Source organism: Phalangium opilio, unplaced genomic scaffold (assembly GCF_054372755.1).
Source record: "Phalangium opilio isolate 3A_F unplaced genomic scaffold, DU_Popi_V2 ptg000061l_1, whole genome shotgun sequence".
NCBI classification, from domain to species: domain Eukaryota; kingdom Metazoa; phylum Arthropoda; class Arachnida; order Opiliones; family Phalangiidae; genus Phalangium; species Phalangium opilio.
The window spans coordinates 4171871-4243959 of NW_028324178.1; the positions used below are offsets into that span (position 1 = coordinate 4171871).

Sequence of the window (72089 nt, forward strand, 5' to 3'; positions counted from 1 at the left end):
TCGCATCGATCTCGAACTAGCTCTCAGTAAGTCTCTACCATTACAAAATAAAGGAATCAAATAAACATATGCTTTTACTTACAGGGTTGGCAAGTTTTAAACAAATTGTTTTAAACTTTGGTTTAAAATTTGTTTTAAACAGCCATGAAAAAAAAACATTAATTTGTTTAAATCGTTTTAAACAAACAGTTTAAAACATGTTTTCTATGGAGAGGAATTTCGAATATTTTTAACTCGTTTTATTTGAAAATGAGCGAAAATATTAAATAATAGAAATAATAAGCTTCAGTCAAAACCTTGCAATAATTTGACTGTTTCATATGAGTGTTTCATTGTTTGGAAACCCTTCCAGTTGATTTATCCGTTACCAATCTGTATTGAAGACTGATATTCAATAACTTGATTTGGAATGATATTCAATAACTTGATTTGGAATAACTTATTTTGTCGTCTACCTAAGGTAAAGGAACAACGTTTTTCTACACTGTTGGTACATTTTACTGTTCTAAAGTGAGTACGCGTAATATTTAAAGCCAGGCCCTTGACAGTTCTAAAATTAATACGCTTAATCCGTAAATGGAAAACATGAAGCGCCTACAAAGTAGAAAGCGGTGGTGAAGTTTCAAATGTATGAATTCTGACCATGAAACTCTGCAGTATGGAAGCGAAAATTCCTTAATAGTGGCCACAAAAGAAATCAAGCATTTGGACATTTGGGGTTAAATGAACAATTTTACCCATCACCCTCATTTTGTATCCGCTATTAAAAATTACATTTTCGTTTTGAAAAGATCTCTTGCTCTTTTTAAACAGTCAGTAGAACATTTCAAATATTCAAAATAGATCCCTCAACACTTACCCCTTTTAAATAATTAATTTCATGATAAAATGTTTCCGGAAAATCTAATTTTAAATCGTGTTTTAAACAATAAAAACACAACTTTTTTTACCACATTTTTGCCAACCCTGGCAAGGACCCTTTCTTACACCTTCAAATTCTAAATTTTAGGAGCTCTTGATTTCGTCTTTTCGTGTTTTTTTTCTCAATACGTTTTCGTGGTCTGTTGGTCAAGCTGTATGATACTCGCTTTGGGTTCAAGTGGTCCCTGGTTCTAATTCCACACGGACAATTTCTTACACCTTGAAATTCTAAATTTAAGGAGCTCTTGCTCTTTTTAAACAGTCAGTAGAATATTTCACATATTCTGTATTGGTCGCTTAACACGCACTCCCTTCAAAATAATTAATATCACAAAATAATTTCGGAAAATCTAATTTGTTCTTGAAAAAGCTCAAATATGTTTTTTTTTCAATTAATTTGGAGGGAATAAATCGATTAACAATTAAATAAGTTGATTGAATTAAATTGTGATTAAGGAATAAATTAATATAAATAAAGAAAAATCGCAATGTCGGATCTTCAGTCAATTGACAAACGTCACTCTCATCGTTTGTTTTTTCTGTCTTGGTCCAAACCAAGACCATTTTGTTTAATCAAGCAGGCTGTGAAAATAAGCGCCTTGCGCTAGCGGGAGTAGTGGCTTAAATGGAGAGCCGCGATGTATAATATATTTGACTATTAGATCTGCAAGAGTGATTTTAAACATGTTTAAAACTAGGTTTTTTTTGTGTTTTTTACTGTTTTTTTCTACTTGTTTAAAAAACAGTTTAAAACAACAAATCGTGTTTTAAACAATAAAAAACACAACTTTTGTTTTTTTTTTAAAAAACTCAATTTTTGCCAACCCTGCCTCTCAAGTAGGCCACTACTGACGCCTAGTTGAGAGGCCAGTGTAATAGTTCATGGTTCCATTTTGTTTGTTTATTCTCTACTGGCCTCTCAAGTAGGCCACTACTGACGCCTAGTTGAGCGGCCAGTGTAATAATCTATGGTTCCATTTTGCTTGTTTCTCTCTACTGGCCTCTCAAGTAGGCCACTACTGACGCCTAGTTGAGCGGCCAGTGTAATAGTCTATGGTTCCATTCTGCTTGTTTATTCTCTACTGGCCTCTCAAGTAGGCCACTACTGACGCCTAGTTGAGCGGCCAGTGTAATAGTCCATCGTTCCATATTGTTTGTTTATTCTCTACTGGCCTCTCAAGTAGGCCTACTGACGCCTAGTTGAGCGGTCAGTGTAATAATCTATGGTTCCATTTTGCTTGTTTATTATCTACTGGCCTCTCAAGTAGGCCACTACTGACGCCTAGTTGAGAGGCCAGTGTAATAGTCCATGGTTCCATTTTGTTTGTTTATTCTCTACTGGCCTCTCAAGTAGGTCACTACTGACGCCTAGTTGAGAGGCCAGTGTAATAGTTCATGGTTCCATTTCGTTTGTTTATTCTCTACTGGCTTCTCAAGTAGGCCACTACTGACGCCTAGTTGAGCGGCCAGTGTAATAATCTATGGTTCCATTTTGCTTGTTTCTCTCTACTGGCCTCTCAAGTAGGCCACTACAGACGCCTAGTTGAGCGGCCAGTGTAATAGTCTATGGTTCCATTCTGCTTGTTTATTCTCTACTGGCCTCTCAAGTAGGCCACTACTGACGCCTAGTTAAGCGGCCAGTGTAATAGTCCATGGTTCCATTTTGCTTGTTTATTCTCTACTGGCCCCTCAAGTAGGCCACTACTGACGCCAAGATGAGCGGCCCGACACCTAACCTAACCAAACCCTAACCTAGTTTGAACGATAGGACATATCTGTACTGGCCTCGCAATTAGGCCACTTAGGACACCTAGTTTAAAGGCCAATGTGATACTTCTATTTCGTTTTTAATATTTATTCACGAACGGCAAAGTAGCCGACGATAAAAACATAGATAAGAGACCCATGCATTGTCCCTAGTTTAATTTTGTGTGTTTATTCTCTACTGGCCTCTCAAGTAGGCCACTACAAACGCTTAGTTCAGAGGCCCGTGTAATTGTCCACGGTTCCGTTTGCATGTTTATTTTCTAATGGCCTCTCAAGTAGGCCACTACCAACGCCTACTTGAGAGGCCCGACATGAAATTTCACCCGCCTCGCCTAAACCAAACCTAACCTAACCTGGTCTAATCTCGTTTGAACCTAAGGGCATATCTGTATTGGCCTCGCAATTAGGTCTCTTAGGACCCCTAGTTATTGTTATTGTTGAAGGGGGTGGCGCGTCGCCGCGCCGAGCACCGATACCAAGGGTATATTGTGCGCCCCGAGCTTGTTAGACTACGAAGAGTCCTGTCGCCTCGATGAATCGGAGAATCCGATTGGCCGAGACAGTAGAGAACTGGTGAGGTTCCATAGTATGCATGTCGAAATGCTCGAACCTCATGGCCGCGAGGTAGTCGCAGCTACAGAGGATATGGGAGGAGGTTTCCTCTACCTCCCGGCAGAACCTACAGAGTGGGTCATCAACGATGCCCAATAAGTGCAGGTGTCTATTCAGCCGGCAGTGTCCAGTGAGGAGACTGGTGACCAGCCTAATTTTGTTTTTGGTGAGGGCAAGCAGTTCCTTTGCCCTAGTGATAGAAGGACCCGGGACAAACTCCTTGGCCTGTCTCTGTCCATCCATGTCAAGCCAGAGCTGCAGTTGAAGTGCAGACATCCGGCAGTGAATCCTATGGCGAATGATGCCATGGGGGATGGGAACCGCAGGCTCTGGTCCGAAGAACTTCGCCTCAGCCCCCCTTTTGGCATACATATCAGCCCTCTCATTGCCCAGGTATCCGCAGTGCCCTGGCACCCACAGCAATTGAACCTTGTTGCGGGCAGCCAAAGAACCCAGCAGATCCAGACAACTGAGCACCAGTCTGGAATCGACAAGGCACTGATTTAGCGCCTTGAGGGCGGCCTGACTATCCGAATAGATCTGAATCGTCCGTCCGCGATAGTTTTTCTTGTTGCAGATATCCGCGCATAAACAAATGGCCATGATTTCCGCCTGGAAAACGCTGGCATAGTTGCCAAGGCTCTCGTAAAAACCAAACTTCTTGGTCAAGCAGTAGACCCCGGCACCAACTCCAGAGTCCGTCTTAGAGCCGTCCGTGAACCAGACGGACTCCCCCCCAGTCCCGAGGACTGGGGTCGTCTCCCAATCAGCGCGACTGGGAAAGTGCACGCTGAAGGGCTTGTCGAAGTGGTATGATATAACAGACTTATCTGAGACCATCACGAGTGATGGCTCAGTACTGCTGTACTCACTGAAAAGCTTGGTGTGACTGAAGTCCCAATGCTTGGGCTTCCACCAGCCGAGGTTGTTGAGCCTACAGGCTCCCATAATAGCTTCCTCCTCAATAAAAAGGTGGAGAGGAAGCATATTGAGAAGGATTTCCAGAGAAGCTGTGGGGGCTGTCCTCATGGACCCCGTGATACCGATGCACGCCAGCCTTTGAAGCTTGCGTAGTTCATCTTGGGCTGTTTTAAGGCGAACCCTGGGCCACCAGACAAGAGCTCCATAGGAGACCACTGGCCTGATGATCCTAGTATAAATCCAGTTTACACTAGGGCTTAAGCCCCAGGACTTGCTGACTGAACTTCTTAAACGCCAAAATAAAATTTTGGCCTTCTTGATACTCAGATCAAGGTGGGACTTCCCAGTAAGCTTGGCATCGAAAGTCACGCCAAGGTATTTGACCTCGGAGGACTTCTTTAAAACCTGTCCAAAGAAGGAAATATCGTTGAATAGTTCATTAGTCCTTTTCCGAGTAAACGGTATAAGGACAGTCTTGTTGGGATTGACGGTTAGGTTAACAGCCCTACACCAATCCTCAACATCATGCAAGACAGATTTCATCAGTGCAGCGATAGTTGTAGGGAACCTCCCTGTAACAATCACTGCGATGTCATCCGCATAGCCAAAACAGTGGCAACCCCTCTCCCCGAGTCGACCCAGCAGCTCATCCACCACCAGGCACCAAAGAAGAGGGGAAAGAACCCCTCCCTGAGGACAGCCACGGTCGGTGGAGATCTCCAAGGTTTCCCCGAGAAGAGACGCCGTCACCCTGCGATACGTGAGCATGGATTTTATCCAACGACACAAAGTGTCGTCAATACCAAACCGCTCCGCAGCGCGAAGGATGACTTCACTAGAGACCCTATCAAAGGCACCCTCAATATCAAGGAAGATGGCCAAAGACATCTCCTTGAACTCAATGGCCCTGTCAAGGCAGTTCAAAATGCCATGAAGCGCCGTCTCTGTGGATTTGCCTTTCTGATAGGCAAACTGAAAAGTGGACAGGGGTGTGTGGGAAAGAACACCATCCCGCAGATACCTGTCCACCAATTTCTCTAAAGTCTTTAGGAAGAAAGAGGTAAGACAGATAGGTCTAAATGCCTTAGCCTCAAGATAGCTCGTCTTCCCAGGTTTGGGAATAAAGATAACCTTCGAGCGCTTCCAGACATCTGGAATATGCGCCAGAGCAATGCAGGCTCTAAATATCCTGCACAGATAGGGGCCAATGGCGTCTATGCCTTCCTGGAGGAGGGCGGGAAAGACGCCATCTGGGACCCCTAGTTAAAAGGCCAATGTATTATTCCAACATTTCGTTTTGCATGTTCATTCTGTACTGGCGTCGCAATTAGAACACTTAAAACGCAATGTTAAAAGGCCAGTGCATTACCCCATTTCATTTTTCCTGTTTATTCACGAAAGGCTAAGTATGCGCCTCTTTACACGGAAAAAGACAGTATTATAGCAATATTTTGGAAAAGGCGGCAATTTATGGTTAGTCGGCACAGTGTAGCAATTCATAATATTTTCTCCATCATAGGTTTTGCTTTTCCAAGTAGGGGGAATACTACTATTTTTACTACCTTCCTACTAAAAAATTTACCACTATGGAAAACGGCCTCTAAAATAGGAATGACCCTTCGTATGTATATTTTTTATTTAATTAATGTATATTGAGCATCAATATAAAACGCTAAAGTGTTAAACTCGGTTATGGGTAATGTAAATAGTTAAGTTAAACGTTTTATTGACAAGACCGAAGGGACCGTCCATTAGGGACGTCACACCAGAGTGTCTAATTCTCTCCCCATTCCCATTATCACTCTTAGTATGGATTTCAGACCTCAATCTTAAAAATTACGTTTCAGTAAATTAACGTACTATCCCGAAGCACTAACCTTTGTCTTTAGAGATTATATTTTAAATTGATTTATTGCAAATGTTATTTATTATAAAATTTGAGGCTTCACCTACTCGTAGGGGGGATTCCTTAATATTTCAATACAAACAATTTAAACGATGACCAAATATAATCCTTGCGGATGGCTAGGCTTTGCAAACACTTGTGAATATAAGGAAATTTAAGTCACGCGTACAATTACTCGTTCATCCCCACGGATCGACAGAAATTCAAACCTTTCCCCAGAGTCTGCCGTACTTTGATGCCGTTCCCCAATACTTTTAAAATCCAGATAAAGGGACTGTTTGAGCCGAAGGAACAACGACGATCTTCCTCATAGCGGGTGGGTAAAAAGGAGAGAGAGTTGGATAGCCCCTTAAAAAGTACCTAAAAGGGAGGGCGAAAATGAAAATCTAGTTTTTTTTATCGATTCTTCTACTAATTACAAGACCTGCTCGCTATCGTGGCTCGAGATATAGAGCGTGCTACGGTAATTTTTTAACAAGAACGCAGTGCGTTACGCAATTGGTCGAAGGTGCCATTTTTCTAATTAACTATGAAATCTCAAAGCAATTTGAATTGTGAAATCATTCGTATGTGTATCCTGGATGTTTCACTATGCAGATTGGTCTTATAATTCGTACAAGAATCAATTAAAAATTACTTGATTTTCCTTTTCACCCTACCCCACCCTCCACCGTAACGTTTTGGTGTTTTAAATTGCTGAAAACATTAAAAATACCCACAATTTTCTTCATTTAAATATTTTAAATTTATAAGAGTTTTAGATGGATTGCGGAAAGGCTTCGTTTTCAGCTAAGTACAATCCATGGAATATTGTACAGCGGTTAGCTGGTGACTTTGCTAGTGGTTGGCCACTAAATATTTCGAGGCTTTTTTTTAAGAAAACTATAATTTATCCACAACAATTAACCATGATTGGTGGCTTCGGCTATTTAAATGGCATTCCGGCCCAAATTTTGGTTGATGCCTTATCGCATAACAAAGTAGACCACATTTACGAAAACCCATTGAAAGGGGTAACCCTTTTATACAATTTGTGGGATACATGCACGGACATAAAAATGTCGATTGGCAGCTATTCCGTAGCGAAAAGGGCTTATTGCTATTTGGACGGAAGCAGGTAATTAGTATTATATTTTCAAGTATTGTGCTAAATTAAAAATGCTTTTCAAAATAATTAGAATTCCACAAGATGTTTTGGATCAAAAAGGAAATTTATTAGGAATTTTTGTAGAAGACAATTGGTATTTATGACAAAAATATCTTAATTTTACCTTCGTATAACATAAGTTATTAAGATATGTTCCATAAGTTTGTCACTGGTTACAAACTGGAGCTTGTCATGAAATGACATAGGTCATAGATTCTCGTAAAGCGACGCCTGGTTCTGGCGCTGTCAAAGGCTTAGTACAGACTAAATAGGAAGATGGATTGCAAAATTAACCGAGTGTAGTCAATTCTCGCTTGTCGTTCTCGAACTAGCTCGAGCTGTGCGTCTCTAGCATTACGAAGTATAGAGTGCTGTCAGTTGTGACGTCAGATCCAAGGTTAAACGTCACGAGTCTGCCTTTAGCAATGAGCGGCCATGACAGTTACCGTTTTTTCTTTATGGGAAAACAGCATGGGTGACGTCACACCGGCGCTTCTGACAGCACTCTATAGGTAGTGTCATACTTATGGAAAATACCTTATAATCTTATGGAAAATACCTTATAATCTTATGGAAAATACCTTATAATCTTATGGAAAATACCTTATAATCTTATGGAAAATACCTTATAATCTTATGATATAATTACTTATATGGTAATGTGTGCGATAATCATTTTAAACAAATTGTAATAATCATGGTTGCCCGTTTCTATACCACTTGAACTCGTAGCACACCCCAAAGACGGTTAAAGAAGCTGTTGAGTTTTTCAAATCTGTTGAACGACAAGAATGCAAGGAATTGTAGTCCTTCAACGAGTAGAAAACTCAACCAGCTGGTTACACCAAAGAGGTTATTAAGAAGAGGAGTAAAAGGCTTGGTTCAGTGTTCTTGGAAAGTTGCTTTGGTCCCATTGAACCGAATTCCCATTCGACAGAAGGGGTTTTTTTGGGGGGTCCCATTCGACCGAACGTAGCCAAAGGTGCGATTTTATTATAGTCCCATTGGACCGAAATTCTATTGAACTGGAAGAAGACATACTGTGTGGTTTTGCATTAAATATATTTTTAATTTCACAACTTATTATTGTTAAAATAAATGTGATTTGAAAATGTATTACTGCACTTATTTTAACTACGTTTTAATTACGGCGAACCTCACCTAACCTAGCCTAACCTAACCAAACGTAACCAAACGTAACCTAACCTAACCTAACCTAACCTAACCCAACCTTGATTGGAGGTAAAAAGATTATTTATATGAGTATTAAAAGCCCGCCTCTTACCACGAACAATTTATTAGCAATAATAGCAATATTTTGGAAAAGATGTCAGATAATTAATTGGAGAATATTTTGGAAAAGGTGGCAGCTAATTAATAGGAGAATATTTTGGAAAAGGTGGCAGCTAATTAATAGGAAAATCTTTTGGAAAAGGTGGCAGCTAATTAATAGGAGAATATTTTAGAAAAGGTGGTAGCTAATTAAAAGGAGAATATTTTGGAAAATGTGGCAGCTAATTAGTAGGAGAATGTTTTGGAAAAGGTTGCAGCTAATTAATAGGAGAATATTTTGAAAAAGGTGGCAGCTAATTAATAGGAAAATCTTTTGGAAAAGGTGGCATCTAATTAATAGGAGAATGCTTTGGAAAAGGTGGAAGCTATTTAAAGGGACAATATTTTGGAAAAGGTGGTAGCTATTTAAAGGGAGAATATTTTGGAAAAGGTGGTAGCTAATTAAAAGGACCATATTTTGGAAAAGGTGTCAACGAATTATTGGAACCAAACCAAACCAAACCTAAACTAACCTAAGCTAACCTAAGCTAACCTAACCTAACGTAACCTATGCTAACCTAACCTAACCTATGCTAACCTAACCTATGCTAACCCTACCTATGCTAACCTAACCTATGCTAACCCTACCTATGCTAACCCTAACCTAACCTAACCTAACCGAACCTAACCTAACCGAACCTAACCTAACCCACCCGAAACCAAAATATTAAAATTTTAATTTAAAATTTAAAGACATTGATGGAACTACCATTAAGACTGTATTTCATTTTAAGCACAATTTGTTTATTAATTCTATATATCTCTTGCCTTGAAAGGAATGAAAGTGAGCGTTTTAATTAGTATCACGAAACATTTACTTTTAATATTATTAACATACCTTTCGGAGATTCGAACCAACAACCTATCGCTTCGCAGTCCAACATCGTATCCACTACACTACCGAATCGCTGACGGCTACAGTGTTTCAAGTTATATTCATGTATTTTTTAGGGGCATATTCGGACGATTGGGATTTCGGTCCATCGGGAATATAGCCATTGGGCTGGAAATCTAAAATCATTGCGGGATATTCGGTCGAATGGGATTTCGGTCCATTGGGAATTCGGTTGAAAGGAACGATACCGGAAAGTTTACCTCTAAACTTCCGGTGTGTGCGCAAATCCTTTTCTAACCTCTTATTGGTTGAAATGCGGTGAACCGGCTATTAGGATAAAAAATATATCAAGTGAATAAAAAAGAAAAGCGAGAACACCAAACTGCCTTGTTTAGCGTTAGCTTCAACTCCCCCTCTTTATACTCTCTTTGGTTACACGTATAATTTCCTTCTATAGCCCACTGGTCCAATGCACTTTAAACGTTAGCTACACTGTCTAGTAAGGTCCGGCTTAATTTACACAGTGAGCACGATTAAAACAAACTTTTTCCCCTCTCCACTGCGCCGATTGGACATGTGCTGCACCCTAGCACTGGTACCGATTTCGAAAGTGGGGGGGGGGGGCTGACGGAGAATTTGATCAATCTGAATCTCCTTATTCGTGCTCACTAATCTACACCCTTATGAGTAGTTATAAAATGTTTTCAGTGTTTGTAGGTATGATAATGTTTTTATTAAACAAAAAGGTCTTTTAGCAGGGTTTCGTCACCGCCAGTGGTCAACTTAGAGTCTTCGGTTATAGATGGTGCTGAGGAAAAAGAGCTATCGCAGTTCTTTGAAAAGTACGTAATAATCTCCATAATGAGTTTTTGTCAACTTTTTGACGATAATATGGATTTCTGATCGTATGGGTAACATTTTGCTTGTTTGACTCAAAAGGAATCAGAATTACTGTATTTCTGAAATATACCTTACATTTTTAAGAGTGGAATAGCTTTAATGGAGATCACATCAAATTTTCAAACCCTTTTTAAACATTTCACCTGTTTGAAGTGTTAAAAAATAGAATTAATGTTTCTCAATATTCTTACTTAGTTATTCAGATACATCGAAAGTTCTCGGTGGAGATGAAAAAACTCGGGATGAAGATAAGGTTTCAACGAACCTGGTTGAGCAGCCCGCTAATGTCGAAGTCGGAGGAGAGAAAGCAAATGCTGACGATCATGAGAAAGCAAATGCTGACGATCATGAGAAAGCAAATGCTGACGATCATGAGCTAAATAAAAATAATTCTATCCAATTAGAAGCAGAAGAATTAGAAGAAGAAAACGAGGAAGAAGTTTTTTAAGTGCTGAATAATAAAAAATAAAAAAGCGGATTTAAAATTTTGTGGTCATGTTTATTTTCATCTTCAAAAAATCGGTGAGACGTATAAGAGAATCAAACACCAGAGGGGAGAGACCGCCATCGGAGCTTATTTCCCTCACGCCCTTGTATAAGTATTTAATATTATGGTCTAAAAAGCAGTTAACCCTGGACATGAATTCGCGTATTTAAAATATAGGAGCAATGATTACCAATTTTTCATTAGTCATATAAACAGTATTGTACACCGAAAGGAAAATTTTATTGTTATTTTGCGCGAATAACGTATTTATCGATTTCTTCATTTTTTCTGCAGTATGCCTCAGAGGCATAAAGCAGGCAAATTAAGCAAAACAGTGAATTGCTTGAGGTAGACCAATTAATGAATTTTTCTTGCAACCTTTGATCTTATGGATATTGATGCCTCATAATATTTATTTCCGGAAATAAATTGAAGATGACTCTAACTTACGTTAGTTTTCTAGGATAGTGTTATTACCTCTCCTAGTGACAATGACGTCACGGAAAGGTATTGCACTGAACGTATGTGTGTCTGTAACCGCGTTCGCAGTTGGCAAAATAGTATCAATTCTATTTATTTATTTATTTAAGGAAAACGTCTTAATAATAATAATAATAATAATAATAATAATAATAATAATAATAATAATAATATTTACTCTGCAAAAATAATTCGCTGGCAACCACAGAGGCAAGCCTATATGTGGTGATTGATTGCGTCTCGACTCGGAGAGGTTTATTTTGGTTTCCCAACTTGTTATGAAATTTCTTTAGCAGGTGAACTTAACGGCTCGAAGGATAATGGTTCAAATAGAATGCTTAAAACTTTTAACGAATGTAAGTATTGTATTTTAAAGTACACCCTTATTCACCAAATATTGGCTTTGGTGTTCGTAACACATTTTCAGATTTTATATCACTTCTATAGCATCGTGCCGTAACGTTAACAGAAATCAGGAAATCAGTAAATCAAATCAAAGGCATATGCTGGAGATTTTGTAAAGCATTCTAAAGAGCGTGCACAGTAGCAACCAGTCAGTTACCGTATCTGTGGAAGAATCTAATGAGATTCAAGAGATGTTTGGGTTTCCTTTAACGACTGAAGGGGAATTGAATTTATTGGAAGACGCCCTAAGCTCAGTTGAGAATGTTACTAAATTAGTAGGTTGATCTTTTATATATAGTTTTTTAACTATCTTAATTAAGTTATTGATTTAGCATGCAGTATACGTTAACACCAATTAGTTTTTAATTGTTTTGTATTGAAGAGAGGATACTTAAAACAATTGGGTGGTGTTACTCTTTACGACTGTGTAAAACGAATTTTTGGTCACGTTTTCATCGAAGATTTTGCAAAGGAATACAGCTGGGCGGAAGAAAAGGAAAACGCGTTTTGATGAATTTACATCTAATCAAAATAATAATTGGTGAGACAATTTAACCTAATTTCCTTTGGCTAATATTCAGAGAATTAATTATTTGTTTCTTTTACAGAAACGATTCGAAGTTTGAAAAATTTCAGAGAATCAACCCTATCTGAAATAGAAAAGAATGTCAAGTCCTGGTTTGCGCACGCTGCGGACAGAGTGAAATCGAAAGCTGAAACAGCTTCCAAAAGAAATAGACCGCAATAATTGAAAATTCATGTGTTCGCTCAATTTAATGAAGGCACTTTTTAAATTGCGCTAGACGTTATTCAACTGTTTTATTCTGAATAAAATTAATTCTTTACTTGTGAATTCCCGTGAATTAAATTTTTGCATGAACAAATTAAGCTTTCCATCAAAGCTTCTTAGAGTATGACGTCATAATTGCGCAAATTTCAAATACGCTTATAATATCTTGAGGATTTTTAATGATATTCCCAGTAAATTCCAAAAAACTTTATAATTATTCTTTCTTCAAACTGATGTTAATAGTACCTCCCTGAAATATACAAGAATATGAATGGATTTTCCTAGAATATACCCAGTGTCTAATTGGGACTTAATTTAAGCCCATGCAACATACGTGGAATATCCATTCAATATTGCGATTGATCGATCTGGAATGTCTTGAGGGCATGGAAAATGAAGACATTTGGCTACCCTTGGAATGTTCCACATTAATCATATTGGGTTTTTGGCGTATTATATCTGAAAATTATAAATCTCCAAGACCTAGATTCTGGGAATGTTCTGGGAATCATTTGTGTTTGCTGGGTGCAAAGAAGTCTGAACATAGAATGAGTACCCAAAAATAATTTCCTAAGGTAATATAGTGCCTATAAAAAGAAGATTAGGAAATATTTTATTTTTAAACGCGGCCGGCGATAGAAAGTTAATCAGTTAGTTAAGCAAGTAATTTTGTTTAGCTATATTCTCCATTTTCTAGTAATTTTTCGTAATTTGTGTCTGTGTATGCTTGTGTTCCTGGAAAAATTCAAAGTCCGAGCCTAATTTCGGAAACAGAAAATCGACTAAAGAATTATAACAGAAAAGAAAAAATTGCCAAATTTTTGTGCTTTTGAACATCAACATTTAATAAAAAAATTATATGTTAAATTATAATTTTAAAATTTTGATTTAACAAGTACATTAACGTCGTGATTAAATAGCAGGTTAACCTGGTTTAAACTTTTGTAAATAATACATCCAAAAACCTCCCGTGTGTACGCCAAGAAACCCTCCTGTGAACGCCCAAAAACTGAACTAATTTTATCCCTTCGATGGTTGGAAAAACCTAAAGCTTGGTCGCTTTTTTGCAATTATCGTAAAGGTAGAACGTGGGAATTTTTGACATCTGTAAGTATCGCATGTGTACTTCTAGACGTTATATTGATTTGGCAAAATAATAGAGGTAGGTTTTTATTTTTACAATTTAGACTCTAGTAAAATTTCTTCTCCAAGATTTTGAATAGATTTAATAGTATATTACATTTGAAAACGCAAATATTGTTTGTATCTATCGTTACCAAGAAATTAAAATTCTGTTTGTGTCATTTTACAAGTTTAAAGCGGTAACTACAACGTAATTTTGCCGTACGAGTCAAAAACCTTTATTAAGTTCTTTGATTAAAAGAAAACCACCACAATATCATTGAAAATTTTAATTAGATCAATCCAATTAATTTAGTCTTATTTCGAATGCTAATTAAGTTCACAATATAGTTAAAATGTTTGACATCATAAGTGCACTACTAACGTCTATAAGTTTGGGTGGATTATAAGTAATGTAGCACGTGTATTACTATTTGATGTTCAAAATATATTTTTTGCTATGTCGCAAAATTCAATTTCGTATGATTCATTGCTAGATTTTGCTTCTTTAAGCAAAGAGGTTGAAGATTATTTCGGTGGTGACAGCGGCTACTGTTCCTGACATTAGTATGAAAAGAAAGTAGAGAGGAACCGCGACGCTTCTCAGGTTCAAATCAGCCGTGCTTTTTGACGGTTTCTTCCACTTGACTTGTTCAATTAAATGATGCCTTTCAAAATCCAGATAATTCAATGCTTGCGTTTCAAACATCGGTTCAACTCTGTAATGAAAACATTCGTCTAGCCCCTTAATCAGATTAATATAAAACCAGAATCGACCTCAATTGGAGGTTTTCTTGTAATTGCGGACTGCTTCTTAAGGCTTGTCCAGACTATATGATTTTCTTCGCTTTGCTCGTTACGTAACGCTCGCGCGCGTGGTACGCCTTTGGCGAACATCGTTCACACATCAAAACGTTGCTTTGCTCCTTCGCTTATTACGCAGCATATCAACCAATAGAGAGCTCCGGGTCATTTTCGTCAATATCCGGTAATTCCGCTGTCTGCAAAAGAAAATGGCTCGTGTTTGCAGTACTTTACGAAGGCGCTTACAAATAAATAATTTAGCAATATTCTCGCTGTTATTACTTAATCACCGAAAACGATTGAAAAGGAAAAGAAGGATTTGGGTCAGGGAAGTATTCTTGGAGAGAGAAAACGTCGGAGATTATCATAACTTAATTCCCAAACTTAGACTTTATTATGAACTTTATGCGGACCCTCTCTATGTTCAATATTGCCGACTGGTTCCAGCACAATTTGATTATTTGTTGAGTTTGCTAAAGGTACATCTCACAAAACAAGAAACGCATTTACGAAAAAGTATATCAGCTGAAGAAAGGCTGTACTTAACCTTAAGGTAAAATAACTACTTAAATGAAATAGGCATTATTTAATCCGCTAATTTACACATTTGGAATTGTAGATATTTAGCGACTGGTGATAATTATCGATCTCTCTCTTTGGCGTTTCGTATGGGAAAGTCAACTGTCGCCGAAATCATTCCAGAAACTTGCAGGGTCATATGGGATGTCCTCCAGCCAACATATTTACCACCAATGACGAAAGAATCAATGCTAAACACAGCCCTAGATTTTTTTAAAAAGTGGAACTTTCCCAATTGTGTTGGTGCCATTGATGGCAAACACGTGCAATTAGTAGCTCCTCGTAATGCCGGATCACAATACTTTAACTATAAAAGGCACCACAGTATTGTTTTAATGGCTTCATGTGATGCAAATTATAAATTCAATTACGTTGATATTGGAAATTTTGGACGGATAAGTGATGGTGGAGTATTTGCTGCTTGTGATTTGGGAAAAGCTATTCTAGACGACGAGTTTTTCCCGAGCCCAAGGAAAGTGGAGAAAGATGGAATTGATCTTCCTTTCTGTTTTGTGGGGGATGAAGCTGTCCCACTCCAAACCCATTTAATGCGACCCTATCCTGGAAGATATCTCCCTGATGATGAGGATATATTCAATTATAGGCTATCTCGGGCAAGACGCTGCATTGAGAATGCGTTTGGTATTTCAAGTGTTCGGTTTAGGGTTTTAAGAAACTCAATTGGCCTAGATCCTGAAAATTGTTGCGAAATAGTTAAAGCTATTGTCTGCTTGCATATTTTTTTAATGCAGAACGACAACGAATTAAGTGTGAAAACCTACTGTCCGCATAAATTCTCAGATTACATCGATGAAAACGGAAAACTGCAAGAAGGAGATTGGAGGAAAGACCTAGTCAATGATAGTTTAACCAAGCTTTCACGTCAGGGAACTAGAGGACACAAACAAATAAATAGAGTAATTAGAGATTATCTTAAAACCTATTTTAACGGAACTGGGAAAGTCTCCTGGCAAAGTCGGCTCAGAGATTAATCTGGATAAAGTTATTGTTATGTCTAAACTGAAACTAAAAAGTACTAATAGTTTAATTCATTAAATGCTTGTGTAATTAAACATTCCAGTATGTTTGTAATATTGTTTATTTTGACAACAAACGACGAATAGGTTTATGAACAAGGGTTTATTGGTATCCATTAAAAGTAAAACATACTAATTATTCAATCATTTAAATCTCTAGCCCTCTTTTCTTCTTCTTGCTCAGTAATTAAATCATCAAGTAATTTTAAAATGCCTTGTTTCGCTTTTCTTTGATACTTGGGCTCTAAAGATTTTAAGTCATCTTCCAAGCTCAAAAGGAATAATTCTTCTGATGACTTAACTTTGTTCTCACAATCATTGCTCAAAATCTTTGTGTTTTCTTTCCATATTTTGAGTAAAGTTTGTTCGTATGGGTCACTTTTGCTTATTCTTGGCTTTTTGCGGGAATGAACCGCAGTGTCATTTAAATTGTTATTACTATTCTTGGATGCAGGTTTTTCTTCATTGATGTTTTCATTTGCGAAGACAGAGGTACTTGAGCTTGTTGAAGGTCTCGATAGGTTGTCTGACACACTGGTTTTCCTAGATACACTTTCTAATTCTTCCTCGTCCTCCGATTCTCGAATTTGATTAATAACAAAATCTCCCACGTTGGTTTCTATCACCAATTCGGGTTCGACTTCAGTCGACTTGCCATTTTCACATATTTGTACACTATTCTTTTTTGGATTAGTCATGCTACTTGTTGTTCTAAAACAAAAATAGAGTTCCTTTAAATCAAACGGCAAATGTAGAAACAATCAGTTTTACATACTTTCTGGGTTTGATGGTATCCTTCAGAAATTCCATTAACTCAAACAGTTCCCATTTGTCCCTTGTTGATATTCCACTTCCACTTAACTGTGAAGCGGTTATAGACTTTTTCTCTCTAACATATTTATCTCTAAGCTGCTTCCATTTTGCCTTCAATTCCTCAACTAAAAAGACGAAAATAATACTTAGATTATAGTTCAAACAACAAATTTGTATATAAGCCTTGGTCATACTTACTAGGATATTTCATCCTTTCCGAAATTCTAATCCATGCAGCGTCTTTGTTTCTAGTATTTTTGTAGATCTGCAGTTTAGTATCCCACAGCTCGGGAAAACTTCTCACTTCATTAATTATTTCTTCCTCGTTGATTGCTAAATTATCACGGCAACTCATTTTCTCGCCCGGAATTTTCCAAAAGTTCTACGATTTTTTAGAAGAGAGATCGCAGACCGGAAGCCGGATATAGTGAGGTGCGCGAAAACTGCGCGGAAGCTCTTCAATTGGTCGCGCGGGCGCGATCTGTGCGAAAATCTTTGACACGCCAAAGATTTTTGCTTCGTTCGCAGAGATCTACGCTTTCAGCTTAGAGGCGTATTTTTGATGTGTGAACGATATTCGCCAAAGGCGTACCACGCGCGCGAGCGTTACGTAACGAGCAAAGCGAAGAAAATCATATAGTCTGGACAAGCCTTTAGCCAAGAGTTGTTGAAGACGAAGTGTAAATACTCGAAGCTAATTTCGTGCTCCGAAAAGTAGAATCCTTCATTGTCTGAAAAGAACTTTTTACTCTCGGGATCTAATTTGAGGAGTTCTCCCGCTATCCAAGTCAGATAGATGTCCTCTAGGATGATAGCATTCTTCCCAAAAAGAATAGGCAGATATCCATCACGAGTCAGGTAATCCAAAACACTAGTGACCATTTTCTCCTGATCGAGTGCGTAGAGCCATTTCTTAACATCTCGGTCCTGGGCAGCCTGTAGATACGAAACCAGTAAAGTCAGAAAAATAGTGGAACTTATCATTTAACGCCTATTCACCAAATATTTCAGATTGTCGAAAGCTCCGCCATTTTTCACAATTATAATTGGAATTTCCGATTTGATCAAGTCCGAGAGGGTGTCGATGCGATTGTAGCTTTCCGTCGTGAACTCCGTCCGTAAGAAACAACCCAAGAAAAACAGAATGAAAGTCACTCCGATCAGCCAGGACGCAGAGAGCAACCGACATGTAATGTGTGGCAAAACACAGGGAATCGCTGTAGGGAACATAATTATGTCTGATTATTTAAATTTAAGCGAGCTCTTAATCGCGTACGTTCAGCGCAGAAGAGCGACGCGTTTTCCCAGGCATTTTCTAGGGTTTCTCCGGCCATTTTCTTGAAAACATTCTTGGTGGGCATCGATTTGTATTTGTTGGTTACGATGGAGTGAGCGACGAGCAAAGGTGACAGAAGGACCAAAGTGAACACAATAAAAATCAACACCTAATTGAATCGAGAATTGAAATTAATGAATTGGGCGGTGAGCGAAATGTTTATGGTGCGAAAAATACTAGAGTTTCCATATTTAAGAAAGACAAGGAAGTTGACAAGACTCTCTTCGGGGCGCCGGTCACGATAATCGTCCTGGCAGTATCGAACACCGGAGACGGACTGAAATATTCATGTCGGCCACCGAATAATGCACGTGGCATGGGAAACAGAATAAAAGGAGCATTCTAACAAATATTAAGGATTATGAGAAATTATTTTATGAGTAGAGCTAAATTTTGGTCTCATTTCTCTTTCACGCACTATGAAAACATCAGCCGCAGTAATTAATTTGGAAAAGTCGTCAAAGTTCAATTTATTCCCTTCGTAAATTACCCTAAACACGATTGCAAAAATTATATTAAAGTAAGATATAAACATGATATTATTGAATGAATTTGGTTTTATCTGGAAATATAAGATCCTCATTCGAAAACGGATTTACTTAATCGAGTATTTAAAAGAAAACCAAAACTCATCGATTAAGGATTAGAAATTTCGAATAATCGCCGGTTTTTAACGTTCAAATTAAACGAGTCGAAACTGGCGAATAATATTAAAATTCTCGAATATTCCCACACTCGACCCACAACCATGAAGCTGCAAGTTAAAACACAAGCACTTCCGTTTGACCCAACCCAATTACTCGAATCTTATTTCAAGGAATACAAAAAATACTTTATGTTAAGGGATCTTTTGAAATAATCCGCTATGGCATTGTATAGTAATACTTGGTTCTCCATCACCCACGACTCCTGATAAGAAATATTTAAAGTTCAATTGCCAAAAAGAAAATAACACTCAGTGACACACCACCGAACGTTTCAAAATTCACCTCCAGTGTCGTCACGTTTACGAGAGTCTCTTGGGTGTACCTACAATTTAGATATTTCAAATGGGCAATTACATTAAACATTTTAAAATGCAATTAGTACCTGTATTTAAAATATCGATTATTTCCCATAAATTCCAGTTCGTTCAGTGCCATTATTGGAGTTACCAGAAAATCCTAGCTTACACTAACCGAAACCTTTAAAGGCTGTAAAGAGTCGCTGATAGATTTCTCGTTTTTCATAAGTAAACAGGGTTGGCAAAAATTGAGTTTTTTTAAAAAAAAACAAAAGTTGTGTTTTTTATTGTTTAAAACACGATTTGTTGTTTTAAACTGTTTTTTAAACAAGTAGAAAAAAACAGTAAAAAACACAAAAAAAACCTAGTTTTAAACATGTTTAAAATCACTCTTGCAGATCTAATAGTCAAATATATTATACATCGCGGCTCTCCATTTAAGCCACTACTCCCGCTAGCGCAAGGCGCTTATTTTCACAGCCTGCTTGATTAAACAAAATGGTCTTGGTTTGGACCAAGACAGAAAAAACAAACGATGAGAGTGACGTTTGTCAATTGACTGAAGATCCGACATTGCGATTTTTCTTTATTTATATTAATTTATTCCTTAATCACAATTTAATTCAATCAACTTATTTAATTGTTAATCGATTTATTCCCTCCAAATTAATTGAAAAAAAAACATATTTGAGCTTTTTCAAGAACAAATTAGATTTTCCGAAATTATTTTGTGATATTAATTATTTTGAAGGGAGTGCGTGTTAAGCGACCAATACAGAATATGTGAAATATTCTACTGACTGTTTAAAAAGAGCAAGAGCTCCTTAAATTTAGAATTTCAAGGTGTAAGAAATTGTCCGTGTGGAATTAGAACCAGGGACCACTTGAACCCAAAGCGAGTATCATACAGCTTGACCAACAGACCACGAAAACGTATTGAGAAAAAAAACACGAAAAGACGAAATCAAGAGCTCCTAAAATTTAGAATTTGAAGGTGTAAGAAAGGGTCCTTGCCAGGGTTGGCAAAAATGTGGTAAAAAAAGTTGTGTTTTTATTGTTTAAAACACGATTTAAAATTAGATTTTCCGGAAACATTTTATCATGAAATTAATTATTTAAAAGGGGTAAGTGTTGAGGGATCTATTTTGAATATTTGAAATGTTCTACTGACTGTTTAAAAAGAGCAAGAGATCTTTTCAAAACGAAAATGTAATTTTTAATAGCGGATACAAAATGAGGGTGATGGGTAAAATTGTTCATTTAACCCCAAATGTCCAAATGCTTGATTTCTTTTGTGGCCACTATTAAGGAATTTTCGCTTCCATACTGCAGAGTTTCATGGTCAGAATTCATACATTTGAAACTTCACCACCGCTTTCTACTTTGTAGGCGCTTCATGTTTTCCATTTACGGATTAAGCGTATTAATTTTAGAACTGTCAAGGGCCTGGCTTTAAATATTACGCGTACTCACTTTAGAACAGTAAAATGTACCAACAGTGTAGAAAAACGTTGTTCCTTTACCTTAGGTAGACGACAAAATAAGTTATTCCAAATCAAGTTATTGAATATCATTCCAAATCAAGTTATTGAATATCAGTCTTCAATACAGATTGGTAACGGATAAATCAACTGGAAGGGTTTCCAAACAATGAAACACTCATATGAAACAGTCAAATTATTGCAAGGTTTTGACTGAAGCTTATTATTTCTATTATTTAATATTTTCGCTCATTTTCAAATAAAACGAGTTAAAAATATTCGAAATTCCTCTCCATAGAAAACATGTTTTAAACTGTTTGTTTAAAACGATTTAAACAAATTAATGTTTTTTTTTCATGGCTGTTTAAAACAAATTTTAAACCAAAGTTTAAAACAATTTGTTTAAAACTTGCCAACCCTGTTAAGAGTCCTGTTGAACCGCTCGACTACCGTAGCTTTTTGCTCGGAATCAGGGGCGAAGAACTCTATCCCTCTTCTTTTTAGTTCTGAATGTGCTTGCAAATAGACTCATTTCCATGACCACTTTGCACCCTCTTAGGTGACCGACCAGACTCTAAAACAGCCTTTAAAGCTATAAGGATGGTTGGCCCTTTCTTGTCCTTGGTCGCTACCACAAAGGCGTACTTACTGAAAACGTCTATGCAACAGAGAAGGTGACGAAAACCAAAACTATGACGACTTACGCTTTTCAAATCCGCCAAATCAATCTGCCACTGTTGGTCGATTCCATACACAATTGTTCTATTTCTTGGAAAACTTTTCCTAGCACTCCTGTGTATCTTGAGTTTTCAGTAAATCTCTTTCAACGAAACATTTAACCCCCGCTCTTTAGCCGCTCTATATAAACCCTGCACGCTACCGTAGGAACCCGGGACGGACACATTAGAATAAATCTCTTTTAAGTTCTCCATTAAAGGTGCAATTCAGGGAATTTTGATAATGTCAGAAGAGAAAATCACTAACTTCTATAATTATTATAATAAAAACTATTAATATAACGCTTAAGACTTTAGGGTATTTAAAAATGACTCGGGAAACTAGTTAATAGGCTGAAAGCAGCCACCTGGCTATCACAACCTTCCATGGCTTAATACTATAATTGAATGAAACAAAAATCATAAATGAAACATATTTTATTCTGTATGACATAAATTTTACAAACAAATCCAATTTCTGAAACCTTCACCATCCATGTACAGTCCCGGACAAAAGTTTCTGGACATTTTCATTTGGCTGCCATTTTGTTCCTATTTGAGCTAGAGTAACAAAATAGGACTTTCTAAATAGGTTTACTTCTCAAATGTATTTTAAAGTTACAAATGACACTGTGGCGCTAATAGGGCGTTAGCCATAGCGGAAATAGTAAAGCCCCCCGATAATTACGTTACGAAATAATGCTTCAAATGGATCATCAATGCTATCATTGCACGCGTCTTGCCACGTAGAATCAGAAACTGTTTTCAAATTGTAAATCGGTTCAGACAATCAAAAGTTATGACAAAAAACATGACGATCAAAACATTGGCAAATAAGCCTAACGATTATTTATTTTAACTGTATATCAATATTTTAGCGGGTCGGAAAATATATATTTTTCAGTCAATCCTATGAGGATTTTTAATTTAATAACTATTATTGTGCTTATTTACCATGTATTCTATGTAACCCGTATTTTCTGATGTTTTTTTAGTAATATATCGCATTTTAACTCAAGTAATTGTACTTATTCTCCAAATTCGTATTAAAGCTAATGTGAATCAAATTTTATTTATGATGTTTTAGCAGTAATGCTTTATTTTAACTTCTAATCAACTACCAAACTGTGCAAAAACTGCCGTAATACCACGTTTATGGTATTAAAATGTACTCTTGTTCTAACCATGTAACTCGCTTAATAACCAATACACAAAAGGAGTACACCTAGAACCGCGTCGTAGCTTAATTTGTAAATGTATTTTGCAATGTAGACCTTATCTCAATTAAAACTGGTTCTTAAGTATAAGAGAAACATAAACATACATGGAGAGACCTTAAAATCGTACAAAGAACAACATTACGGGAAGGGTGTGTGTAGAAAGGGCCTACTGAACCTATATAGAATTACCAATAAATCATATCCTAAATGTACACAATATCCTAAAGATACACCTAATAATAACAATACAAAACATGAGTACACCTAGAACCGCGTCGTAGCTTAATTGGTACCTTTTGCAATGTAAACCATATCTCAATTAAAACATGTTCTTTAGTATGACATAAGCATACATGGCGACCTCAAAATCATACAGAGAATAGCATTACAGGATGGGTGGGGTAGAAAGGGTCTACTGAACCTATAGAATTACCTATAAATCATCCCCTAAATGTACACAATATCCTACAATACCACTAGAGTTAAGTGACACTGAATACCTTCAACACCAATAAATTACGTGACGTCATACCAATACACGAAAAAAATCCCCTATAAATTCAAATTTCCCGCCAACAACATCACGTGATACGTGACGTCATCAAACCCCCCAACCATATTTTCCCCCTTCAGGCACGGTACCATCCAGAGAGAAGAATGAAAAGGGGGAAGTAATGAAACCCCCTCCGCAGGCCACAGGGAGTACGCCTTTATACGACAGTGAAACTGGCGTCTTACTCTTTAATAGCTCCTCGACCTCATGCTCAAATCGAAAAGTGTAGCTATTCTTCAATATATCGGAAAGGCGAAAGGGAACTGTAAAAGAAGGACGGACGCTGATCTCAATTATAGAGTGCTGTCAGAAGACTCAGTGTGACGTCACCCATGCTATTTACCCATAGAAAAAGCGGTACCAAACATGGCCGTCCACTGTCAAATTCAAGCCCGTGACGTTTTACCTTGGCACTGACGTGACAAATGAGATAGCTTTATTAAGATAAAACTTTACATGTCTTAGCCGCCCATTACCAATTTTTTTGCGCTTAATGCAAAAAATAGGTAACTGGTATTATAGAGAGCTTTTAGTTGGAGGAGGAGCTGAGTCTCGTGACATAATTTACGCTGCCATTTTGGTGGGTTTAAAGCAGAAATGAATCGGAGACCACCCAATATGGCTACCAGAAGAGCGGTAAGACTTAGGAGGGTGTGGCGTACTACTATCTCATCTGAAAGCTCTCTATAGGTCAAAAAATCCTAAATTATAGCGTATTAAGAGGTCCAAAATATGATCTATTTATAAGTTCAGACTTATGTTAGTTTTATGTTTAAAATTTTTACAGAAAGTATATTCCTCGTGGTTTTTAACCAACATATAAAAAATAAAGTTATTTATACGATAAATTTAAAAATTATAGGTATTTATAGGATAAATTTAAAAATTATAGGTATTTATAGGATAAATTTAAAAATTATAGGTATTTATAGGATAAATTTAAAAATTATAGGTATTTATTGGATAAATTTAAAAATTTGTATCTCCCTTAGATAAGACGTGATATCGCCTTTAATGTATAAGGTAGGTTTATGCAAATGTCTTCCTATGGTTAACTCACCTGTTTTGTTGAAATAGTTGAAATAATTCATGTGTTGTTTTTCCTTTGAGGCTGCGTGAAATAACAACGTCAGTTGGAACTCGTAGTTGGAGAGCGAATAATGGCACTATGCCACTCCCGGATCGTGATAAATGGGGGAGGAAAGTTTCAACTACAAAATGTTCAATATAGAGACACTGCGCAACTTTGACGTGCAAGGTGAGGAGTGTGTAGTAGTTTGTGTCACGATTTCCAGTGGGCAAGATCACGTGATACGATTTTAGCGTTTTTATATTCTTTGGTGAAAGAGGGCGGAGCCTCCGAGATATCTAGGCCCATGCATGTAGCGAAGCGAGAATATTTTTTTACTAATTTAGTTCGCCGTGATTTCCCGCTTGGTGGCGCTTTCAGCACCGTAAAATAAACAAGTTCAGCCTCATGACCCCGTCGACTGCTACAATATTAGGGCAAGGTATAGACGTAGAGCGGTTAAACCGAGGTTGCGGATAGTTAAAAAATGTTTTTGAAAATTTCCGAGGACCTTTATTAAACAATCATTCCAAAGAAGAAAAGGATAAAAATGTTTAGGTTAAAAAATGAAAGATTTTGAAGGGGTAAAAAATCCTCTAATGGTATATGAAAACTGTGAATTAGCAACTTCAAGAAGTTTTATTTTACTAAAAAAACAACGATGTTAAAATCTCATAATTACTTTTTTTCCATACAATTTAAGCAAAAGATTGAATAACAAGTCGGGAAAACCAAAATATTACCTCTCCGTGTCGAGAAGATTATATAACCTTAAGTATCCAATGAAAACGTCGACCTTTTGCCCTCATCCTTTCCCGCGCTTTGCGCTTCCGCATTTCATCCTTACTCTCAACATTATCTTCCTCCATTTTACATATAAAAATCAAATACTCACAAAAAGAAGTGGCAAAAACCTGCTGGCTCTTTACAACCACTTAATTTGACTTAATATCCAATTTCCAACAACAATAATATACCGGTAGTTTAATTGACAACCTACTAGCATCGAAATTCTCATAAGGAATGGCTCCCGCGGATAAAAAACGGCAATTTTCAACTAGGTGGGCGTTATCTCATAAGATTTGAAAAATATCATTTGTCTTTTTTACCAATGCCTAACCGTTTGGATTTTTTAAAGCAGTCTTAGCACCAAAAAATATTTTTGAATGAGGATAAAAAAGGTCTGTCCTCTCGTAATTTTTTAAGCTTTTATCATGATTACTCTATACAACAGTAACAAGGAGTATAAACGCATTAGTGGAAGCAGTATTTTTTTCCCAAAACAATCTCGCTTATGTTTATGCAATGAATGAAATATATCACAATGCACGGGCCTTGATAGATATAGGAGGCAATGAAGGAAATATATCGCATGCACGGGCCTTGGTAGATATAGGAGGCAATGATAATCTCTCTCTTTGCACGAGAGGTTTATCTTTAATATTTAATTAAATATAATTATTTTTAATTATTTTAATCTTCAATAATTAACATTAATAATAGTTAAATCGTTTAAAATAAAGTTATACTTATTATCTTCTCAAACTTTGCTAATATTGACGTTTAAAGTGAAGGGTACCCCTCTTCCCGCTTTCTTCAAATTTTGGGGTATATATACGATTCGTTTCCATTATAATAGTAAGGAAAAACCGCAAATGCGAAAACCTTTGGTAGCGATCCTACCTTAGGGAGGCTAGACGTTTCTCGTAACCCTAGCTGATCGCCGCGTATATCCTAAAACCAAACGATGATAATGGAGTAGAAGCCAATGATACAGATTGGTGTCTATGTGGAATAGACGGAAGACCAGTGGGTGGTGGTGTTAGAAGGCAGTGTAAGTGCAGACGGGTGTCAATGTGGGATTGACAAAGAACAGAAGATGGTGGTGATTAGAAGCCAGTATGTACAGACTGGTGTCCACGTGGAATGGACGAAGACCAGAAGATGGTGGTGATTAGCAGCCAGTAAGAACAGACTAGTGTCCACGTGGAATGGACGAAGACCAGAAGATGGTGGTGATTAGCAGCCAGTAAGAACAGACTAGTGTCCGTGTGGTATGGACAAAGACCAGAAGATTGGTGGTGTGAGAACTCAAGTAGAGGAGCCATTTCCGTGACTGTGAAAGCAGTTCGGAAATGGCGAACACGTTTGCTCCGATACGCAAACTGCGAACGCGGTCACGTGGGTGTAACAACGGACAGACAGACACACACACAGACAGACAGACACACAGACAGACACGGACGTTACAGAACCTCTCCTGGACTACGTCACACGGAGAGGTAAAAAGTGAATAGCCCCTAAAAAATTACGTTAATTTAAAGGTGAAACCTTTCTCTTTCATAAAAGTTCTATCCTATGAAAAACATTAACATGTACAAAAACGGGCCAAGCCTCGCTCGTGCCCTCGTAAAACGTTCTGAGATCCCATGTAGAGCCAAGTCTGCCTTTTGTTCTCATTCAATCGCCAATTGAACAATTATGTTATAAATTAAGTCCTTTTCCTAATTAATAACCAATATATTGAAAAGCCTCGGCCTTTTACGGGCGTAACGGTATTGCCAGTTAGTTATCATTTATTTATTATCTGATATTTAAAGTAATTTTGTGAAAGTAATCTTAATACGAATTACAGTTCTGGTGCCAAAAATGCAGAAAAATAGAGCCTTGTTTTATCTAAAGGAAACTGGACTAAACAAATGAAATACTTTCCTAAGAAATTTACCGAAATGCGCATCCAAAAACATTTTCACCGCTACATGGCAAAGAAACATTTTCAAAATGGCTATAGAATGTTTAAAGCCGGGAAAGTTTCCAAAGTACAACTCAGTATCGGTGCCACTTTCAATGATGTACCACTGAACGTACCTTATTGCCTATTCTTGAAGAGTAAAGTTCAAGCATCATTTACTCTAGCAACCGCATATAATGTAGCAGCTAAACCAAAAGGGTGTACAGGAGCCGTGGAAAAAGGAAAGTGGAATTGTAAAGCTGGTAAAGGAGGAGTGTACATTCACTTGTCAGCTCTCCTATGGCACATGCTTGATTGCTTACGAGTAGGTAAAACATTCATTCCTGATGACCAAGCATGTACCTAGAAAGAGAGACAGTGGGTTGCCCCAAATTTTAAAGGCGCATTAACCACAAAGCATTTTGAAAACATACAGTTTGTACAACACACCCAGCTAAATCGAGTGAACTTCTAAATCAAAAGAGTGAAAAGTTAAAGAAATATGGCTCACTTAGAGATAAAGGAAAATTGGAGGACGATCAGAAACTCCAACATAGAACATCTAAACTGTCCACAAAATTACAAGGATCTTCTAAAAGTATATTCTTTGCCAAAATATTAGAAGAAAACCATTTTTTCCCCCCATTAAGGTGCAGTTAAAAAACTGATATAATGGATGTAGTTACGATAGAGAACACTAACGTTACAATACCACTGCCTTTAAAAATATTTGATATTAGTTTGTGCAATGAAAATTCATGTCTCACCATTGAGAATGCTATTGGCAAGACATCGCCAGTTCTAAAACTAACTCTTGAAGCTGCTCAAAGATTAAAATCTGACACCAAAGCCCAATCTAACTGTGATATGTGGAAAGCCGAGCGATTACAACGACTCACAGCTACCAAATTTGGAGCTATTTGCAAGAGAGAGAAAGAGGTGACTGCGTGTTTCATAAATGGCCTCATCACCAGTACGGATCTGTCAAAAAGCTAATTTGTCCGAGAAGGGTTAGACAATGAAAATGCGGTAACCAAAAATAAAGAGAACTGAGAGGAAATGTAGAAACATTTTCATTTGGTTTTTGCGTTAATCCCTCTTTGCCAGTGTTAGGCGCAACTCCTGACAGATTAGTTTTAGACAAAACTACCGGAGAATATGGTTTGTTGGAAATGAAAACGTTATCAAAATGTAAGTTTTAAAATATTTCTGTCAGGAACGCTGTTGGTAAAAGGGAACCGACTGCCAAATTCCTTAAAATCGTTCTTTATACTGTGATAAAAACCATAATCATTAAATCCAAATACAAGGTCAGTAGGGTATTAGTGGCCTACCATGGTGTGATTTAACAGTTGACTGTGGTGACGATGCACCATTTTTAGAAAGGATTGTTTTTAACGAGGAGTTATTTAAAAATAAAATGTTACCAAAATTAACTTACTTTTATGCTAGTCATGTGATACACTTTTTAAAAAAGCAGCCGGAAACCATGCCAATGTTTTAAAAGAGATATTTATGTGATATTAACAAAAGTTCCTACATTAAATTTTTTGTATTAAAGTTCACTATTTTCAATTTTGACCAATGCAAATAGGCACATATTTTCCACACTTTTTCTAGTTGCGTATACATACTGTTAGGGAAAACTGTGTTAAGTATATGATATTTTTTCCTCTCCGTGTGACGTAGTCCAGGAGAGGTACTGTAACGGCCGTGTCTGTGTGTGTGTGTCTGTCTGTCTGTCCGTTGTTACACCGCGTTCGCAGTTTGCGTATCGGAGTAAACGTGTTCCCAATTTCCGGACCGCATTGACAGTTCACAGAAATTTGGAAAATTGTATTTTTTTCCGTTGGCTACTCTATACTTAAGTTCTCAGACCACCATGTTTGGTCTTCGTCAATCCCATATTAACACCTGTCTGTTCTTCTTGGCTTCTAATCACCACCATCTTCTGTTCTTTGTCAATCCCACATTGACACCAGTCGGCACTTACACTGGCTTCTAACACCACCATCCACACTGGTCTTCCGTCTATTCCACATAGACACCAATCTGTATCATTGGCTTCTACTCCATTATCATCGTTTTGTTTTGGGATATACGCGGCGATCAGCTAGGGTTACGAGAAACGTCTAGCCTCCCTAAGGTGGGATCTCCACCAAAGGTTTTCGCAATTGCGCTTTTTCCTTACTATTATAAGGGAAACGATTTCCATATATATACCAAAATTTTAAAAGAATCGGGTAAGAGGGGTACGCTTTAATTTAAACGTCAATATTAGCAAAGTTTGAGAAGATAATAGGTATAACTTTATTTTAAACGATTTAACTCTTATTAATGTTAGTTATTGAAGATTAAAATAATTAAAAATAATTATATTTATTTAAATATTAAAGATAAACCTCTCGTGCAAAGAGAGAGATTATTATTGCCTCCTATATCTACCAAGGCCCGTGCATGCGATATATTTCCTTCATTGCCTCCTATATCTATCAAGGCCCGTATATTGTGATATATTTCATTCATTGCCTCCTATATCTATTAAGGCCCGTGCATTGTGATATGTTTCATTCATTGCCTCCTATATTTATCAAGGCCCGTGCATTGCGATATATGTTTCACAACAACAACAAAAATGGGAAGCTCCTCTCAGAAGCATAATAATTTCTTTTCTCTGTATATGAAATGAAAATATGGATAATATTGCGCTTCTTCTTTAATGGTATGAATCCTTGCCTGTCTATTAATATTTTACGTAGGAGTAATACGTTTTTAGCGAAGTCTAGAGAGGATAAACACAAGCGAGATTGTTTCGGAGAAAAATACTGCTTCCACTAATGGGTTTATACTTTATACTCCTTGTTGCTGTTGTATAGAGTAATCATGATAAAAGCTTAAAAAATTACGAGAGGACAGACCTTTTTTATCCTCTTGTTTTATTCTTAATAAGAATATAAAACATTTATTTTGCATCAAAAAAATTTTTTGGTGCTGAGATTGCTTTAGAGAAATCCAAACGGTTAGGCATTGGTAAAAAAGACATGTGTAAGCTATTTGCAGAGATGATAATTGTTTTACATGTTTTTAATAAGACTGAAGCTTCCACTATTGTGTTTATGCTCCTTGTTTGTTTAACTGAAAACCATCTAGGTGTAGATAACAGTCAGACCAAAAATTTCAAAAATACAGTGTGGAAGAGATCAGAGCAACACCTACCTTTGTGGAAAACCCCCAAAACCCCTGACGGACTACTTCACTGCAGTAGATTTTCGAGCTCGTATACAGGGTGTGACATGTGCCATTGTATGCAAATGAGAACGTGCAACAAGTATCATAGTGAATATCGTTTAATGATACGCACTTTGAAACGTTAAAGACCTACGATTAAGCTTAGGAACTAAGGCATCACACTACAAATTAAAGGGCTGTTTGGTAAACCCATCAGCGTAAATGTTCGATGTGCCTACCGTCGTGGTGTAGGCACTCTTCAAGACGATTTACATGCCTTGTATTACGTTTTCTAGCATTTGAGGAGTGATTCGTTCAATTGTACTTTGAATTCTGGCCTTCAAGTCGTCTACATTTAAAGGTTCTGTTGCAAACACCATCCCCTTAACATATCCCCATAAGAAGAAATCAAGTGGGGTTAGGTCATTGGATCTTGCTTGCCATGGAATTGGTCCACCTCTACCGATCCAACGGTTTGGAAAGTGCTCAGTTAGCCATTGGCGAACATTGACCGCCCGATGTGGTGGCGCACCATCCTGCTGGAACCACAGGTCCAGCATCACTGCTAATGGTAATGCGTCTATCGCATCACTAAACTCGTGGCTTTGGCCTACTTAGATAAGGAATCCATACGAGGTTACGAAGGTCAGAATTTTCCGCGGCACTGAGAATTCGGCACATTAATCAATCAAACGTACGCGTCGTTACTAACAGCTTAGTTCGTATAAACCTTGTAAGTCCTGTTTCGTAGACGAATGGCAGCCTACTCCAACCGAGAAAAATTGGACATGACGTTTATTTTGGGTGAATGTCGCGGTAACGTTCAACAAGCGGCATTGCTTTATGCCGAACGCTTCCCAAACCGACGAAGGCCGGTTCGAAGAACCTTCACGAACATTAGAGACAACCTACGAGATTTCGGGAGTTTCGTCGTGCAAGACCGTCAACGTAGAAGAGACCGTCAACGTAGAAGGGACCGTATAATTGGTAATCATGATAGGGAAGTCGACATTCTAGCACGTTTTGAAGCCAATCCTCATACTAGTAGTAGAGCGGTCGGAGAAGAGGTTGGTCTAAACCATTCAACCGTTCTTGCCATTTTACATCGGCATCACTACCGGCCCTATCATATCCACCTCCATCAAGCCTTAACGGACGATGACTACCTAAGACGTCAAGGCTTCTGTCTTGCCATGCGCGAGCTAATTGAAGCCGATCCATTGTTCTTAAGAAAGGTTCTTTTTTCTGATGAGGCGACATTTCACAGGGATGGTACGGTAAACCGACGAAATCCATACCGGTTACGGAAACATTACCATAAAATTCGATGGAAGATAAATGTTTGGTGTGGCATTCTGGGGAACAGAATCATCGGACCTTTCTTCTTCGAGGACAACATTACTGGTGACAGGTATTTGCACTTCCTGCGCCACGAGTTTAGTGATGCGATAGACGCATTACCATTAGATGTGATGCGGGACAGGATGGTGCGCCACCACATTGGGCGGTCAATGTTCGCCAATGGCTAACTGAGCACTTTCCAAACCGTTGGATCGGTAGAGGTGGACCAATTCCGTGGCCAGCAAGATCCCCTGACCTAACCCCACTTGATTTCTTCTTATGGGGATAGTTAAGGGGAAGGTGTTTGCAACAGAACCTTTAAATGTAGACGACTTGAAGGCCAGAATTCGAAGCGCAATTGAACGAATCACTCCTCAAATGCTAGAAAACGTAATACAAGGCATGTAAATCGTCTTGAAGAGTGCCTACACCACGACGGTAGGCACATCGAACATTTACGCTGATGGGTTTACCAAACAGCCCTTTAATTTGTAGTGTGATGCCTTAGTTCCTAAGCTTAATCGTAGGTCTTTAACGTTTCAAAGTGCGTATCATTAAACGATATTCACTATGATACTTGTTGCACGTTCTCATTTGCATACAATGACACATGTCACACCCTGTATACGAGCTCGAAAATCTACTGCAGTGAAGTAGTCCGTCAGGGGTTTTGGGGGTTTTCCACAAAGGTAGGTGTTGCTCTGATCTCTTCCACACTGTATATATTTTAAATCTAATCAGATACGCCCACCCAGTTGAAAATAGACCTATTAAATTTGCCGGAGCCATTCTTGAGAATTTTTCTTTGCTTGTAGGTTGTTAATTTATCTACCAGAAAATATTTGTGTTTGGAAGTTGGATATTAAGTCAAATTAAGTGGTTGTAACGAGCCAGCAGGTTTTTGCCGCTTCTTTCAGTGAGTATTCGATTTCTGTATGTAAAATGGAGGAAGATAATGTTGAGAGTAAGGATGAAATTCGGAAGCGCAAAGCGCGGGAAAGGATGAGGGCAAAAAGGTCGACGTTTTCATTGGATACTTAAGTTTATATAATCATCTCGACACGGAGAGGTAATATTTTGGTTTTCCCAACTTGTTAATTTTACTATCTGTTACACGTTTTGAAAACTTTGTGTACTCCTACGTAATAGACTCTAATCGGTAAGAGTACAAGCAAACTTTCCATCCCCTCGCGCGATAAAGGGGGGAAACTAGCTCTCATACACATTGTGTCCATCATAATCAGGCCTTGAGATCCACACTCACACACTCTACAAAACCATGATCAGAATAGGTAGTTTTGTGTTTTACAAAACCACAGGTACTATAAAAGGAGAATTTTTATTATAGGTACGTCAAAGAGACTCCAAAAATTTCAGTCATTGAAATTTTCAATTAAAAGCTGAGATTAAATTTAATTGAAGGAACTTAAAGCATTGAATAACCCCGGAAACCATATTTTAATTAAACTAACTCCATTAGCAGAATAATTAGTTTAACCAGTTAAAAATTTTCATATGGAAGTTGAGAAATAAAATTTTATTGCACACAATTAAATAACTATATAGAACCCGGAACTATATTATTATCTCACTCCATTTGCAGAATAATTACTTTAGATTTAACCAATTTCAAGTTAAAAAATTGTATATGAAAGTTGAGAAATTAAATTTTATTGCAGACAATTAAAGAATAGAATAGAACCCGGAACTTTATTATTATCTAACTGACTCCATTACCAGAATAATTTTCTAAACTAACTAATTTTTCTGTAAATCCGATTGAACGCTAGGACCTTTAAAAGGAAAGAAATTTCAGACTTTTCATTGTTTAACTTTTCAATTTAAAACTTTCCTATAGTTGGTTTAGTTATATCACTTGATAAAATTACTAAACGATCTGGGTATAATTTGTTAAACAGTTGGTAATTATAAAACTCCAATTTACTTATATAGCATGCCAAAAAGCTTAAAAATTTCTTCTAATTGACTCGTTATATTTTTAGACACGCCAGTTTAAAAAAGCCGAGAGTCGTTAATAAAAAGCCCAGCATTGTTTCTGGTGACGCGCATTACCGAAACGCTGCGTAGATAGAACACGAGTCTAGAAGATATACCCGATGCCATAACCCTACTGAAAGGCAAGCACAAATTTAAATTACAATTCTGTTAATTATTATCTCCAATTTATTTGAGAGATTTAAAGAATACCAGCCCTGTTACTTTAGTCTTTACCTTATCCTTCAGGCTATTGTCACTTGTCAAATAAAGAGCGTCGATAGCGCATTCTAGCTTAAAATCGCCATCTTCAAGTTGATTCCAGAACCCGTTTTCGTCTTAATAAATACAATCATTTTACAGAGTAGCAGTAGGATTCGGATATTAAACTAAAAGCTAAGCAGAACAATAAAAGGTTATTTACAAATAATTATGTCCGAGTTTAGACAGTGCGAGATATTCTTGATTAAAAGCAATCGCTATTAACTAGTGTCGTCTTAAGCTGACCGAACACGTATCAACCATTTTGGCTAATCACATTGGTAGTTGACGTTGATAAGAAGCGCGAAAACACAGTCCTCAACGTTATCAATATTAATGCTGTTTGTTGAGATGGCCATACGATAATCTTAGGCTTTACATGTCATGCATACTATAAAGATAAGTTAAATCATTTGTGGTACCTGTATACGCCTGGTCCTAGCCATCTAGCCCTAGCAATTTAACAAAGTTTTTTAACGTTGTCTTTTTTAAAACTATTAAAATGACCTTCATACTTTCGATCCCAAAGTGGCATGTGATGACATCTTGCCATTAATAATTTTACAATGCCAAACACAGCAGCATATAGATAGGGCCCAAGTGGATGATCCGTCTGAAATCTTCTCAAAAAGGGTTCCAATTCACAAGCAATTGTTTTAAAAAAAGCAAGCTTAGCCAGCATGAAAACATCATCTACGCCTTTCTTAACATTTGTTATAGAAGTTGTAGAAGGTAATTTTTTGGATGAAGAAATGTAAGTTTTAATTTTTGGATATAATTGTAAGGCTCTCTCAGCGCAACTAGCATTCTCAACCCAACGGATGGAACAGAACTTTTTTGGAAAAACATTTGATCCTATAAGTTCTATGAAATCTGCTCTTCTAGCTGGGGAATCTTTAAAAAGAAAGTATATGCCACGTAGAAAAGCAGTAACATGGAATTCGGCGACATTGTGACCAGTTTATAACGCTCCATTTAGTACGTGAAGTCCACATAATCCGAGATCTCATATTTTGGGTTTCTGTTTCAACCTCTGTCTCTTCTTTAAAAAGTCGAACGAATTTCCAATTTACATTGGGCCCATCCATACTGATTTGAAGTATGTTATTTGTATTCAATGGAAAAATTCCTTCTTTAAATTTTAAAAGTATATTCTCAGCAGATGCATGACCAAGGAAAACCGAGTTAAGTTTCCTTGTAGACACTCGTTGCTCGACTTCATTCCAAAACCTGATGTGAAGATCCATTTGACCTTTTTGCGATACTTTATTTAAAGCTTCATCAAAGCAAATAACGAAATTCTCTATGCCTTTTAAACTTTCCATTAGTTTGTCTCTGAAGTACGGTGCCAAGCCATAGCAAATGAGATAACGCACTTTATTTTCTTTCTTGGCAAAACCTTGCGCTATCTGGCTGTCAGGAAACATTTTTTTATATATGATGTTGTCCGAGGGGGAAACCACTAAGAAAATTTTGTACACCTGATTTCAGATTTCAAATGACTTCAATTGAACTATCATCGACTTCATTTGACTTCAAAGACTTCACTAACTGTATTTGATTTCAAATGACTTCGTAAAATTAAAAAAGACTTCAAGTGACTTCGATATAATTTATAAAGACTTCAGGTGACTTCAATACAATTTTTAAAGACTTCAAGTGACTTCAATATAATTTATAGACTTCATTATGACTTCAACATAATTTATAGACTTCAATGTGACTTCAATTTAGTTTGTAATGATTTCAACTTACTTCAACATAATTTATAGACTTCAATGTGACTTCAACATAATTTATAGACTTCAATGTGACTTCAACATAATTTATAGACTTCAATGTGACTTCAACATAATTTATAGACTTCAATGTGACTTCAACATAATTTATAGACTTCAATGTGACTTCAACATAATTTATAGACTTCAATGTGACTTCAACATAATTTATAGACTTCAATGTGACTTCAATTTAGTTTGTAATGATTTCAAGTGACTTCAACATAATTTAAAGACTTCAAGTGACTTCAATATAATATGTGAAGACTTCTAGTGACTTCAATAGAATTTATAGACTAGAGCCGATTTCTATTTTTTCTCAAGACTTCATTAAATTGCAATAATTGAAAAGTATCTATGTACTTTGCTATTAAGTACTAAGGTGCAGAGCAACCAAAAGCAAGTATCGATGCCGAATTATATGGCGCAGATACAGCCCGAATAGTTTTGGTCCTTTTGATCGCCGCTTGTGTCTCACTCGCAAGAATTCTGCGGCGGGAAAAATATGATCACGTGATCGGTCGCCATTTACGGAAAGATTTTTTATGGCATAGCTAACTCGATCACGTTCGTGAGCGCGTGGGCTGTGTTTTTGAAAGTGATTATCGTCTGATTCATACTCGGATTCATGGCTCAGAGAACTAGATGGCGCAATTTTTAAATAGGCAGCTTTTATGTCGTATTCTCTGACTTTTTATTATTTTCTTACACATTTCGAAATTAAGGTTCCCAATTTAGTTAAATAATAGTTTATTAAGCCAATAGGTGATTATATAAAGTATTTGGTCTTGCTGAACTTGTTAAAAATAAGAAATCGTCATCACGCCGTGATTTTTTACGTGACTTGACACGTGATTTATAGTTAAGCCGTGGATAAAGAATGCGCGACAGGAAATTTGTTTTCAAACTATCCTACAACATGAAAACAAATTTCCTCATGCGCTTTTTTTATCCATGATCTTATGATTCTGAGCGCGATCGCCATTTCTCCAGACTAGATACGTCACTCGATAGTGACGATTTATTATATTTTTCAATTAACTAATCCTTCTTTATGTATTTACCTATAAAACTTAGTAACAAATAAAAATATATCGTTTCGTGTTCGTACGAAATTTTTGTATTAAAAATCCCTGACTTTTCCAGGTTATCCCTGACCAAATTTTGCCAATATCCCTGACCATTTTAAGGTGCTTACCAGAGCCCACTTCATCACACCTGGCTCATATTTAGCATTGCTCGAAGCTTGGTTTGATATACCAAACGAAATCCCTGACATATCCCTGACTTTTTAGGAAAACCTTTAAAATCCCTGACTTTTTCCCCTTATTTTCATATCCCTGACTTTTTCCCCTTATTTTTATATCCCTGACTTATCCAGGTTTTCCAGGTTATCCAGGTTCCGTACGAACCCTGCGGTATGATTAGCCGCCGACAATAAGTCCAAAAAGGCAAAAAAATACTGGGGGAAAGTGTCTGGCACGAGGGTCTGGTTGCATTGCACCCCCAAAAACGGCCGAAAATTGAGTGACCTCTGTAGAGGAGGCGTTACTCCAAAACGGACCAAGACTCTTGAAAATAATAGTTGTAGAAGAGGAAATTTCCATATACGATTTTTAAAATAAAAAAAAACCCGCAAACCTTAAACAATACTTTCGTATTCTTTGACTAACATAAGCTGTGTAGCTTGACCGTAAACATTAGAAGTGAAGTGCTAAAGAACCTTAAAATTTCGCAAAGTAAGCTTATCACTGGTGTATGTATTGTGCCAATCAGGTGGAATATTGCTCCATTCCAAACCTAGTGACCCAATCTTTAAGAAACGAAATGAGAGAAAAAAATTCATATGCAAGGAACTTCATGAGACTTGAATAGATTTGAAACGGAATTTCAATAGACTTCAAGACAATTTTAACGGATTTCCTTGAACTTCAAGAGATTTTTCAAGAACTTCATATGTCTTCAAGAGATTTCCAACGGACTTCATCAACTTCGAGAGATTTCAGGGAGACTTCGTATGACTTCAAGCGATTTCCAAGGGATTTCCGAGAGACTTCGAGAGATTTCCAAGAGACTTCGCATGACTTCAAGCGATTTCCAAGGGATTTCGCATGACTTCAAGGGATTTTCTAGGGACTTCCTAAGACTTCCGAGATTTCAACCAAATTTTGCGATTTATAGAGACTTCAAAACTAATTTATGGACTTCAATCGTGATTTCAAAAATTTTGTACACCTGATTTCACAAGTGGTTTCCCACTCGCCGTAAACCATTTTAGGAACGAACAAATTTTATCTTATTTTTAGGAACTAACAATTTTAACTAAAAATTAAAATTGATAAATTATTCAAGTAAAAAAACTGACTATTACTTTGGTTTTATGTTAAGACAAGCTTTACTTATTTAGTTTTCCAGTTTAAAAAAAGACTAAGAAAAATTAAGTTTCGAACTTTAAACCTAAGTTTTTAACTGAGAAACAATTTAAAAAAAGAAATATGAATTATTTGTTTTAGTTTTTAAGACTTAGCTCACTTAATAATTTTTCTTAACTTTGAATGAATCATCTGAACTTCGACAAAAACAATTTACTTTTTTTTGAAACTTAAGTTTTTAAATAAGCTTGTAGCATGGTTGAATTCTGCACATGTTCTGGAAGAAGTCTCGCTTTTTTGTCTATTACTTTATTTCCACGAGTAGAAAGTAGCCGTTCATTTGATACTGATGACGCTTGAATAACCAAATAATGTTTGTCCAACTTAGCAAGATGAGGAATCTCAAGATATTTCTTCTTCCAGTAGTCAAATATTTTAGATTCAGATAGTTGAATTGGTTCATCTAGACACCTGTTGGTTCATCTAGTTACTTGTTAACTTCTTTGCTTAGTGAGAGCTCAGCAGCGCTTTATTTAGCTCATTTTGGTTGACTCTTTCATCACCTTTGAAAATAAAATGTTAATATTAGATTTTTTTAACCCCTTTGAAAAACCTTATAATACCTCTTAAGGCTTCTATGATTTTTTTGGATGTTTGAGGTTGGCACTTCCACCAAATTCTCAGATGTATTTATAATCGATCAACTCTCCGTTTTAAAAGTTGAGAAGAAAACCATTTTTCCTGTTGTTTCAGCGAAACATCTTTGCGTCCAGTATCGTTCCAATAAGATATAGTTCTTCATTACGGAAATCAGGGAACCTGGACGTTAAATTTTTGAGAAACACTTGAGAAATCTCAACTTCCTAACAGCATGAGACAAAACTCGATTTTTTTAAGTTCTTTCTCCAAGAATTGAACTGCAGGGTACACTAGATTTATTGTTGGGTGACTATCACCCTCAAGATCTTTCGATGATATTTCAAATGGTTCCAAGACATTGATTAAAGTTTATATAATGTCCCATTCGTTATGTTTCTAATTGAAAACAGAGCTTTTGTCGGCGGTAGTCTTAGTTCATACAATCGTTGTTACATAAAAAAATTTGCTATTCCAGCGCGTCTTGACTTCTTGAACCATTTTTTTGGTGTTGTTTTTGGATAACCCAAACAAGTTAACTTGATCATCACTAAGTAACTTACCCGCTTGAGCACTCGTTTTGAAATGACCAAGGCCCGAGCCTTTGTCAAAATATCGCTCTTAAATTCAGCTTTTATAATGTAATATACAAAACGAATGAGGATAACGAGTAAGAGAAAAACACTTGAAGATTCATTCGATACACCGGGAGAAGGTAGCATTAAATAATAATAATAATCTGAGCTTTGTCTATGAAGGATTTCCACACTAAGCCTGTGGCTTGTTTAGAGGTGGGTCCCTTTGCATTGCATAGAGGGTTGGCGGCTAGCCCCTATGCCACAGCTAGCCTACAGCGCCCTATACTAACTATTACCGTCAACCTCTGCAAGTTTTGATGGAAAGGAGAAACCGTGTTATACCACAAGTGGGGAGAGAACTTGCAAACTCAACGCAGAAGGATTTGTTCTCTGATTTTCACCCGGTGCCACAGTCCGGGATCGAACCCGGGATCCTCTTGCTGCGAGGAGAAAGCGCTAACCGCTACGGCACCCCACTAAAAAAAGCTAAAAACTCCAAGGAATGTGACGTAACCTACCTGGTTGAACGAAAAGAAGACGAAGATCTTAGAAGAATCGAAAACTATCATCTACATAATATACCCTCCGGACATTACAAATCACTGAATCACATTGTAGAAACTATCAATACTTCCAAAGTATGTGAAAAAAACTGTTTCTTTATTTCATATTAATGAGACGACGGGGCATGTGAAACTAGAAAACTGTGCCTCTAGAGATACCAAAATTATCTTAAAGACACTTGAATCACTCGCCCCGATTTTGGGTCACAAATACCCTCTCAATATAAAAGGGTTAACTACCACGTACCATCTCAATTATATATTTATCGCGACCTGGTCGAAGGGAAAATTGTCGGTAACATCCACGCCCCCCTCTCACGTATCATACCTATCGAAGACAAGAAACACGGGGATACCGTGCGCCATATGTTTGTCTCACCCCATTACGTCACTTTGTCAAAACATTATATTGGAAAATTATCTTAAAACATGGATATCTACGGAGTTGAAAAACTTAAGTCTGGTAAGTGGTAGGGCTCCATTTTAAAAGCGGACTTTAGCGTTGTTTGGCTTCGTACGAAATACTTTTATCACCCGTAACCCACCGTGACACGTCCCCTCAGTGAGTCTCTCACACAGTGGGACCGCGGGCGCTTTCCTTTTCTCTTAAACCCATTGACAAGAGTCTCCTTTCTAGCTTTGAGGCATATTAAAGTAAGGCAGTAGGCATATTGGCAGGCACAACTAATAACAGAATGGACTCTAGTGTTAGTATTTCTTGATTCGTGAAGTTCGTGGTCTTGTCCTTCAAAATAGCATTTGCGAAGCGAATCAGTCCGATTTTAATTAAATTTACGAAACTAAGCGTAAAATATGACTCAACGACAACGCGTAGCGCCTTTTTCCCCCAAATCTTAAGTTTTAATGTCTAGAAGAATTTTATGAGTAAATATTATTTCTTATTTGAAAATCGTAATTTATAAGCACTCGTGATATCAATCTCAGGTCAAATTTGAAAGAAAACTAATGAGCTACACGTTTTACTTGAACTTTCTATTTTTCCAATTCTAAAGAGTAAAGAAATCTTCCAAAGACTAGAAACTAGAAAGGTTTTAATGGACTTAGTTAGAAGGAGTTTAAGAAATTTTAATTTTCAGGGAAGGAGTTGGGAGGAGTTTAAGAAATTTTAATTTTCATGGAAGGAATTGGGAGGAGTTTGAGAAATTTTATTTTTCATGGAAGGAGTTGGGAGGAGTTTTACATTTCGCTTGGCGGAGTTCTGCGGAGTTGAAACTTTTGATTATGGCATTGGGAGGAATTGGAGTCATTGTTGCGTATTGCCTTGGAGTTGGAAGGAGTTGCAGTTTAATATTTTCATTTTGCAGCTCTCTAAATTATCGCTTACAGGAAATAAGGGTTTTGTTAAACGACAGAAACTCACAGCATTATCCGAGGAAGATGAAATATATTCCAGCCTTTATGTAGACATGTTTAATATCACTCGATACCTGATAAACTGCGTTTCTATGAAATTAAAATTACACAGAAGCAAAGCTTGATTTTGTCTTATGGGTAAACTTCCCGCGTCGGGCAACGTTTAAGCCGTATTATACGTCTCAAAGCTTCAATTAGCTCCTAAAATTCTATTTGCTCAGGACCAAGCTTTAAGCATTAAAGCCGCCCAATATAGTTACACTAGAACGGAAACTAAAATATTCACAATATCTTAAACACATCAATCGTACACCAAGTCAATAAATAACAAAATTAAGACCGAGGAAAAAACACCTTATCTTGAAAGATTAGTTTTGGAACTCTACGCGAGAATACAACTTAACGCTTTGTTTATCAAAGAACAACTTAATGCCTTGAGTAAGATTTAAAAATAACATTAAAATTTATCGTCTTCCATACGAAGATAGAAGAAATTATTTTAGAATAAATCAAATGCATTTTAAAATGAAAATTAAAAAAATATCTTTAATCTTAGAACCTATATTTTTTAAAGAAAATAAATAACTTTTTACTCTATGTTATGGGCTTCATTTATTAGCCTACAAATTGAAAACTTATCTTTAATATTAGAACATTATCTTTTAAAGAGAATAATTTTTTACTTTATATTATGGTCTTTATAAATAGTAAGCATACAAAATCAAATATTGACAGGGGTTCCTACAAAAAAGAAGAGAGAAAACGCAAAAACTAGGCTCCCCCGCCTTAACAGTGGCCGCCATCTTTGTGGCCCGTACTGGCGTACTACTCTCTGTCATCCAACACTTATTATATCCATGTTTTTTCAAAACTGCATATCGCACAACCAAAGCTAGTTTTATTTTGCTAAGCTTGCTTCTATACTTGGGATCAAAAGTACTAATAGAGTAATAAACAAAAGTCACTTTTTGTTTACCCCTCTTGGCGCCTAAAGGATTGTTAAGTTCCACTTCGTCAAGGTACAATTGAATCCTCAAAGATAGAGGGTTTTGACCATAAAGGGGATGATTTTGACACATTAAGCCATCGTTGTAATCAATCATATATTTATCATTAGCCGCTTTTGGTTTCGTATATTCGTCCCAAATATCATTATGAGAGAAGATGTGCTTAAGCACTTCAATTATCGGAACAAAGCTCATTGTCTCTTTGAACCTTTTCTTGTTCACAGTTTTTGTTCCCAATAAAAAATCTATAGGCTCTACAAGATTTAAATTTTCTTCGCAAAATGTTTTAAGACCATAATCCGTTTTCATAACAGAAGTGAGGTCTCTGGTTAGTTTTCGAATTTCAGCATTGTTTCCGTTATTGTCTATTCCTCTAACTTGTTTGACCACGACCTCTATCGAGCCCTCCAAAACCTTAGCCACATTTTCAGATATAATACGTGCCACACTATTAGAAAGTCTGAATTTTTCGCGCATTTCTAACATTGTAAGAGCTGCTCGCCTTTCGAGGCTATGAATATCTTGATTCTTTTAATCGATTGTGTAAATATTCAATTCTTCCCTAATTTCTTCCTCTTCCATATGGTCATTTACTAAACCGTTAGGCCTATATTCGAATGTAGTTTCAATGCAGTGTGCTACACCTTTTGTCATGTGTGTGCGGTAAACATGTGTTTTCAGTGACTCATATTTTTCAAGTGCTTTTGAACAAGGCAGAAAAGCACTTTATATCTATTTGGTTAATGTATGTGCAGAGTTCTTAAATTATTAAGCCACAATAACGGTGTGTATCTTTTTAAGCCACATATAGAGTAAACGTAAACTACCAGATGCATACACTTTCTGAATGCTTCGATCTAAAGGTTTTCAATGCAATTCCTTGAAATTTTTAAAAATAAAATTTCATTAACGTAATATTTCATGGATTTGTCGTAAGTGTATATTTCGAATAACACTCCCATTTCCAACTGTTACAGAATATTATATATACTAAAGGGGCTAGAGTAAAATTCAACCCCCTTCCTGACTCTGAACGTTATGTAATTTGTCAGCCGTCCCATGTATTTCTAGATCAACATTTATTGCGCGTTTTGAAACTTTGGGAATTTTAAATGAAATATATTATTTATTTAGACATTTCTTGGCAATACCCCGGGTTTAATTTGTCCCTCTTTATTTAATTTTCCCCCACGTTTCTCACTGTGCCTTATCGATTAAAATATAATGTTACCCTTGACTTGATTAAACAGGAAAAGATTCAGCTTTAGCATTTCTGTTGGCTTCGCATTAATTATTTGAAGTAAAATAAAATATACTTACAGATATATAATAATAATAATAAACAAGTTGGGAAAACCAAAATATTACCTCTCCGAGTCGGGGAAAAGACTAGTGTACGACTCAATATCGAAATACTAGAGCAACATTTTTTCGCTTTGTTTTGTCTAACGAGGCTTAAGTCATTGAATAGTTTTCTCTACATTGTCAAAATATATAATCATCCGCTAATCCTAAGTTTCAAATCATTCTTTACAAAGAATATATAAGTTCTATGTTATATTTTATTCTCTGATGCATACCATTAACCCGATAACGATTAGCCCTTTCACTGATATAATTGCTACCATGATGCTTTCTTCTATTATAAAACCTAAATCTGATTAATTAAACGTGTATTTAACTTTCGGCTCACTCTGAACCGTTAATGTCCCTTCATTACAGACACGATAATCAAAACCCAAAGTTTACTCCACCTCAGGTCTCAATTATTTACTCTTTGGTTCACTAAGCCTATTGCGGATCCCGACAGAATCCAGGCCTTAGCTTTCTTCTTCAAATAACTAAACCAAGGATTATTCTATATACAGTAATTTATATATTAAGAAATATATAAACAGCCATTTCAAATAATAATATCAAAAAACATCCTTGGAATATCAAAATGAAACAGAGCTTTAAAGCTACAAAAGTACTAAATGCATCGTAATTACGAAAAAGATTTCCACATACTCACTTTATATTATGGAAAAAGTGAATATTAAGGTTCTGTAGGATTTCTTAGCACATCAAAACAAAGCGAACTGCTAACTCGGCGCACTAGAGTAACAACGGACGGACACTTAAGACAAAAACATGGGCAGCTTTTTAACTCTTTCCGTATTAATTTTGAATTGAGAAAAGAGATTATCTTAAATATTAAATAAATATAATTAATATTTAATATTTTCTTCGTTAGTTGTTCGCCTTAGTGAGCGTTACATCGTTTTAAAAAAGAATAATTAAACAACCTTGAGAGACTTGACTAATATTGACGTTAGAATTGAAGGATATGACTGTTGTTTCACCTTACTCAAATAGGTAGTATATAAAGGATTCGAATCGCAGCTGAAGGTAAGAACATAGCAATTGCGTGAACCTTGGAGGAAGACCCCTCCATTGGAAGGCTAAACGTTTCTCGTAACCCTAGCCGATCGCCGCGTATGTCTTAACCTTAAGGATGATAGTGGTGTTAGAAGCCAGGTGTACAGACTGGTGTCCATGTGGGATGGACAAAAACAAAGACCAGAAGATGGTGGTGTTAGAAGTCAGGTGTACAGACTGGTGTCCATGTGGGATGGACAAAAACAAAGACCGGAAGATAGTGGTGTTAGAAGCCAGGTGTACAGACTGGTGTCCATGTGGGATGGACAAAAACAAAGACCAGAAGATGGTGGTGTTAGAAACCAGGTGTACAGACTGGTGTCCATGTGGAATGGACAAAGACGAGAAGGTGGTGGTGTTTAGAAGCCAGTAAGTACAGACTGGTGACCATGTGGAATGGGCGAAGGACTAGAAGATGGTGGTGTTTAGAAGCCAGTGTGTACAGACTGGTGTCTATGTGGGATGGACAAAGATCAAAGGCTGGTGGTGTTAGACAGGCAATGGAGTAATAGCCTGTAAGTGGAATACAATTTCCGGGAACTGCAAATGCGGTCCGGAAATTGAAAATACGTTTGCTCCGATTTGCAAACTGCGAACGCGGTCACGTGGGTGTAACAACAGACAGACACGTCGAAATTAGAACCTCTCCGTGACATAGGTCACTCAGAGAGGTAAAAAGCTTTTTATTGGATCACTCCATAAGTGTACGCTTGTTTTCGTAGAGGTCCGATTTAAATTACAATTAGTTAATATACATGATTATATTGTTCTGAGTCTAGATACTTTATTACTGCTAATTTAAAGGCAGAGAGCTGTTGTATGTTTTTTACGTTATTCGGTAGGCTGTTCCATACTTTTATGCCGTTTTATTTGGTGCTTCGGTGGCGGTATTTATTATTAAAAGGTTCTTGAGACACGTTATATTTTTGGCCTCTGGTGTTGTTAGATTGTTGGTGCTGTGGGTACCAGTCCTGTATGTAATCCGGATGTGTGTTGTATTTAGCTTTGTGTGTGAAGATTAGTAGATTGAGTAGGTAGTTATGGTGCAGGGTTTTTATGTTCGCTGTCTTTCTTGCCGCGGTTGCGGAGCAACGTTTGCTGGTTTTGGTTATTAATTTTGCGCTAACATTTAATTGGGTGTTTAATTTAGAGAGTGCTGTTTTTTTGCGCGTTGTGGTAAAAGGTATTTCCGTAATCTGTTAGTGGTTTTATAAGGGCATTATATAGTATTCGTAGAGTTCCCATATCCAGATGTTTTTGTAATGGCTTTAGAAGCCATATACGCGATTTCACTCTTTTGATAGTGTTATCGATGTGCGTTGTCCATGTTAATTGTTCGTCAATCCATATTCCGATGTATTTGTAGTGCGTGACTCTTTTTACCGCGCCGGAGCATATGCTGTTTACACTAGCTGCTTCCCTTCTCATTTCTTTGTTGGTACTAAATATCATGAAGTTGGTTTTATCCCTATTTAGGATTAGTCCCTTAGAGAGCAGCTTGTCTTCTAGAGAATTCAGGTCTGTTTGAGCATCATCAATTAGTTGGTGGAGGTTTTTGTTTGCAGCTATGATGGCATTGTCATCCGCATTTTCGTTTGCGCTGGAATTGTGTAAAGCTTTGTGGGTGTCTGCTGTATATATGTTGAAAAGTAGTGGGCCGAGTACGCTGCCTTGGGGTACTCCATGCTGGACTGCCATGGGTGTGGAGTAATGCTTATTGTAGTAAGTGGATTGTTTGCGATTGCTGATGTAAGATGTGATCCATTTCAGCGCCATTCCCTTAACGTTCATGTTCTTCATGGGGTCAATTAATATATTGTGTTGCACCGTGTCAAAGGCTTTGGACATGTCCACGAATATGACTATAACAAAGTGAATAACAATTATTTCACATTAACTATACTGGATTGATTGGATTTTGACAAATTTAAAGACGTGCCAGCATAGTGTAATATCATGGCAATCATGTAAATAACTATTGTTTAAACCAAGTCTTGGCTCCTGTGGTGCCCAAAACATGCTGGTTCATCTACACACAAATTTTGCCTTGCCAAAGACACGAAATAATCAGAACTTGGCAACGAGGGCGGAGCTAAAACTTGCCTTTGCTAAGCTTGGCGGGCCCGGTAACTCCACCCCTCGACTATGGGAGCATCTAGTGGTGTTTTTAAACTACATCACAGCTGAGACTTGCTTTAAAAATGTGTGTTGCATACTGACATCGCACTTTCTATGGATTTTTTTCAAGTTTTGTCAACTGGCCATAAGTGTCTATGGTTGTTTTTCCCCTAGCGGCCATAGTTTGTGCAGTACCCGTGGTCAAAGTTGTACTAAATGCAGAATTTGCATTAGATACTATTTTATTACCTTTTTATTCATGAGATTTTAATAATAGTATTTTCGCTTAACTTATAGCGGTTTGGCTAATGCGTTAGCTTTTTGAATATTGGATCTTCATTGATTTCCGAGCCAGACATTTTTTAACGTCTGATTATTATCTAATATTTCTTAATTGGTAATTGATAGTATGATTCGAGACTATATTTTTTACAAGTTTCGAAAGTTTTAACTTTCCATTTCTACCTCATTTATTGTAAAAAGAGCACGTTTAAGAACAATGTCACAAAGATGATAATAGTGTGAATAAGTGGGGCTTTTCGTTCAGTCAAATAATAATTCAATTCTATAGTATCAAAAACATCTTGTAGTGGTCGGTAATCGAACCAAGGTACAGAAATAAAAAGGATAATGCTTTAGCTACTCACCAACTATAATGCTATTAAAACCTTATAAATAGAAACGCTATAAAATCGTATGTAACCCAAAATTCTACTAGGTTTCGTCCAACTTTGATTACGAATACTGGAAATACTATGATGGCTAGGGAAAAACGGCCTGGGACAATTTTGATCAGTTGACCAAGATTGAAAACATTAATATAAAAAATCCAAATGGTCTTTGATAATGAAACAACCGTCCACTCTTGGTATAAATAGTAAAGTCGAGATACAATAGTACATGAAACCCTAATCCCTTACGTGAAAGAAGATGTGGGATTAGTGTTCTCTCTTGGCATTAGTATGTTTACTTGGAATGGACGCCTTGCCTTGGCCTAAGGTCATGTTTCACTTGATATATAATTCAAATTAGTCTATCAATATATGATTTTTGGTAAATTTTCATATTCATTTTGACATTCCGTTAATATATATAGTCTAAAATACTTCTCTGTTTAATTTTAGAAAAAAGAATACTTTCCAAAATCAGTATAAATTAGTGAAATACTTCAAAGTTTGGTTTATAGTATCTTTGTGAAAATTATATGAAACAATTAAGCATTGTTAATATAGTATATTTCGCCCTAATTTTCACTTGATGCGGCAGACTTGGAACCAATATTAATGAAGCGTATTCTTTTCATTATTAAAGGGAGTAGAAAGCTTGGATTCGGAGGTAGATTGTTACAGTTCATGTTTCTTTCATCTCTCCCAAATGTTGGGTGCGATTTCGCCTACAAAAATCTAAATGACTTTGTACCGCCTTTTATGTGGTCTTGAACAGGAAGATTTATTTTTTAGCCTAAATATTTTATACTAACATTTATTATTTATAGATGCAAAAGGAACATCATCAGGCCACCATTCTGGTTTTTCGTCTTCACGAAAGAAACGTGATGATCCTAGTATGAAGATATATATTGAATTAGAATCCTGAAATAAATCTAAAACCATGAAAGGTGGTATATTTCTGCAGTCGCAAGCCTATACACACTGGCGTGGATATATCGTTACCCAAACTTTGGACTTCCACCAATGAAATGTAGTAGCCCTTTATACAATTACCGTTCAATCTAAAATCTGGTTTTAATACCCTCGCACCACGTGACATATTTGAAGCTGCAGTAGCATTCAAATTGTTTGTGGCACTAGAAGCTACATTAGTAGAGACTAAGTCGGTTAATTCCATAAGCTTGGCACTTAACGTGGCATATGCTGGATCTGGTGCCGGAACAGGCAAAAATGGATTAATAGGGGTGGAATTTAAAGGTCCATAGGAAACTACAGAACCGCGACCCGCTACTGGTAAAGTTCCTTGAGGAACAAAGTGTGAAGGACCAGAAGCAGTAGGTTGGCCTAACACTGATGAAATGTTTGAAATTGGTAGTATATTAGCAAATGGATTAGTGGAAGGATAACTACTTGTGGTAACCACAGTCTGTTGTCCTAACACTGAAGTAGAAACGGACATAGGCCTAGTGTTAACAGCCACATAAGAGCTAGGCACACCAACATTGGCATGCGTATTAGTGGTAAGCCTCGGTTGTGAAGGCGCAACAGAAAAGGGGCTAACACCTGTCTGTATAGTACTAAACCTAATTGGCGTTACACTAGGATTAATATTAGAAAATGGATAACCAGTTTGACTTACTGTAACGGGCGGATTACTCATAGCTTGTGGTTGAGAAGTAGTAATGGGAACAATAGTATCAGAGGGGCGCAACTGGCTAAAACATGCGGCTAGATCACGATCACTTTGTGCAGGGCTCTGTTCTACCAAAGCGCGTCTCGCGGCGAGACAGTGAAGATCACGTGCTCTCATTCCTATTCTCTCTCTGATTGGCTAACCTATTTGAGCGACAAGCTCCCGCAGCCAACACGGGGGAAGCGTCCGATTCGCTGTCCGTATCCGGGGCTGCATTGTTCCTACTACGCCACATTTTCTAACTAGTTCAAACTGGTTTATCGGAGGGGAAAAAGTCCTCACTACCCGATAAGCCTAAAAGTTTGAGACTACGGCTCTAAGCCTAGGCTATCCAATATATTAAATTTAAATTTAAATTAAATCTAACCTAACACACGAAATATTCGTGGTAATGGCAAGCTCGCCAATTATTTCTCCCCTGTAACCGATTCGCGTAAAAAGTTCAGGTTCGCAGGGTAAGAAATAATGAGACAATTAGGTGGCATAAATTCTATCTCTTTATTGACCAGGTTCTGTTTAGGTTAGTATTGTGGTAGTAAATAATCATTATTTTAGGGGTTAGTTAACTTTAGTAATATGATAATGAATATTTACAATGTAGAGTACTTAAATTGAGAAGCGCCAGTAGGGAATGTCCGTTACAAAAATTATACACTTACAGAGATATTAAGAGCCATGTGAACTAGTGTTTTGTGCTTATTTAAACGGTACGCGAATAGAGTGAGAAGCGCGGAATTCACTAATTCGAACTTAAACCGTTAAATTAAAAAAATGTTCATGAAAACTCTGAACTTGAAAATCTTTTTCTGGAAGCTTGTGATAAATTGTTTCCAAATCAGAAGAGGGAGGACAAACTGACCTTCCATAAAGAGTGGGAAAGGAATTCTCAATAATGAGGTTGCAGGCTTTTAAATAAGCATACGTTTCCATAGTTTCCTTGGAATCTTCTGGTATGTCGCCATTATCGGGATTCGCGTGTTCATACAACTCTGCCATTACATCATCTTGCTATTTAAAGTTTTAGACGTTCCTAAGTATCTATGAAATATCAAAGAGCAAATTTAATTTTACCTGCATTATTTTAGCAGGCTTGACATTTAGTTTTGTCCAAGAATCCCGGATGATGTAAGATTCCAGCAATTTGGGTACATATCGGGGGATATTTTTATCTCTCCTCTTAACCTCCCTTTTCTTCATATTTACAATGGTATCCCAACCGAAATTAGTGTCATTCTTTTTAAAATACCTGCTTCCTCCTTCTTTCGATGCGAAAAGTGCATTTATCAAATTTCTGAGCTGTAACGAAGCAAAATGTTTCTGAAAAACCTCAAAAAACCATATTTTTCATCCTGAAAAACATTCATTACCTCGTTTGATGGGCACATGATCCAAAATATTTCAGCACCATATGCTCCAGAGTAATTTTGGGTTAATTTCATTAGACTGAGATTTGAACTAGCACCATCACATAAAACGGCAGAAACTTTAATACCAACTATGCTAAGTGCACTAAGTACATCGAATAAACAAGCCGATATAAAATGGCTGTTTGTTGAACCTTCTGATGAGAAAAAAGGGCAATAATGTCAAAGTCCGTGGTTAAGTCTCGCCATAAAAATTGCAGCATAACCCGCCTTTGGGAGTGATTCCTCAGTAGTCATTTGATTGTAAATATCATCCAGAGTTAATAGGTCCTGAGTTGACATAGCCAACCCAATTAGTTTGTGGTTCTTATTGTTCCACGCGACCTTAGGAGCAACATTAACATCATCAAAATCAGTATTCCATCTCCCATTGGCTTTTTTAGACTTTTCGCTATTTGCTCATTCACATAGTCATCCTATCATTTTTTGGCGCCTTAAACGGTCCATGTTCACCCCAGGTTCTTCCGAGTTAGATTGGACGCTTCTCCAACTTGGGAGTTTTAGGATATCAAAGTGTTTAAGCGCTAAATATGCAGCTTTACTTCTGCATGCAATCGCCTGAGCAATCCGATACGTAATGGCGCTCTAGCGTTCACTTTTACTTCCAGCAGCTGCTTTAAATAATGCTGGGATGCAATGCAGATTTAGCATTTCTCTTACAATTACGATTTTAGTCTCCCTGGAAATCCCCTTTATCCTTTTCATGTTGCTCGCGACTATCATTCATCCAAACTTCTTTGAAAGTCTTGTATTTCCGAATCATTTTCCGTTTCAGAGGGTAATTCAGAAATAACATTGTCCACTTGTGCCTTGAAATCCTTGTTAATTATTTCAGTTATTTTGATCATCTGCTTATTCTTCTTATCATTGAAGAAAAGCTCAAATCTCTGACATTTCTTCATTAATTTTTCATTAGTCCTAAAGAATCGAAATCTTCTGGCCCTTGCTTTTCTGTTGCGGACTCTCAAAGAAACTGGCGACAAATATTTCAGCTTATAAGTTGATGTTGGAGATCTTTTATTTTAGAATTAGGTGATAAGGTCCTTTGTATCTTTTATTTTTTAGCGCTATTTTTTAGTTTTGCAATAACGGGACACTTGGCTACAATTAAAGCAATAATAGTTCCCAGACTTCAATTCAGCAAAAGGGGCATTGCTGCTTCGTGGTTTAAACCAAACTAAACAATCCGAAGCAGAATAATGTTCAACTGCATAAGAAAAAATTTGCACTTTTTTTGGTTTAAATGCAAAAGTGCTCAAACAGGAAAAAGCGTCTTCTCTTAGTCCAGGGCAAATCACAAAACAGTCGTCCCAAATCCCTTGAAAAATTTCTGTGGCTTCTCTTTCAGAAAAAACACCGTCTTGGAATAGTTCTTTCTTTGCAACAATGCCTTTAAAAACGAGGAAGACTAAAGCTACTCCTGTTTCGTCCACTAAAACCTTTATCGGTTCCGTTCCCAACTTCGTTAAAAAGATTCCGTTTTTTGTGACTTCCAAATACATCTATGAACAAAAACTTTTAAACCGATTGTACTGACAAAAATGTAAATAGTTTTTATACCTTCGATGTCTGAAGATCTCTTTTTTCTAACATAGACTTTCTGTACAATTAACGGCTATTTTTTCACTTACCTGTTCCAAAATTGTAATTTCAACATATTTACTTCAAAAAATGAGCCAAGGCTTAAATTTACTTGTGTTTCGTTCTCCAGTTTTAGCCTTTTTCTCGATTTGAAATTTTCCACATTTGGGCTCTGAACACATCCGTGGCTTCTTTTATTGTTCCTTTGCAATTTCAAAATAGTTTGGACCGATTTTGAACTTGTATCTTTTAAATAAAAGTTAACTTGAAAAGAGAAGCCGGCTTTGCGCTGCACGAAGGACGCCATTTTTCTAGAGATCGGGTTACCGGAAGCTGTAATGCGACGCGTCTGAGTCTGGTCTTGGTGCTGTTTTGCTTCAGGATAATTGCCCCATAGCATACGCGTCGAAAGCCTTAACATCGAGCGAAGCCAATTATGCACAGATCGAGAAAGAATGTCTCGCCATCGTATTCGCATGTGGCAGATTTGAACATTATATCGGCGGAAGTCAAGAAGTTCTTGTGGAAACAGACCACAAACCGCTCATACCTATATTTTCTAAGCCTCTCCGCCTTGCACCAAAACGGCTGCAGCGAATGCTGTTGCGGTTACAGTCCTACAACCAACGCGTGCAATATAAACCAGGACCAACACTGCATATCGCTGGCATGCTTAGCCGAAGCTACTTACGAAACACAACCCCGTCCCTGCAATCAGGTACAGAAGTGTACCATTTAGAAGAAAGGAGGTTGGAAGAAATTTCAGCGATCGAGCCGACCCGATATTTATCAGTTAGTTCGGCAACTTTAGAGTTCATACGCGAGGCCACAAAGGGAGATCAGACACAACAGAGGTTAAAGACCATAGTATTGAAGGGATGGCCACTTGCGCAAAAGGACTTACCGGCCGAATTGAAGGGGTTGTGGCACACAAGGGATGAATATACTACGCATCAAGATCTTGTATTTAAAGGCCAACGGGTTATGATTCCAGAACCAATACGACAAGATATATTGGTACGACTACACTACAGTCATGTCGGAGCAGCGGCAACAATCCGGAAGGCCCGGGAGACAGTTTATTGGCCTGGAATCGAGAAAGATATTCAACGATATGTCGATGACTGCCAGGCATGTCAGGCATTCGTAAATAAACAGTATCGGGAGCCATTAAAACCATTTGAAGTACCAACGCTGCCATGGCAAATGGTTGCGCAAGATGTGTTCACCTTAAAGAATCAGAACTACCTTGTCACGGTTGATTACTATTGTGGATATTGGGAAGTGGACCAGCTCAGGACCATGACAGCTGCCACACTAATAAGCCACACGAAAGCACACTTTGCGAGACATGGAATACCCCAAGTATTGATAACAGACAATGGCACAAATTTCGTCAGCAAGGAATATGCAGATTTCTCCACGGAATGGGGGTTCCTGCATGTCACGACGTCGCCTTACCACAGTAGATGTAATGGTAAAGCGGAATCGACAGTGAAAATTGTAAAGAACCTGTTGAAAAAGGTTGAATATGCCAGTCAAGATGTCATGTTAGCAGTGTTAGAGTGGCGAAACACACCGCAGAAAGATGGGAAAACACCAGCGCAGAAGCTGTTCTCCAGGCAAACGAGGTCAACACTGCCAGTGGTCCCAGAAAGGTTGAAACCGCGAACAGTGCCTGGGGTACCACAGATAATAGCCGAACGACAAAGAGCAATGAAGCACTGGTACGACAGGGGGACGCGAGAATTAAGTCCAATACAAGAAGGACAACGGGTCAAGCTCGATCCAAGGCGGAAACATACACCATGGATAGATGCTACGTGTAAAGCTGTAGTGGGTCCCACCTAGTGCAAACTGACCAAGGCAGCATTTTTAAACGGCATCTTCAGGACCTTCGCTGCCGTGGCGAATGGAATCAGCCACAGGGGCCGACGGTAGTTTAACTTACTAATGCAGTCCAACGCATGAAGCCAATTATCCAACCGAGCAATGCATTACCCAATTCCAACCATAACAATCTGGCTCCCCGTATTCTGGACCCTAGTAACAGTCTCCTGGCACCACACACACCTCTCCTAGGTACAGAAACTCAAACCGACGGTCCCACGCAACCAACTAACCTAGAGAGGGAAGCCACAAGCCGCGACAGCGGTAGGGATAACACCATTCAGAAAGACAGGACCGGGGTTAGCACCATTCAATCAAAGTCTAGTCTGCCGAGCCAGCACCCGACGGGACAAGAACATAGACTACGGCCTAGAGAGAAATTAACAAGACCATCTATGCGAACCTAGAATAAGTCAGATGCATGTGTAGAGAGATAAATAGTTAAGAGTTGAACAAATTAGTTAAGAGTTGAACAAGTTATTTGATCTAAAAGACATTTGCTAATTGAAGATATGTATTTATGAATGTATAGACGTTTAAATAATTTTATGATGTATTAATGACAATGGAGATTCCTACTAAAATTTAATGTGTTTTGAAAATAAGTGAGATGTTGGGATATTAGATAGAACCGAACTGAACTGAGTCAATGCGAATCGATTCGGGGTTTTCTCCAGTAAGCTAGACAGTTCGTGTTCAGGTATGAGATAAGCATGTATACCTTAGAAATCAATGTATTAAATAAACTACCCTTTTATAACTTAACCCGCTACGTTTATTAACGATTACAAACACCAACATTTTCTCTAACATTTTCTCCAACAATTCACTTGAGTGACGTCACACTAGACCACCGCGGCTCTGCTTGGTATAGGAATCAGGGCGCACGCTTTAAAATTTTGAAACTAACTGCCCCTTAATTTCCAAAATTTGAAAAGCCCGACCCGGCCCGTCCCGATAAATTTTTCGACTCTGGAGACTTTACCTTTTCCCAAAATGGCTCCGAAGTAAAGAAAGATTTTTTGAGCAGCGATGGATATCGTTGATCCTGGAATTCTTTTCACTCGCTTGTGAATGATATCAATCATTGTTAAGACTCCTATGACGCAAAGTAACCCGCTCCAAATCTGGAAAAGTGTTTTCAGAGAAGCAACGTTTAAGAATTACTTTGCAAATAAATAGATGGCTCTCAAGCAAAGGGCTTAACCTTAACATCACCGGCACTAACAGCAGAGTTTTTGAATACGCTTCACATACTTAAATATATACACGAAGACCCAATTCTACATATTTTATATACACTCCATTCTACACCATTATTTTGAAAGGAAGATTTTACACGAACTGCAGATAATTTTGATTTGAAGGAAAATGTTTTCCCTGAATTGAAACTCGTTCCTCGACTACTAAATCTGATTGGTTGGAATAGTTTGACATTTCGTAACTCTTATTGTTACGTTACGTTTGGTCATAGCATACATGTAGGGAACGATTTCAAAATCGCGGTGTAATCATGTTGGTTACACCACCCTATTCTATGAGAGCGGTAGCTCACTTAGATAAGACTGACTTTAATGTATAAGGAAGAGTTTTTGATTGGATATAACTTTTTTTGTATTGTTTGAACTGTTTTGAAAAAAAATCCACAGAACTACAATTCGGGCCCTCATTTTATGGTTAAAATTTCAAAGAGATCCATTTAATAGTTCATTTTGTATAAAAAAAAAGGTGGTTTTCACTTCAATAAATATAAACGAAAAACTCGAAATTTTTCCATAGAAATAACATGGGAAAATATTTTACAATTAACCTTTTTGAGGAAGCCGTAATGCAATAACTACTCGTTTGTTTGACTTGAATACAGTTTTAAACGAAAGCCTGGTATTTAGATTTTCCGCTTTCCAATTTTCATTGATTAAATTTTAGTTTAAGCATGTTTAATTACAAATTTTCCAAACCATTCCAATCTGCAATATTTTAGCATGGATAAGAATCAGTTTATGATGTTAGCACGGTTATGGCTGTTTGGTACAATGTTCGTGGTAGTTAAAAAACAAGGGGACCTAAGCTTGTGTTCTCTAACTAGTTAAGTTGGAAAAGGGCCCCACATATGTGTATTAAGTTACCAACTGCCTTAGAGAATTAAGCTAGATTACCTACGACTGGTAATTAAGCTAGATTACCTACGAGTGGTAATTAAGCTTGATTACCGACGACTGGTAATTAAGCTAGATTACCGACGACTGGTAATTAAGCTAGATTACCGACGACTGGTAATTAAGCTAGATTACCGACGACTGGTAATTAAGCTAGAATACGGACGACGGGTAATTAAGCTAGATTACCGACGACGGGTAATTAAGCTAGATTACCGACGACGGGTAATTAGCTAGATTACCGACGACTGGTAAATAAGCCAGACTACCGACGACTGGTAAATAAGCCAGACTACCGACGACTGGTAAATAAGCCAGACTACCGACGACTGGTAAATAAGCCAGACTACCGACGACTGTTAATTAAGCCAGACTACCGACGACTGGTAATTAAGCTAGATTACCGACGACTGGTAATTAAGCTAGTTTAACGACGACTGGTAATTAAGCTAGTTTACCGACGACTGGTAATTAAGACAGACTACTGACGACTGGTAATTAAGCTAATTTACCGACGACTGGTAATTAAGCTAGTTTAACGACGACTGGTAATTAAGCCATATTACCGACGACTGGTAATTAAGACAGACTACTGACGACTGGTAATAAAGCCAGACTACCGACGACTGGTAATAAAGCCAGACTACCGACGACTGGTAATAAAGCCAGACTACCGACGACTGGTAATTAAGCCAGACTACCGACGTATGCACAATGCCCCAATACCTTTACTCTCCTAAGGTTTCTGAACAATTTGAATTAATACTAAGACTGAAGTAACTAATATTAATAAAAACTGTCATTGTAGACAAAGACGGGAAAGTTTGAAAGATAAGTGTACAAAATGAATTGCCTGAAGTAACAGATATTTAAATTTTCACTTTTGAAGACATGAGCATAAAACATCGATTAATTAAAAAAATTCTTATCTTAGTTTTTTTCACCAAAATTACTTCAGTCAAAATATTTTGTCATGAAACATGTGCATCATTTCAATACCAGTACGTGTGTACATTTTATTTTATGTCAAAAATTTACAACGAGTTTTGAGTATTCGGTCCTATAAGGAGAAAGTGCTGTGCGAGTACTCGATAAGAGATTTTCTGAGACCCGAAAAAGTTGCGAGTATCAAACCAAGGCTCGATAAATACTCGAACCTGCTTTTGGATAGCCTTCAACTCTGAAAATAGGATGTAATAGCTATAAAATTCCACAAGGAAGTCACGCTTATTGGTTAACAGACGCACATTAGTGCTCATTGGGTAGTTAAGATCATAATGCCTGTGCAATGTAGTAGGGTAGTAGCTCCTAGCTGGTAAAACAGTGGAAGTAAAAGTAATGAAAGGCAGTTAAAGGCGCGTTTACTATTATTATTTTATTAATTAATTTTTTTTTACGTTTAGGCTAGTAATTTTCGTTTGGAACTTTGCGCGAAGTATAACAATGGCTAAATTTAAAGAGAAGAAGACTAATACCGTCTGGGAATTGATGGAAGTAGTTGTCGATGATCAAAATTACACCAAATGTCTATTATGAGAGCAAGAAATTTACAGAAAGTGTGAAAACACTAGAAAATCAATTCCCGATTACTCGATAAATACTCGAAACAAATTTTCCAACTACTCGATACTCGATTCGAGTACTCGAGACTCGGCTCGATACTCGATAAGGGAAAATTTCAATACTCGAGACTCGACTCGAAACCAAAAATTCAAGTCTCGCACAGCCCTAAGGAGAATAAAATAGTCAGAAAATGGTTTAAAAACTATGAAAACTTGGCAAATCGTAGTCGTTATTTTAAAAATTTTAAAAATATCAAAATTAACGTGATGTATAGCTCCCAAAATATCACTATCAATCTAAAGATCTTTTCGACACTAATAACTACATCACAGTCAAACGGCCTTTGTAATTTTCTGCTTGGCAATATTTACAATTTTAAAATATAAAAATTGGAGTATTAGTCAAAAGTAAAACCTAGTATCAAACCAGTATCCCTTTAAAAAACTTGAAGATACCATAGAGCAAAATACTTGTGTAAATAATGTTGAAAAATATTTTGAGCTTAATGAAAATTTGGTGAATAAAAATAAGATAAGAATTTTTTAAAATAATCGATGTTTTATGATCATGTCTTCAAAAGTAAAAATTTTAGTATCTGTCACTTCAAGGCAATTCATTTTGTACACCTATCTTTTACACTTTCCAGTCTTTGTCTACAATGACAGTTTTTATTAATTATTAACTTGTGATTGCGGACTTCATTTGAAGCAAAGACTATCTCGGAACGTTCAACGGGGTCCTCATCTAAAAGCTAACCCACCTGTTAAATTTTTGGTACTTAATTTTATCCTTCAGAATATGAACTAGGCCTACTCATATTTTGGTTCAAAATGTTAACTTCGTTAATTTAATGGGAAAGTGACAGAACATTAATTAGAAAGTTGAAATAGGATGAGGAATTTGTGGAATGGAAATTGCGTATAAAACTGCGAAAGAAATTTAAATGAAAGTACTTTAAATTAAGACAGTATTTTTTTAATGAAAGAATTAAGCAACACAAGTAGTTTCGCGTCAGGAAATATGCGTCGACGTTTCATTTTTGGAAAAATAATTTTAATGTGTTAATTAAAGTAGCTTAATTAAACTATAATCTTGTTTAACCGCATGAATGGTTACTGGCGTAGATTAATGGACAGTAACGCGATGACAAACGTGTAGCTTGTTTACGTTAATATTTAAATCACGAATCGGTAATATTCTAGCACGCCTCGTGCTGCCATCTTTAAAAAGAAAAATCCAACTTGTAATTATAGAGAATTCATTTGCCTCATAACTAGGGTTCGAAAATTAGGGTAATTTTGGAAAATGGAAAATTACGCCGTAAGTTACCGCGTTACGAAAAGTTCAAAAATTAATTATATTGATCGTTTATAAGCTAAATAATGAAAAAATCACTTGAACACAGCTATACTTTTGATAGAACAGTATTTTACACTATTTAAACCCCGAGTTTTGATGTTTGCAGCTCAAAAAACTTTTGAATAGCAATATCTACTTTCTTCTTCTTAAGGCCTTTTCAGACGATCCAACTTTTTGACTCAGCTTGATGGGTCAACTCGAGTTGATCCAACTAGTTGGATCGTGTGAATAAAAGCTGGATGAGTTGAGTCACCAAAAAAGTTGGCTTGGAAAAATTGGATCTGTGATCCAATTTTTGCTGACTCAACTTTTTGATTTCATGTCTTCAGCCAATCAAAATGCATTACAGAAAAAGTCTTTTTCGCGGGTTATTTCGTAAGTGCCAAGGTAGAGGGCGCTTAAAAAGTTCCATTTGGCGGTAAAAGTTTAGTCGTGTGAAATGGAAGTATTTACTACACTTTTCCCTTCAAAGGTTGGGCAAGTTGATACAACTTTTTGACCCATCGAGCTGAGTCAAAAAGTTGGATCGTCTGAAAGAGCCTTTACTCATTTTGAGAAGATGGATCTTTTAGACCCTTTTGCAAGAGAAATAAATAAGAATTTGGTGGTAAATTACCACGGTATGACCAGGGTAATTACCGTTTTCGTAATTTACCTGAGAAAATCGTAAATTACAGTTACCCTGGTAAATTACCATGTAAATTACTGTGTAAATTACCATGGTAATTTACTCATAACCAAAAATATCCTGTAGGGCGGTTTGTTATAATTCATTTTATTTAAAGTAAGATCTATGTTTCTTTAAGAGAGTGTCTATTCACTTTCTTGACAACTTTGAGAAGAAAAACGCGACGGACGTAAACATCAAAAGGCAACAGCCATTATTAAAGAGAGTACCAAGTAAATCGATGAACAATTTCTTAAGACAACGAGTCACTTCAATATTGGCTTGTAAGAATGGTTGGGCTAAACTTACCAATCTAACATGTGAATTTGTGACATCAGAATTCTGGTGAAATAATTAAGAGATGGTTTAAAGTTGTGATAACCTGACTTCTCTTTTAACCTCTCTGTGACGATGACGTCACGGAGAGGTATTACACTGGACGTGTCTGTCAGTGTGTCTGTCACCGCGTTCGCAGTAGGGAAATCGGAGCAAACGTGTTCGCAGAAAGCAATTTTTGGCTTCTACTCCTTTCGTTAGGATTAACAAGTTGGGAAACCAAATTAAACCTCTCCGAGTCGAGACGTTTATCTTAAATAATTGATTAAATATAACTAATTTTAATTATTTTTTCGCCAGTAATTTACCTAAATATTAGTTAAGACGTTTTAAGAAACGTGTTTCCTAAAATCATTTTAAATAAAGTTATTATTGATGTTTGAATTCTAGCGTATGCCTCTTTAACAACTTTTGTAAAAGGGTATATAAAGCGATTGGTTCACAGCAGCGTTGCCAGATGTACCATAATTATGGTACAGTACCATATTTTCACCTCGAAATTCACAGTGTACCATAATTTCTACTATGTACCATTATGGTACGCAGAAACACAATAATTTTGATATTTGGTACCATAAATTCAATAATTTTTTAAATAGTACCATAAATTCAATAATTTTACTATTAGTACCATATTTTCAATAATTTTACTATTAGTACCATATTTTCAATAATTTTTCAAGGTGTACCGTAAATACTATTCCTAGAAATTTATTGTATACTACTTCTTGGAAGTTGCAGACGAAAGTCACGAAACCCAATAGAGGTGGCAGTTGGGCACTCCTCCTTAGATAGATTTTTTTCCTATCAAACTATCATAGATGGCGAAACTATCAATTCTTCTGGCTATATTTTAGAGTGGAACTCCTTTTTAGATAGATATTTTTCCTCTCAAACTATCATAGATAGCGAAACTATCAACTTCTCTGACTATATTTTAGACTGACACTGCTGGTTAGATAGATATTTTTCCTCTCAAACTATCATATTTGGCGAAACTATCAATTCTTCTAGCTATATTTTAGACTGGCATTATTTGTTAGATAGATTTTTCCCTCTCAACAAATCATAGATGGTGAAACTATCAAGTCTTCCTTCAATATGTTAGATTGGCTCTCACTGTTAGATAGATTTTTTTCCTATCAAATCAAATTGAAATCTTTAGGAACGACTAAATTAATCGATTATTTAATTTCCGGACTTTAAATTTGATGGTTTTCGATCAAACTGATTTGGTCTCTACCTAATTTTACTCTGTTTAATCGATTCCTGATATTTCCTGATTTTGTAGAATTTCTAATATTTTCATATATTCATATAATTTCCATAATCTCATTTCTCGAGTTTGACTTTTAACTGTCTATAGTTCAAAAGCTACTATCCAAAATTTCTCAAATTATTCGCCCTTGATTTAATCTAATTCATCTACTATAAACGGTTAACTAATAATATTTAAAGGCAAAAATTGCAATTAAAAACTGTGGGTAATAAAAATCAGAAAATCTACACTTTAATTTTTCTACTTCTACGTTTGGATGATTTCGTGGAATCGTTCTTCCTCCTCGAGTAGTCGTTCACATCAGTGACAGCACGGAGCTTCTATATACAAGAAGCTCCGTCTTCACAGTTTGAACTGTTGAACCATCGTTTATTTTATTTTTATTTATTTGTTTGAGAGGGTTATAACGACCACCAAGTACAGAATCTTCTTATAGAATAAACCTACACTTCCTAACGTTCAAATATATTAAAAACTTCGATATCATTCAAAAAACAACTTATCTTTCCAGAAATTTTCATAACTATCAAAATTGCCTATCAAAGATTAGCTCATAACTTTTTTAAAATGAAATCAGAAAACAGATGTCGCCAAATAAAATCACTCAAAAAATCAATATATTTCTCAAGGAATAATGCCTATCATTTTTTATGATTTCTAAAAGATGGGGTTAGTAGCCAGATCACGTTGAGAATCGATATTTTTCTCTAGAAGATTTCAACGAATCAATGAATCATATCAACTTCGAGTGCACTTTCTAAGCTATCAAACTCAATCGATCATTATAATTCAAGTTTTTCTCGAAAATAACTATCAAAATTGATACTTTGATTGGGGCAGATTTAGTTTTCTATCGTATCAAGTGGTAAAACGCGGTGACAGACGGACAATACCACTCCGTGACGTCATAGTCACTCGGAGAGGTATCAATCAGGGTTCGAGTAATTGAGCAAACGGAATGACTCGAAAGTGTTTGATGCTCCCTTTAGTAGGAGACATCGGGGCGTGATTAACTTTGCGGATATACTATCTGTGTGTGAAATGATCGAGCTGTCAAAGCAGGTGCGAAGAAATTTCAAAACAAACCCTAGAGTGAAATACCTAGACAAAGCGATGAGGCCGACAAAAGATGCAAGATCTTCATAAGCTATATCGAATTTCGCGATTAGAGCTCGGAATTTATATAACTTTTGTTGCTTAGGTACGATCTCTTGAATATCAATCAGATCTATCCATTCAAATAATTTAAGCCTATCTATATTTTTCGAAAAGCTTATTCGAAACCAAAACCATAAATGTGTAATTTTATCTGTTCATGATTACGTAGCGTAATTTTGGATTCGTAAAGGAGTTGACATAATCTTTTGTGTACGTTTTAAGAACATTATTTAACAGATAAATAATTAAAAAATAATTTTTAACGTCAATTAAATACGTTTCTTTATTTACAAATAATATTGTTACCGGATAGTTTAATCTGCAATTATAGTAGGTGTATATAATTTGATAAAAAACCAACAACCTTATCTAATCCGATTTTGCAATTCTATTTCTTACTCAGAGTTAAGTTAATGCTTTGTAGTTATCCATTTTTAACCGTTTCTTAATCCGTTATCTGTAAGCTGATGCATTAACACCGATTTTCAACTGTCAGTTTATAATGATCTGGCGGGTACCTCGGGTGGTCGTGGACGGTGGTACTAGTGTTTCGGAATATTAGTGCATGTAGACCTTGGTTTATGGCTACAGGCTGTTCTTCAGTACTCGGTTTACCCGAATCGTCGCAACCTGACGTTACACAAACGTGAAGTGACTGTTGGTGGCATTTCAACATCTCATTTCGAGAGTCTCACCATGGAAAAACAATTTGCAAAATGACTGTACTGTGATAAGTAAGTACAAACATCTTATTTGTTGTATACTATGCGCAAAAATAGTAACTATTTCTTACGAAAGTGCGTCGTATACCCAAGGATCCAAGACCAAGTTAAGCACAGGGAACTTAAAATACCACGTTGAGAAGAAACATCTCAAATATTATACTGATCGCGATTATCAATGGTGAGTTGCAATAGCTAATACCAATAGATGAATAGAAATCGTACTTTTATATACAGGAGAAGTCCATGTCCATGTGCAAAAACAGGTTTTAAAAAAAGACGTCAGACTTCAAATATGCCAGTTTTTTTCAACAGCCCGCATATTATCTTCACCTGTTTTTCCGTTTCCGTGGTATCCGTTTTGAGGGTTGTTTTGTTTGTACCCAACGCGTTTCTGCAAAAGCGCCTTCAATGTCGCTGTTTATCAGGATCTCATATCTCTTGATCATGCTTCTTGAGCTAATTTTAAGGTGTGTTCTTTCCCTAGTAGCATTTTCTATCCGTTTTGTAGTCGGTTTATTGTCGGTACAGGTGGTTAGTTGTCCGAATCGGTTAATTGTCGGTAAACGTCTTCAAACCACCTTAAGTCGGATACACGACTCAAAACACACCTTTCCTACTAAATCGGTCGGACATCAAGTATTGTAGACCGACAGTCCGATAATTCTTTCGGGCCGATTGATCAGGTTTGGTGTCGGCCCGACTAGTTTTCTACTGGGTTCGGTCAAACTGAGAGAAAAATGTCCTAGAACCAGGCGCCTACAATATTTAATTACAAATATACGGGCACCCAAACATATGCCCCTTAAACAAGAAGAAAAAGTTTCAAACTTGCAGTAATAACAGGAATGTATGGAGGGGTTGGAATGGCTAAGGTCAAATCCTAATCGGCGTGAAATGATCTTGGAAAAAACTGGCATGGCTTAATTTACGCTAGTGACGTCATAGCCTGACGTAAAAATCGTATTTACCACTCATATTATTTTCATTGGTATACTCCTATTGGATGGAATCCCGTTGGACCGAATTCAGATTTCTAAAATTCTAGCCAAATTTAAAACAATTTATAGCCCAAGGAGCGATTTTCTGCTGAATGGGAATATTTATATGGAAGAGCTTTCGACTGAATGGGATGGGTTTACACATATAAAATCATAGCGTTTTCTTGAGTTGCCGAGCTCCAGTAGCGCAATGGATAAAATGATTTTTTTTATTAATTTTAATCCCAGTGTTTACAAATTGTTATTTAGCAATAAACGACAAGTTTAAAGGGCTTTAAACCACCCACATAAGAAAAACTTGTGCGTGGGTGGTTGCACGAATTTTATGCCAATTAGTTGAGGCTTTCGAGTAGTCTCAAAATATTTGTACATATATTTATAGAAATCATAACTAATGCAGGAAATAAGAGGAGGAAGTTGATTTCTTTATAAGTAATAATCCTGATCTAATTTTTCAGTTATAGTATATCATCAAAGTTCGTTTTAAGAATCCAATATTTCACTATTTTCTTAAACAGATTGATATTATTTATGATTTTCAAATTATTCTCTAGATTATTATATATCCTAGGACCAATGTATAGAGCGTGTCTTTGGCCTAGATCGGTTTTCATTTTTGGGTTGCGAACATTTCTATTCGATATTAATCGCGTAGTTACTTCATGGCTAATTATATCTGTAAATCTATTATTTTTATATCCTTCAACTAGCACGCTGCCAACATACAATTGTTTTATAGATAATACCTCAAATTCCTTAAATAATAGCTCTGTTGAATAGCCATATGGTTTATGAAGACATGCTCGTAAAATTCTATTTTGCAATGTTTTAAGAGGGGTTAGTACTGATTGATACGTGTTACCCCATGTACTGATCCCATATGTCAATAGTGATTGTACTATTGCAAAGTAAACCATTCGAATTAGTTTCTTATTGAGGAATTTACTAAGCAGGTATATACTATAGGATATGTATCGTAGTGTTTTTACTAGGTAGTTTATATGTTGATCCCATTTTAGGTGGGCGTCTATGTATACTCCAAGATATTTTATGTACTGAATTCTTTCTATACCAGGGCAGTTGCATCTTTTATATCCGTGAGATTGGCAATTATGTATTTGTATATTTAGTGTATTTGGTTGGTCTATTTTTCTTAGATCGAAGAAGTTAAGCAGCATCGAGCGCCGTCAGTACTTGGGAGGGAGATCTCTTCCGTTAGGTAAGGTTAGGTTAGGTTAGGTTAGGGTTAGACAATTTCAAAAATGATAGGTATTTATTGAAATTTATTGAAGAACGTTATTGGTGAACATACATATTATTTGCTTCAATATCAAGAAGTATAATAATAATATTAATTTTATTTTTTGGTCTGGTCAGGTTAGGTTTGTTTAGGTTAGGTTACGTTAGGTTAGGTTAGGTTTGGTTAGGTTAGGTTAGGTTTGGTTAGGTTAGGTTAGGTTTGGTAAGGTTAGGTTAGGTTAGGTTTGGTTAGGTTTGGTAAGGTTAGGTTAGGTTTGGTTAGGTTAGGTTAGGTTAGTTTAGGTTTGGTTTGGTAAGGTTAGGTTAGGTTTGGTTAGGTTTGGTTAGGTTAGGCTAGGTTTGGTTAGGTTAGGTTTGGTTAATTTTGGTTAGGTTAGGTTAGGTTTGGTTTGGTTAATTTTGGTTAGGTTAGGTTAGGTTTAGTTAGGTTTGGTAAGGTTAGGTTAGGTTAGGTTAGACAATTTCCAACAATGAAAATTAATTACTAAAATTTATTGAAGAATGTTATTGGTGAACATAAATATTATTTGCTGCAATATCAAGACGTTTAATTACAAAATCAATTGAAAAATAGGAATGAAAGGAAAATTCATGATTGGAAAACCGCCCAAATTGCGGTATTCGGTCTAATGGGATTCGGTCGAACAAAACATTCGATCCATTGGGATTCGACCCAATGGTAGACAATCTTTTCATTCATTGGCTGCCAAAACAACCTGTTTGCTATACTTCTCCACCCTCTACCCTAGGTCCTCTGCCTAGGCTGAGAGAATCGAATATATGAACGCGAACGGCGGCGAATCAGCACATTTAACTTTAAAAAATCTAAAGGTCACTTCTGCCATGGCTTTTTTTAACGAGTCATGACATTTTTAACCTTCGGGAGACAGCTAAACAGACTTAGGGAGAGGAGCTACACTTCTAAAAAAAAGGACTCACCTTATGTTTCCACCATCAAGGGTACAACGAAAGCCCCCTTAGCCATTCCAGCCCCTCCATACATTTTTGGTACTAGCCTGCCCATCTTCCTTAGAAGAGATGGAAGTCTTTGGAAGATGTTAAAACACTGCAACACTTTCATTTAGCTTCATTTTACCTACTCAAGTACACTGCAACACATTCATTTAGCTTCATTTTACCTACTCAAGCACACTGAAATCCATTTATTTCTACAAGGTAAAGGTTCAATAACATTGTAGCGAGAGGAGAAAAACGTGACGCTGCTCTTCATAACTACTAGCAAAGCCGCGGTTATAACAAAGACAAGTTTGCAGTGGCCCGCTGTAGCGCAAAAGGTAATATCGAAGTGCTGTATTTCTTCTAAATCAGATGGCCAGGATGATGTCTTGCTTCACGTGTAGGACTATTTCCTTATTTTAAGGGTCATTGTTTGGGAGCCCATATATACGTAACTAAATAGTGAAGAAGGATGACACTCTGAGATACTCCTTGATAAGCTTCCTCTTCATCTCTTCGTTGAGGAGGATGCCGTCATGGGGGCCTACAGGCTCTACAATAATAGCTGTTGGGTACCCAGACTTTGGGATCTAAGCCATACCAAGCTCTTTTAGGAGCATGCCGCACTTGAACCGTCGCTTAAGACTAATTCTGGCGCTGGTGCCGGACTGCCGGTTACTACTGCCAAACCACAAAGGTCGGTTTTTCTGAGAGTCTGGGCACCTATGCAAGTGTGTTTCAGGCGGAGATTGCCATGTTCTGTTATTGCGCGGACTATTGCGTCAATAAAGGTTATACCGGACGGACTGTAAGAATTTTTTCTGACAGTCAGGCCCCCCTTGGAAGCGCTGAACCAGTGTCAGATCACTTCTCAACTGGTGTGCAGTTGCCTTGATCTGCTTGCGCGACTGGCAGCCCGCAACAGGGTTCAGCTGTACTGAGTGTCGGTCACAGCGGTTATCATGGCCGATAGGTTTGCTAAAAGGGCGCAGAGGCCAAGTTTAATGGGACAGGCGCAGTTCGTCCACATCCCGTACGAGTACGCTAGACGGAGTCTGCATGACAGGTTGACCGTCATTAAGAATCAGCTATAGCATAATATGGAGGGCCCGAGTCAGACTAAACTGTGGGTCTCCGGCTAGAAACCTTATTGAGCTCAGCAAAGGGGAAATTAGGCTGGCCACCTGTCTCTTAAGTTAAGAAATTCAAAATTTCATACTCTGAACGATTTTAACGAATACTATGATTGCAGTGAAGAGTCGGCAATGGATATTCACGGAGCTTTCGCTGGCATTGACGACTTGTATAGCGTTCATCCGAAAGATCTCGAAGGATAATCAAAGGTTCAGTGCTTCTCAAGTACTACAAGCATGAACAGCTTCCTTCTCACACCGACAAACTCGAATGGTGGAAGGTATAGACCTGGTTAAGGTTAGTATTGTCGTGGAATAATATCATATCAAGCTGTACCCTTACAGGGCAATAAAGAAGTTTACCCAACGGTTAGCAAAATGGCAAGCGAATTTGTTTCACTAAAGGGTCGTCAGTTGCTTTTGAGGGACATTTTTCTGGTGGCTTTTATCGAATTCCAGAGACGCGTTTCACTATGACACCTGACAGAATTCTGGTATATAATAGTGGTGGAAACGGAGTATTTTTATTAACACATTACTAATGTGAACAACCAACAATGTTTTTTCAAAATAAATATGTATAAATTCACTGGATGTTTGCGCAATTACATTGTTAATTAGCAATGAAAAGCAACCAGAAAAGGAACAAACGAGGCATTGTCTGCACAATTGTGACTTCGAGGGACATATACAAGTATCTTAAGATTGTAATTGAGAATAGTACTTTACTCGTCCTTTATAACTTCAGATTCTAACCATGAACAAGGACACAAATTTCAAATATCATAAAGTTCTGACTGTACTGTATACTTATTTTAACATAAGATGTTGCAACCAGGTTCATAATTGTTTAATAGGCAAACAGACTTATCTCAATTATATTATTACTTTGCAGTGTTTTAGTTTAAACGAACGCTATACATTAACTAGTTTTGATGTTGAGTTAAGAAAAATTACCCTATTATGTAATATGTAAGCTTATCTATACGTAATGTAACTTACTCAACGTTTATCCGAATGGATACAGTTGCTTGATATGGACTTGCAAACCGTACATTTTTTCAACCTACAACCGCATAGGCCAACCTATAAAATAGAAGCTACTATATTTTATATCTGGGTAAATTAACCGCGAATAATTTGTAGACATAAACGTGAATAACAAACGATAATGGATATCCGATTCCGACCTCTATTCGTGATTACCAACAGAAACCCGGCTAATCTATAATGTTAAACCCCGGGCTAACACGATTACACATTTAATTTCACATTTTTATCCAGACGATTTATTTTTGTCGATAAAAAAACTCCAGTTTTTTCTAAAACAAAAGAAAAAGGCGAGTGATAAGCTAGTCTAAGATCCTAATGAACGACAAATAAGAAATATTACCAATCAAATAAAAATAATATAGGTAAATATAATTATTTATTTTCCAACAAGTACGTTTAGGAATTAATTATTTTCCCACAAATACATTTAGTAATTATTTATTTTCTCACAAATCCTACAGGGCCGGTAGGCCCTTGTAGATATGACTTGATACTCTTTTGTAACGTTAAAGCAAAATTCACATGCTTTTACCTATTTTCCTATGGAGATTAACATGGGGTTTTTCGTAATATTTAACCACCTCTAACTGAAAAACTAGAGCGAAGTTACTTTTCGGAATACTCTTAATTTAACAATTAAGTATTCAGGGTGTGCTTTCTGCTAGTGTAATCAGAAAAAATTTAGTCTAAGTATGTTAATTACGGAAGTACGGCTCTTTAGTTAAACGTCAGGTTAACCTATTAGCGCGCTGATACCCATTTCTTCATTTTTCAAGCAGATTGAGAACAAGGGAGGGCTTAGCTTTGTGCCTAATAACAAGTTAAGTTGACATTTTCAGTTTGCTTCATTCTGTGGAAGTTGAACCATGGAGCCTGAATCTTAAGAAGATACAGGCTCCATGGTTGAACTTGTTTTTGAGCAGTCGACGCTTGTTTAGTGTTTTACCGAGCTTGAACAACTTTATCTGGATTTTCTTACTAACTATAACACCCATAGAAACAAATACTTTGTTATCAGGTCGAATTTTCGTCTAAAAAAGTAATTCAGGTAAATAATTACAGTTAATAGAGGTTTTTAAATCGTTTGAAATAAGTTTTTCGACGTTCTTTAAGCTTACCGAAAACGTATCAATTTTCGCTAAAATTGACGGTTTTTTCGTTCATTTTAGTTGATATCAACTAAATTGAGGATCAATATTGATGGTTGACCGCAGTAGACTCAAGTCTACTGCGGTCGACATCAACTTCGATTGATGAGGCAACTAGCCAATTAGGAAACGTCTAATCACGTGCTTAGATGCTGAGGCAGCAATATGGCGAACTCTTTATGCGCAATAACTCGTAGTTTTGTTTGATATTAGTATAAAAATATGGGGAAAAATGAAAAAGGTATAACCAAGAAGTCCAAGAATGAGTGGAAGGAGCACGAGAAGATAGTTGTAGATTTTTATATGAGTTCATAAATATTGTAGATAAAAAATATAGCGCGTGTTGGATGCCAGCAAGACTTGGCTATTGGATAGTTAGATCTTGTGCTCTATATACATATTTTTCAGTACATATCCAAATGCTTGTAAATAATATCACAATATTTAGATCATATGCCACTTTGGGATCGAAAGTATGAAGGTCATTTTAATAGTTTTAAAACAGACTACTTTAGGAAACTTAGTTCAATTGCTAGGGCTAGATGGCTAGGACCAGGCATATCTATGACGCGCAGGTCTTCGGTTGTTAGAGCTTTTTCCTCTCCCGTGACGAGATCCAGAAGAATGGGGAGAGTTATAGTCGTAAACCTCGAAGGTGTTGACTGACGAAAAGCTGGTCGCGAAGACGTACCGGTGCTTATGGCATGGACTGTAGGAGTGGAAACCGAACCGTGCAGTTCAATGGTATCTTTAGCCACCGTGTTCATTGAGACTGCAATATCTACCGCTTGTTGAAAAGTAAGAGTTCGTTCTGACAAAAGTCTCTTCAAGATGCTATCGTTAGCGAGACCCGAGATGAACTGATCGCGTAAAACATCATCTAAATTGGCAACAATGTCAGAACGAACCGATAAGTGTTTTAGTTCTGCGACGAAAGCCGAAATTGGTTGCGACGAGGACTGCCGACCGCGGTGAAACCGAAATCTTTCAGCCACTAACAAAGGCTTAGGGCACAAGTGGTCGCCTAAAATCGTCTTGAGCTCAGCAAAAGTCTTCGTAGAAGGAGCTACCGGAGCCCTAACGAATAGGTTTTAGGGCCTAACAAGGTTAAAAACGTGGCCACCTTTTGGCGTCAGCGATATCTTGGGCGATGAAAAAAAGTTCGACGCGCTCGACGTACGTGGGCCAATCACTTGAAGATGAGTCGAAAGGTTCTACAACCGAGAGGGAAGAAGCCGCCATTTTGAGACGCCGGAACAGGGTGTGGACCGTGGGGAAAATCAGTAATCTCCGTCGCCAGTTATTATGATTGTTGTAGGCTTGTAAAGCTACTTATCACAAGTGAGCCTATTAAACGAACTTACGTAAATGTATTCTCATTTATTGAAGCTATTCTTTAGTTAATAAGGCTAACAATTTATATTCTTATTTCAGATCGAGCGTGGTGTTTCCTTATTCCGACACTGAGCGCTTCCCGGGGGCGACTGATTCTCTATAATGATAGTGTAACGAGGGAATAACTAACCTCTCTAAGAGGTAGCACTATGGCCATCTAGGTGTAGATATTAGAACTAGTATAGAAACACAACACAAATACATCTTATATTGATGTATTTAATTTCGTTGGTACGGTGGCCAATTAATCCTAACCATTGAACGAACCAATTTTGACCCTTAATTCTAGTACTCAACTCTTTTTTAAGCCCTAAACGTCTCGTTTCAATTTATTTGCGTTGTATCTAAAATTTTTCTTGGTCTTGGTCTTGTTGAATTGTGTCTTTTTTATCTTTCTACTCCCGTTGCTTGTTAAAGTGTACAGCCTCAACGCTTCCTATGACATAGGGTTTTACAACTTTTGTAGCAACGAATAATTGAAGACGGCAAAATATGCAGGGTTCTTACGAGCCTGGAAAAACTCTGGAAATTTCGAATTTGTAGTAAAATGAAGAGAAATCAGTGGTGAAATGTGTTGACAGGGTTGAGTACGTTTGCTCTGAAGGGGTTGCTTCAACTATAGAAAACCACTGACGTTGTACGTGAAGAAAAAACCCTGGAAAACTCGGGCGAAATAGATTTTCGAAAGTTGTACGAACAATGTATCGTTTCCAAATAAGACTTAGTCAAACGATCTATGGTCGAATATGGATGTATCTGCAATATAGTGCTTATCTCACCCGCTTTACAACCGGAAGTCTCGGCTTCTGCCATTTTTTGTACGCTTGTTAGTTTAAATTCACAACTAAATTAGCTCAAAAAGCGTTCAAGAGCGCGCAGTGTCTAATTACTCGGCTACTGTTTACTCGAACCCCAAGTTTTTAGTTTGGTTGGATGAAGAAAACAATAGACTATAACATACTCAAAGGCCATCCCCGTATCTCTAGTAGAACCAGAGTTACGAG

The 72089-nt window shown here is 37.0% G+C and overlaps 1 protein-coding gene, 1 long non-coding RNA gene and 1 pseudogene across 2 annotated transcripts; all 3 read right to left on the bottom strand.

The window, feature by feature from the left end:
- Positions 1-16089: 16089 nt before the first annotated feature.
- LOC149663960 (uncharacterized) lies at positions 16090-17298 on the bottom strand. The gene is made up of 3 exons (XM_089842120.1): positions 17057-17298; positions 16821-16983; positions 16090-16756 (listed from the first exon to the last, which is right to left on the bottom strand). Exons 1-3 carry the CDS (start codon positions 17211-17213, stop codon positions 16186-16188), a joined length of 891 nt encoding a protein of 296 aa, XP_089698246.1. The 5' UTR covers positions 17214-17298; the 3' UTR covers positions 16090-16185.
- Positions 17299-34252: 16954 nt separating this feature from the next.
- Positions 34253-35171, bottom strand: LOC149663961 (uncharacterized; annotated as a pseudogene).
- Positions 35172-46688: 11517 nt separating this feature from the next.
- LOC149663962 (uncharacterized) lies at positions 46689-47399 on the bottom strand. Its single transcript, XR_016368436.1, has 3 exons — positions 47287-47399; positions 47105-47204; positions 46689-47028 (listed from the first exon to the last, which is right to left on the bottom strand). It is a non-coding gene; the product is annotated as an uncharacterized LOC149663962 (long non-coding RNA).
- Between the last annotated feature and the right edge of the window lie 24690 nt (positions 47400-72089).

Bases quoted from the DNA above. Each gene is read 5' to 3' on its own strand.
- LOC149663960 (XM_089842120.1), bottom strand. From the start codon at position 17,213: ATGAGTTGCCGTGATAATTTAGCAATCAACGAGGAAGAAATAATTAAT. The intron at 16,984-17,056 runs GTAAGTATGACC...TCGTCTTTTTAG, and splicing joins GGAAAGGATGAAATATCCTA to TTGAGGAATTGAAGGCAAAA. The intron at 16,757-16,820 runs GTATGTAAAACT...TTTTTGTTTTAG, and splicing joins GATACCATCAAACCCAGAAA to AACAACAAGTAGCATGACTA.